General features: G+C 38.6%; 1 protein-coding gene across 4 annotated transcripts; it reads right to left on the reverse strand.

Annotated features, from left to right (window-relative positions):
• Positions 1 to 9854: 9854 nt before the first annotated feature.
• OCIAD1 (OCIA domain containing 1) lies at positions 9855 to 39651 on the reverse strand. Of its 4 annotated transcripts, none has more exons than XM_008017434.3 (9): positions 39442 to 39651; positions 38010 to 38072; positions 37205 to 37285; positions 28315 to 28368; positions 22595 to 22642; positions 21413 to 21548; positions 19509 to 19675; positions 14149 to 14301; positions 9855 to 10386 (listed from the first exon to the last, which is right to left on the reverse strand). In XM_008017434.3, exons 2-9 carry the CDS (start codon positions 38065 to 38067, stop codon positions 10349 to 10351), a joined length of 735 nt encoding a protein of 244 aa, XP_008015625.1. In that variant the 5' UTR covers positions 38068 to 38072; positions 39442 to 39651; the 3' UTR covers positions 9855 to 10348. The 4 variants fall into 4 exon arrangements, with proteins under 4 accessions (XP_008015625.1, XP_008015626.1, XP_037864460.1 ...); XM_008017435.3 differs by lacking the exon at positions 39442 to 39651 and adding an exon at positions 39195 to 39355; XM_038008532.2 differs by lacking the exon at positions 14149 to 14301 and having other exon boundaries at positions 39442 to 39625.
• Positions 39652 to 72089: the final 32438 nt, after the last annotated feature.

Consider the following 72089-nt stretch of genomic DNA (forward strand, 5'->3'; position numbering starts at 1 on the left):
CAGCACCACTCGTTGTTCAGCAATATTCTATCTTTTGCAGCCTCTGCTGCTGATACCCAGGCAAACAGGGTCTGGAGTGGACCTCAAGCAAACTCCAACAGACCTGCAGCTGAGGGTCCTGACTGTTAGAAGGAAAACTAACAAACAGAAAGGACACCCACAACAAAAACCCATCAGTACATTACCATCATTAAAGACCAAAGGCAGATAAAACCACAAAGATGGGGAAAAAGCAGGGGGCAGAAAAGCTGGAAATTAAAAAATTCAGAGCGCATCTCCCCCTCCAAAGAAACGCAGCTCTTTGACAGCAACGGAACAAAGCTGGACGGAGAATGACTTTGATGAGTTGAGAGAAGAAGGCTTCGGCTGATCAAACTTCTCAGAGCTAAAGGAGGAACCACGTAATCAGTGCAAAGAAACTAAAAACCTTGAAAAAAGAATGGATGAAAGGATAACTAGAACAATCAAGGCAGAGAAGACCTTAAAAGAACTGATAGAGATGAAAACTATAACACAAAAACTATGTGACAAATGCACAAGCTTCAGTAACTGACTTGGTCAACTGGAAGAAAGAGTATCACCGACTGAAGATCAAATGAATGAAATGAAGCGAGAAGAGAAGTGTAGAGAAAAAAGAGTAAAAAGAAATGAACAAAGCCTCCAAGAAACATGGGATTATGTGAAAAGACCAAATCTACGTCTGACTGGTGTGCCTGAAAGTGACGGGGAAAATGGAACCAAGTTGGAAAACACTCTGCAGGATATCATCCAGGAGGACTTCCCCAACCTAGTAAGGCAGGCCAACATTCAAATTCAGGAAATACAGAGAACGCCACAAAGATACTCCTCGAGAAGAGCAACTCCAAGACACGTAATTGTCTGATTCACCAAAGTTGAAATGAAGGAAAAAATCTTAAGGGCAGCCAGAGAGAAAGGTCGGGTTACACACAAAGGGAAGCCCATCAGACTAACAGCAGATCTCTTGGCAGAAACTCTCCAAGCCAGAAGAGAGTGGGGGCCAATATTCAACATTCGTAAAGAAAAGAATTTTCAACCCAGAATTCCATATCCAGCCAGCCAAACTAAGTTTCATAAGTGAAGGAGAAATAAAACCCTTTACAAACAAGCAAATGCTTACAGATTTTGTCACCACCAGGCCTGCCCTACAAGAGATCCTGAAGGAAGCACTAAACATGGAAAGGAACAACCGGTACCAGCCATTGCAAAAACATGTCAAAATGTAAAGTCCATCGAGGATAGGAAGAAACTGCATCAACTAGTGAGCAAAATAACCAGCTAACATCATAATGACGGGATCAACTTCACACAAAACAATATTAACCTTAAATGTAAATGGACTAAATGGTCCAATTAAAAGACACAGACTGGCAAATTGGATAAAGAGTCAAGACCCATCAGTTTGCTGTATTCAGGAGACCCATCTCACATGCAGAGACACACATAGGCTCAAAATAAAGGGATGGAGGAAGATCTACCAACCAAATGGAAAACAAATAAAAGCAGGGGTTGCAATCCTAGTCTCTGATAAAATAGACTTTCAACCATCAAAGATCAAACGAGACAAAGAAGGCCATTACATAATGGTAAAGGGATCAATTCATCAGGAAGAACTAACTATCCTAAATATATATGCACCCAATACAGGAGCACCCAGATTCATAAAGCAAGTCCTTAGAGACTTACGAAGAGACTTAGACTCCCATACAATAATAATGGGAGACTTTAACACCCCACTGCCAACATTAGACAGATCAACGAGACAGAAAGTTAACAAGGATATCCAGGAATTGTACTCAACTCTGCACCAAGCAGACCTATAGACATCTACAGAACTCTCCACCACAAATCAACAGAATATACATTCTTCTCAGCACCACATCGCACTTATTCCAAAATTGACCACATAGTTGGAAGTAAAGCCTCCTTAGCAAGTGTAAAAGAACAGAAATTATAACAAACTGTCTCTCAGACCACAGTGCAATCAAACTAGAACTTAGGACTAAGAAACTCAATCAAAACTGCTCAACTACATGGAAACTGAACAGCCTGCTCCTGAATGACTACTGGATACATAACAAAATGAAGGCAAAAATAAAGATGTTCTTTGAAACCAATGAGAACAAAGATACAACATACCAGAATCTCTGGGACACATTTAAAGCAGTGTGTAGAGAGAAAATTATAGCACTAAATGCCCATAAGATAAAGCAGGAAAGATCTAAAATTGACACCCTAACATTATGCAATAAAAAATGATAAAGGGGATATCTCCACTGAACCCACAGAAATACAAACTACCATCAGAGGATACTATAAACACCTCTACAAAAATAAACTAGAAAACCTAGAAGAAATGGATAATTTCCTGGACACTTACATTCTTCCTAGACTAAACCAGGAAGAAGTTGAATCCCTGAATAGACCAATAGCAGGCTCTGAAATTGAGGCAACAATTAATAGTTAGCAACCAAAACAAGTTCAGGACCAGACAGATTCACAGCCGAATTCTACCAGAGGTACAAGGAGGAGTTGGTACCATTCCTTCTGAAACTATTCCAATCAATAGAAAAAGAGGGAATCCTCCTGAACTCATTCTATGAGGCCAACATCACCCTGATACCAAAGTCTGGCAGAGACACAACAAAAAAAGAGAATTTTAGACCAATATCCCTGACGAACATCGATGCAAAAATCCTCAATAAATACTGGCAAACCGAATCCAGCCACACATCAAAAGCTTATCCACCATGATCAAGTGGGCTTCATCTCTAGGATGCAAGGCTGGTTCAACATTCGCAAATCAATAAATTTAATCCAGCATATAAACAGAACCAAAGACAAAAACCCCATGATTATCTCAATAGATGCAGAAGAGGCCTTTGATAAAATTCAACAGCCTTCATGCTAAAAACTCTCAACAGATTCACTATTGATGGAACGTATCTCAAAATAGTAAGAGCTATTTATGACAAACCCACAGCCAATATCATACTGAATGGGCAAAAACTGGAAGCATTCCCTTTGAAAACTGGCAGAAGACAGGGATGCCCTCTCTTACCACTCCTATTCAATATAGTATTGGAAGTTCTGGCTAGGGCAATCAGGCAAGAGAAAGAAATCAAGGGGATTCAGTTAGGAAAACAAGAAGTCAAATGGTCCCTCTTTGCAGATGACATGATTGTATATTTAGAAAACACCATCGTCTCAGCCCAAAATCTCCTTATGCTGATAAGAAACTTCAGCAAAGTCTCAGGATACAAAATTAATGTGCAAAAATCACAAGCATTCTTATACACCAGTAACAAACAAATAGAGAGCCAAATCATGAATGAACTTCCATTCACAATTGCTTCAAAGAGAATAAAATACCTAGGAATCCAACTTACAAGGGATGTAAAGGACCTCTTCAAGGAGAACTACAAACCACTGCTCAGTGAAATAAAAGAGGACACAAACAAATGGAAGAACATACCATGCTCATGGATAGGAAGAATCAATATCGTGAAAATGGCCATACTGCCCAAGGTAATTTATAGATTCAATGCCATCCCCATCAAGCTACCAATGAGTTTCTTCACAGAATTGGAAAAAACTGCTTTAAAGTTCATATGGAACCAAAAAAGAGCCCGCATCTCCAAGACAATCCTAAGCCAAAAGAACAAAGCTGGAGGCATCATGCTACCTGACTTCAAACTATACCACAAGGCTACAGTAACCAAAACAGCATGGTACTGGTACCAAAACAGAGATATAGACCAATGGAACAGAACAGAGGCCTCAGAAATAATACCACACATCTACAACCATCTGATCTTTGAAAACCTGACAAAAACAAGAAATGGGGAAAGGATTCCCTATTTAATAAATGGTGCTGGGAAAATTGGCTAGCCATAAGTAGAAAGCTGAAACTGGATCCTTTCCTTACTCCTTATATGAAAATTAATTCAAGATGGATTACAGACTTAAATGTTAGACCTAAAACCATAAAATCCTTAGAAGAAAACCTAGGCAATACCATTCAGGACATAGGCATGGGCAAGGACTTCATGTCTAAAACACCAAAAGCAATGGTAACAAAAGCCAAAATTGATAAATGGGATCTAATTAAACTAAAGAGCTTCTGCACAGCAAAACAAATTACCATCAGAGTGAACAGGCAACCTACAGAATGGGAGAAAATTTTTGCAATCTACTCATCGGACAAAGGGCTAATATCCAGAACCTATAAAGAACTCAATCAAATTTACAAGAAAAAAACAAACAACCCCATCAAAAAGTGGGCAAAGGGTATGAACAGATACTTCTCAAAAGAAGACATTCATACAGCCAACAGACACATGAAAAAATGCTCATCACCACTCGCCATCAGAGAAATGCAAATCAAAACCGCAATGAGATACTATCTCACACCAGTGAGAATGGCAATCATTAAAAAATCAGGAAACGACAGGTGCTGGAGAGGATGTGGAGAAATAGGAACACTTTTACACTGTTGGTGGGACTGTAAACTAGTTCAACCATTGTGGAAAACAGTGTGGCAGTTCCTCAAGGATCTAGAACTAGAAATACCATTTGACCCAGTCATCCCATTACTGGGGATATACCCAAGGGATTATAAGTCTTGCTGTTATAAAGACACATGCACACGTATGTTTATTGCGGTACTATTCACAATAGCAAAGACTTGGAATCAACCCAAATGTCCATCAGTGACAGACTGGATTAAGAAAATGTGGCACATATATACCATAGAATACTATGCAGCCATAAAAAAGGATGAGTTTGTGTCCTTTGTAGGGACATGGATGCAGCTGGAAACCATCATTCTCAGCAAACCATCACAAGAACAGAAAACCAAATACTGCATGTTCTCAGTCATAGGTGGGAATTGAACAATGAGATCACCTGGACACAGGAAGGGAATCGTCACACACCGGGTCCTATTGTGGGGAGTGGGGGGCAGGGAAGGATTGCATTAGGAGATATATCTAATGTAAATGACGAGTTAATGGGTGCAGCACACCAACATGGCACACATATACATATGCAACAAACCTGCACGTTGTGTACATGTACCCTAGAACTTAAAGTATAATAAAAAAATAAAAGTGAAAAAAAAATAAAGCCATTTCCATAGATTTAAAAAAAAAAAAAAAGAAATCATCTGAAAGTACAAAACTCACTGGTAATAGTAAGGACACAGAAAAACACAGAATTTTATAATACTGTAACTGTGATGTGTAAACTACACTTATGTAGACGGACTAAAAGATGAATCAGTCAATAACAACTTTTCAAGACATAGGCAGCACAATAAAATATAAATAGACACAACAAAAACTTATTTTATACATTATATATTTTATATGCATTACATATATATTACATATACTTTATATATAACATATAATATATAAATTTATATCATATATTATATATTTTATATATTACATATTACATATATAGATATATTTGAGGCAGTCTCACTTTGTTGCCCAGGCTGAAGGGCAGTGGTGTGATCAATGTCTCACTGCAGACTCAACCTCTCAGGCTCAAGTGATACTCCCACCTCAATCCCCCAAGTAGCTGGGACTACAGGCACACACCACCATGCCCAGCTAATCTTCTTCTATTTTTTTGTAGAGCTTGGGTCTCACTATGTTGCCCTGGCTGGTCTCAAACTCCTGGGCTCAAGCAGTCCTTCCACTTCGGTCTCCCAAAGTGATGGGATTACAAGCCTAAGCCACTGTACCCAGCAAAACAATAAAAATTTAAAAAGCAGAGGGATGAAGTTAAAGTGTAGAGTTTTTATCAGTTTTCTTTTTCATGTTTAGTTTGTTTATGCAATGAGTGTTGTTATTCACTCAAAATAATGGGTTATAAGATAGTATTTGCAAGCTTCATAGTAACTGCAAATCAAAAAACATACATTAAGCTGCTAAGATCTGGGTTAATTTAAAAAATACAACGAATGCACAAAAAATAAAAAGCAAGAAATTAAATCATGTCACCAGAGAAAATCACCTTCACTAAAAGGAAGACAGGAAGGAAGGAAAGAAGGAAGAGAAAAACACAAACAAACAGAAAACAAATTACAAAATGTCAGAAGTCCTTACTTATCAGTAATAACATTGAATATAAATGGAATAAATACTGCAGCCAAAAGACACAGAGTGGCTAAATGGCTTTTTAAAAAGACCCAATGATATGTTGCCTACAAGAAACATACTTTATATGAAGACCCATGTAGACTGAAAATAAAGGGATGGAAAAAGATATTGCATGTCAATGGAAACCAAAAAAAGCAGGAGTAGCTATACTTATATCAGACAAAATAGATTTCAAGACAAAAACTATAAAAGAGACAGAGATCATTATATAATGATAAAGAAGTCAATTCAGCAAGAGGATGTAGTAATTGTAAATATACATGCAACCAATGCTGGAGCACCCAGATATATAAAGCATATATTATTAAAACGAAAGAGATAGACTATAATAGCATAATAGCTGGAGACTTCAATACCCTACTTTCAGGATTAGAGAGATCTTCCAGACAGAAAATCAACAAAGAAACATCAGATTTAATCTGCACTATAGAACAAATGGAACAAATACATATTTACAGGCTGTTTCATCCAACGGCTGAAAAATACACGTTCTTTTTCTCAGCACATGGATCATTTTCAAGCATAGACCATATGTTAGGTCACAAAATAAGTCATAAAACATTTTTTAAAAATTGAAATAATATCAAGCATCTTCTGTCACCACAATGGAATAAAACTAGAAATCAATAATGAGGAATTTTGCAAACTATATAAACACATAAAAATTAAACAATATGCTCCTGAATCAGTGGATCAATTAAGGAATCAAGAAGGAAATTGAAAAATTTCTTGAAACAAATGACAATGGATAAACAACACACCGAAACTATGAAATACAGCACAAGCAGCACTAAGAGGGAAGGTTTCAGCTATAAGTGGCTAAATTAAAAAAATAATTATATATATATGTGTATATATATACATATATATATGTGTGTGTGTGTATATATATATATAAAAATATGCACCCAGTACTGGAACTGTGATATGTAAACTACACTTATATATAATAATAATAACCTAATGATTCATCTTAAAGAACTAGAAAAGCAAGAGAAAACCAAACCCAAAATCAGTAGAAGAAATAATAAGGATCACAGCAGAAACAGAGATAAATGAAATTGAAACAAAGAAAACAATACAAAAGATCAATGAAACAAAAAGATTTTGTTGAAAAGATAAATAAAATTGACACACCTTTAGCCAGACTACGAAAAAAAGAGAGAAGACTCAAATAAAATCAGAGATGAAAAAGGAGACATTACAACTAATACTGCAGAAATTCAAATGATAATTAGTGGCTACTATGAGCAACTATATGCCAATAAATTGGAAAATCTAGAGGAAATGGATAAATTCCTACACAGATACACAACTACCAAGATTGAACCATGAAGAAATCCAAGACCTGAACAGAGTGATAACAAGCAATGAGATTGAAGCTGTGATAAAAAAAACCTCCCAGCAAAGAAAAGCCCAAGACCCTGGGACTTCACTGCTGAATTTTGACAAACTTTTTTTTTTTTTCCAGATAGAAATACATTTATTCCACTGGCTTCCCCTCTCAGACCCAAACAGCAGGTCAGGTGGAACAGGAAAACATCTGAGGGATTCTGCCAAACATTTAAAGAAGAACTAATACCCATCCTACTCAAAATATTCCAAAAAATAGAGGAGGAGGAAATACTTCCAAACTCATTCTATGATGCCAGTATTGCCATGATACCAAACACAAACACACATCAAAAGAACTACATGCAAATATTGCTGACAAATATTGATGAAAAAATCCTCAACAAAATACTAGCAAATCAAATTCAACAACACATTAAAAAGATCATTATGACCAAATGGGATTTATCCCAGGGATGCAAGGATAGTTCAACATATGCAAATCAATCAATGTGATACATCATAACAACAGAATGAAGGACAAAAACCTTATGATCATTTCAACTGATGCTGAAAAAGCATTTGTCAAAATTCAGCATCCCCTTCATGACAAAAATCCTCAAAAAACTGGGTGTAGAAGGAACATACCTCCACATAATAAAAGCCATATAATATACAACAGACAAACAGTATCATATAGAAAGGGGAAAGCTGAAAATCTTTCCTCTAAGATCTGGAACATGACAAGGATGTCTACTTTTATCACTTTTACTCACTGTTATACTGGAAGTCTTTACTACAGCAATTGGACAAGAGAAAGAAAGAGTATACAAATTAGAAAAGAAGGAGTCAAATTGTCCTTGTTTGCAGATGACATGATCTTATATTTGGAAAAATTGAGAGACTCAACCAAAAAACTATTAGAGTTGATAAAGGAATTCAGTAAAGTTGTAGGATATTAAATCAACATACAAAAATCAGTATCATTTCTATGTCCTGATAGAGAACAATCTGAAAAAGAAATCAAGAAAGTAATCCCACTTACAAGAGCTACAAAGAGAACAAAATACCTAAGAATTAACCAAAGACGTGAAAGACGGTCAGGCTTGGTGGCTCATGTCTGTAATCCCAGCACATGGCCACATTAGGCTGGCTAGACTTCAGAATTGCAAGCCAAGCCTTTCCTTTTCACTTTTTGAACAGGAATCTCCAGAGTAGTGATGTTATGCCTAACAGGTGAACAAAGCAGATAACTTCTTAAGTTCAGGCCTTCAGATTGAGAGAAACGGTATTCATGACGCTTTTATTTATGAAGCTTTACCCAAGGAGCCTCATCCATACCTTACCCCGATTAGATGATCAGCTCCTAGACTTTGAGCTGTTGTAATGGCATAGGAAATGGAGGTCCTCGGGAGAGGGATGTAAATTACAGCAGCCAAATGATAGACTGAAAGATGGCTGTGGTATCTTCCATCCCACGTGTTCTTTCTAAAATGTGACTAGGTGGGGGTCTATTGGTCCAGGTTCCTAATGTCCACTATAAAGTAGTGTAGTATTTACATATAACCTATGTACATCCTCCTGTATACTTGAAGTCATTTATAGATTACTTGTAATAATGCTATGTAAATAGTTATTACAATGTATTGTTTGGAAATAACAAGAGTTCAGTACAGACACAACCACCCATTTCTCTCCCTCAAATATTTTCAATCTGCAGATATGGAACCCACAGATACAAAGGGTCATTGTATACCAATTTTTTTTTCTTTTTAACGTCTTAGTCTCTGTTATGTATACCAAATTTTTATTGTTTTAGAATTTACAAATTCTTTAAAAATGACAACTTGCTTTTTTAAGGCAGTTCCTTATTACTCAATTTATCTACATAAATCATATTCATTATATTTTTACTTTTTTTAGACACAGGGTCTCACTCAGTTGCACAGGCTGGAGTGCAGTGGTGTGATCACAGCTCACTGCAACCTAGAACCACTGAGTTCAACTGATCCTCCTAACTCAGTCTCTCAAGTAACTAGGAATACAGGCACACGACACCATCGCCAGCTAATTTTTATTTTTTTGTAAAGATGGGGTCTCACTTTGTTGCCCAGGTTGGTCTCAAACTCCTGGACTCAAGCAATCCTCCCACTTCAGCCTCCCAAAGTGCTGGGATTACAGGCATCAACCACTGCCCACTGCCTCCAGCCATATATTATTAAATATTATAGATGACTTTATTTCCTTTACCTACATGATTATAACTAGCTTAAAAATAAATCAATAAATTACAAACAATAAAACCATAAAATCAAGGAAGATGAGGGCTGCTGCATGTTCCTTTACATTTTATTTGACATAAACATTAAGATAATACAGCAAATACCGGAGAAAAAAAGCTTTTTAATAATTTCTTAATGTAAAGCTTCACACTTAAAAATTATGCTTGCTCCCCCCACCCACCCCAATTCAACATGCAGATATCATTTATTTTCATATATGCTCATTCTAGAGCATTGTAATCTCTTGCTGGTTTTATGAGAGCGTCTTTGCCCTTGCAACAATTTCACAAACTGTATACAGTCATGGTATAATACCATCATTCAAATGAATCCCCAAGGTAAGGACATTTACACAATATTAACACTAAAAATCTGCGTTTTTTTTTTTTAACACGCCAGAGAAGTCAAACCACAAAAACCCAGGATCTTGTTTTAAATGTGTTTATGAAGACTGCTGCTAATCTCAAAGCATGCAGGTAATCATGACCACCTAGATGAAGCTGGATGTTGAAACTCCTTCAGTAGGTCCAATGATGTAATTTTTCACTCATCCCAAGTATCTCCATATTTGTTTACTTTGACTAGGAAAAAAGCACAAATAATTGATGATTCCAAGCAATAACAAGTAAAAGATTATTTCAAGTTTGTTGCTATGATGAAAAGTTATGTTTCTCTCTCATTTGAATAAAAGCACATGAGAGTCAAATTATAATTACAAAAAGGGAATGGCCAGACTTTTGTCAACTTGGGGTTGGACAAATGCATTGTATCTAGAATTTTACATAAATAGTTAGTCCTCATAACAAACTTCTAAACACAATTCTCATTTTAATGGTGAGAAAACAGATTAGTAACTTGCCCAAGGTACAAGCCCTAACAAGAACTGAGATTTGAGTACAGGTCTGTTTAGATCCAAAGCCTGGGTACTTTTACATCTTTACTGTACTACCTAAGTAAGTGTGGCACATATTAAGTCATATAAAAAAAAAAATTAGTGGGAAATAATAAAACAAACATTTGAATTTTCGTTTTTCACAAAAAATACAGCAGTAGAAATGGTCAAGTGTTCAAGTTGTAATTAATTCAATCTTCTCTCTTAGGGCTGTAAATACTACTATAAGAAGAAAATACTACTACATTTCACAGGCACTCTACATTTTACATTTTGAAACATGCTCCACTGTCTATTCTACTCCTTTACTTTTTTGCTCCTCTTCAACACAGCCTCTGTCTATGAGTAATCATAACAATATAAAGCAGCAGTTATCACAGTGTGGACTCTTTTCAGGGAATACATGAAGTCAAAATTATTTCATTATTATATTGACATTATATATCCTTATCCTTCACATTTTGCCTTTTCCCCTTGCTCTCATTCCCTCATGAGTATGTGTTACACGGTTTTCTAGAAGCTACAGGATGTGTGGTGACATTGCTCTGGCAGTTAATAGAATACGTGCTTGAATTTTTAAAATTTCTGAGACTTAATTTCTAATTAGATAAATATCAACCACATAAGCTAAAGGTGAAAACTTTAAGTGACACTTTCTGACCCTGTGAATCTACCCTGTACTAATTTCAATGATATTTTAGAAAATCGCTGAAACTATTTCATAACAAGTCTTTTCTTTATATTATATAAAGCACACAAAAAACCTTTTACCAAAAAAAAAAAAAAAACATTTCACATTCTTGTGTCATGTAACAGAACTTGAAGACTTCAGTCAAAAATCACAAATGTCAAAATCCAGCAAATACTAAAGGTCTACAAAATTTCCTTTCTTAACCTCTATTACTATAGAAGCCTAAACCAAAATACTCAATTTCTGATACAGTGTAAGGTACTATGCTATGCAGACAATAATAGAAAAGATTACAAAAATAAGAGAAATATTACTTTCTGCCCTCACAGAGCTTACAATCTAAATCCTCAAATTAATTAGCAGAACAAAGTACTAACGAGTCTTTACTTATTACAGAGCAATGGCCACTAGATGCATAGTTTATGCTAAATGTTGTTTGATGACAAACATTCAAAAGTATGGTAGATCCCTAATTTATTTCAAAGGTAGATTTTTTTACATTAATAATATGATGCAGATATTATCTACCATTGTTATAAAAACAGAACTCCAAATGAAGCAACCACTAATGATTAAAAATAAAATTAGCTCTAAAAAATGACCACAACAACAAATATGAAGGACTTCCATGTATTTTTGCATTATCTGTGGCATATGACCTTCAAGAAGGTACCAAAGACCTATTCTTTCCATTTTTAAAGTAGTAAATAGCCGGGCGCGGTGGCTCAAACCTGTAATCCCAGCACTTTGGGAGGCCAAGACGGGCGGATCACAAGGTCGGGAGATCGAAACCATCCTGGCTAACAGGGTGAAACCCCGTCTCTACTAAAAAATACAAAAAAACTAGCTGGGCGAGGTGGCGGGCGCCTGTAGTCCCAGCTACTCCGGAGGCTGAGGCAGGAGAATGGCGTAAACCCAGGAGGCAGAGCTTGCAGTGAGCTGAGATCCAGCCACTGCACTCCAGCCTGCGCGACAGAGCCAGACTCCGTCTCAAAAAAAAAAAAAAAAAAAGTAGTAAATAGAAAACCTTGAAACAATGACACATACTCTGAAATTCCTTAAGAGAAAATCATAAAATCCTATACTGAAATAGCTACAAAACCCTATTCAAATGCCCTCTTCCTTTAGAGGTAAACTTGTATCAAAAAATTTACTTTGGCTGATGTATAGCTATTTCAAAGAGACTTAAAAGAAATCAGCATTTAAAAATTCACAATTATTTTTCAAAAGTAGTTTTTTTTGCTTTTTTCCTCTTTAAGAAATGCCTTAGAAGCTGGTGTATATGGTATATAACTCTTTCAATTTCACAAATGTACAAGAAAGGTCAGGCACAGTGGCTCCCACCTATAATCTCAGCATCCTGGAAGGTCAAGGTGAAAGGACTGCTTGAGCCCAGGAGTTTGAGACCAGCCTGGGCAACATAGGGAAAAACCCACTGTACCAAAAAAAAATTTTAACAGCCAGGGATGGTGGCATACACCTGTAGTCCCAGCTACTCGGGAAGCTGAGGTAGGAGAACTGCTTGAACCCAGGAGGTCAATGCTGCAGTAAGCCATGATTACAACACTGCACTCCAGCCTGGGTGACAGAATAAAACCATCTCAAAAAGAAAAAACAAACAAACAAAAAAAACACAGAACAAAAAAATAAACAAGAGAAAAACCCAAACGTACAAAGAAAATCAATCTCATTACTCAATCATTCTGTGGTTAGGCCACAAGTGGTATTACAGCACAATGCCAACCTCAGGTCACTACAGTAACTTATGTGATAGGTGTATCATTAGGAAAATAAGACTATCAGATCTCCAAGGAGATTTTTTATAAGAGAAAAACAGTCAAATGAGTATATAATCTCTACCCTGTGTTACAAAACTAATCTTGCTGTCTTAAGTCTTACTATTTGGAGTTCATTATTTTCTTTTTTTTTTTTTTGGACACAGAGCCTCTCTCCATCATCCAGGTTGGAGCGCAGTGGCATGCTGTCAGTCACTGCAACCTCTGCCTCCTGGGTTCATGCAGTTCTCCTGCCTCAGCCTCCCGAGCAGCTAGGATTACAGGCATGCACCACCATACCTTTTTTTGTATTTTTATTTTTTTATTTTTTTATTTTTAGTAGAGACAGCGTTTCAACCATGCTAGCCATGCTGATCTCCAATTCCTGGCCTCAAGTGATACACCCAACTTGGCCTCCCAAAGTGCTAGGATTTCAGTCATGAGACACTGTGCCTGGCCTTGACTTCAGTATTTTCTAACACAAAATGGCCTTTGGAACACCTTAAAAATGGAAGAACTGGCCGGGTGCAGTGGCTCACGCCTGTAATCCCAGCATTTTGAGAGGTTGAGGCAGGTGGATCATGAGGTCAAAAGATCGAGACCATCCTGGCCAACATGGTGAAAACCCGTCTCTACTAAAAATACAAAAAATTAGCTGGGCGTGGTGGCAGGCGCCTGTAGTCCCAGCTATTTGGGAGGCTGAGGCAGGAGGATTATTTGAACCCAGGAGGCAGAGGATACAGTGAGCCAAGATTGTGCCACTGCACTCCAGTCTGGCAACAGAGCAAGAGCAAGACTCCGTCTCAAAAAAAAAAAAAAGAGGAAGAACAGATAACTGTAAAGTACTATTTTAAAAATATTTTACTTTAGTTAACTTCTTGAAGAGTTAAATCACATATTAATTAATTTTTTATAGTACTGTTTTAAAGTAATGTTTTAGTTTCCAATCCTAAACAGTAAAGTGATTCAGACTAAACTATCATACCTTCTTTTTTTGGCACTCTTTCATGCATAGGCCTGACTGAGGGGTCAGTCTTTTGTGTTAAAGATACTTCATATGACTCTCTGTTCTTATTCCTTAATTCCTCATATGTAATATTTTTTCTTTTAGGACTTTCTTCAAGGTTGGGATCAGGTCCTAAAACAACAAACAGTTAATAAATGGTAATAAAAGGATTTGTATAACTCTAAAGCAACTAAATTTTACAAATGCTCCTTACCTACGATCAAAATAGTATAAAGAATCAAATTATTACCATCATTTCACAGGTACTATACTTTCACCAAGATAATTATCAAACTGAAATCTACTTCCGCCTATATTTTTAAGCTTTTATTTCTAAAAATTAAAATGGACATCAAAGATTTTAAAAACTAAATCACAGCCAGAAGAAAAATAGGTATCATAATATATAACCGTACAATTTAAACTCATTAAAATACCAGTATTTTAAACTGGAGTTAGTCATACTGTATATAGAATTAAAAGAGAAAGATATTCTACTAGTGACAACTGAGTAACACTTGACATAGTACAGATTTTACTCAATATATAAATAGTCCTATAACCACAGACTCTATGAAAACAACTCCAGCTAATTTCAAAAATCATTTATTTTACCATTTTATGAAATTTAAACAAAAATACTTGAAAACAGGCCAGGCACAATGGCTCACACCTATAATCCCAGCACTTTGTGAGGCTGAGGCGGGCGGGTCACCTGAGATCAGGAGTTCGAGACCAGCCTGGCCAACGAAAAAACCCCATCTCTACTAAAAACACAAAATTAGTTGGGTGTCGTGGCACACGCCTGTAATCCTAGACTAAGGAGGGTGAGGCAGTAGAACCACTTGAACCAGAGACGAGGAGGTTGCAGTGAGCCGAGATCGCGCCATTGCACTCCAGCCTGGGCAACAAGAGCAAAAATCTGTCTCCAAAAAAAAAAAAAAAAAAAAAGTTGAAAATAATTACTTGAAAAGTATAAAACATAGCCTTTAATCAGAATATGTATTGTTTTCATTCTGGTCTAAAAGATGCAACGTTAATGCAGAAGAAAGTATCAACTGTTATTTTGGCCTGGGAACTAACATTTATTCTTTATTTCTCCCAGAGAGTCAAAATGTGAATATTACATATTATCATAGAGTCAAATGTAAATATAATGCAGTGGTTCCTCCTAATATTGGTTAACAGGATCAAATAGTGAACACAGTTTGTAAAGTTTATAAACAGCAACAAAGGCTACATGAACATTAAAAAAAAAAAGCTGCTAACATTCAGTGAACAACTATTTAACTTACAAAGTCTTACATACCACATACCACACCAAAAGTACTATTTTTCAAAGATGTTTTCAATGAGACATATAAATTGGGCATATAATTTTAATATTAATTTTTTAAAAAATAATTTTTGTGATACTTATTTAGAACTCAAAGGTAAGACTCCAGTGAATAATTAGAATTTTCTAAGCAACATAACTATACGTTAAATAATGTTTTCAACCATAAACTTTCTTTTTTTTCTTTTAAAGACAGAGTCTCACTCTGTTGCCTAGGCTGGAGCGCAGTGGCGCGATCTTGACTCACCAAAACCTCCGCCTGCTAGGTTCCAGTGATTCTTCTGCCTGAGCCTCCTGAGTAGCTGGGATTACAGGCATGTGCCACTATGCCCAGCTAATTTTGTATTTTTAGTAGAGACGGGGTTTCGCCATATTGGTCAGGCTGGTCTTGAACTCTGACCTCAGGGGATCCACCTGCCTCAGCCTCCCAAAGTGCTGGGATTACAGGCATGAGCCACTGCACTCAGCCATTTTCAACCATAAACTTTTATTCTGCTAAATAAATACATACTGTACTGATATAAAGCAAAGAGGATGATTTAAATTTCTCCTAATTAGTTCTTATATTATTATATGATGGTTCAAAACTAAATTTTTCTTACTAAAAAAAGAATGTAAAGAAAAATATTGCAACCTTATATTGGGATTAAAACACTTCGCATTTCATTAGTAATAAGTAATTACTGAACTCATTTCCCTTCACCATATATGTTATATTAAAAATTCTGAAGGAAATCGTGGGTACTTCAGGAACCTTGGGTTCTTAACCCCACTCTGCTGACAATTAGGAAATGTCCTTGGGCAAATCACTAAGCTTCTTTGAATCCTGGTTTTCTCAATTGTTTAATATGGTAGTTTGAGTAGATGATCTCTGAAGTTCCTTCCAGGTCTAATACTTTTTCTTATAAAAAATATTTTACTGTTATAAAATTCTGGAACAAATAATGAAAATATAAATCAGACAGAAGAAGACAGAAGAGAATTTTCCACATTGTAGAGAGAACATGATTTACTATTTTGAGAAGGTTATAAAGAACTGGAAGGACTAAAAAATGAAAAATGTAAAGTAGCACTGATTTAAATGTAACTGTAATAAACTCTAAGTCTCCTAACAGCAACGAAGGAGTGCTTGCTATTTTAAAAGATTAATAACTCTCTGAATTCCTGGAAAAAAAAAAAAAGCAGAACTAAAGTAGGACTTAAACCAAAGATGCCATGGTAAGGGAGGACAGCATCTGGGACAAAGCAAAAGCAGGCCACTGCTGGCCCATGTGGAGAGCAGTAAAAAAGTAGCCACTTTGATTTTCTCTAGAAAAGTGGGTCAGAAGACAGAGCAGTGGATGGATGGATGGCTGCTGTGGAAGGCATAAAATAATATTAAGACATGGCCTTGCTAAGTAGTCTGTGGGTAGATACCAAAGGGCTTTTTGTTTGTTGGCTTTTGTATGGAAAAGAAACTATATAACAGAATTTCCTAATGCAAATGGTGGGAAGGATGCAAGTCATTACAAGGAGTTAGTGCATGTCTAGAATACAGTAGTGCCCCCTTATCTGTGGTTTTGCTTTCCAGGGTTTCAGTTACCTGCAGTCAACCATAGTCTGAAAATATTAAATGGAACATTCCAGAAATAAAAAATTCATAAGTTTTAAATTACACCCTGTTCTGAGTAGTGTGACAAAATCTTGTGAGGTTCCACTCTGGTCCATCCAGGACTTGAATCATCCCTTTGTCCAGCATATCCACACTGTCTACACTACATTGCCTATTAGTAACTTGGTAGCCATCTAGATAAAAAAAACATAGAACATAAAGGATTTGGTAATATCTGAGGTTTCAGGCATCCTGAGGGGTCTTCGAACTTATCCCCCATGGATAAGGGGGGACTATTGTACAAGAATAATGGATTTGAACTTCAGACTGGTTAAATGAGACACAGTGAGGAACAAGGACAGCTGCCTTTGGAGATAAGATAGTGACTTTAGCCATTCTCTCCTAATCTGCCCATTCCCTTCCTTCCTTTTCTGACTAATTTGATGCCTTTGCTTCCAACCATTAAAGAAAAAAACAAAAAATCAGAGTTGAGGATTAAGAAGCTCTCAGTAACTTTCATCCAAACTCTTTAATCATCTGAACTTTCATTCTTTCCTGTCTCTTCCTTAATACAAGGGTAATACTCACCCCTTTGCCCCGACTTTTGCTCTGAAGTAGTGCTGTCCAACATAACTTTCTGCAATGATGAAAATGTTCTATATTGGCACTAACATGGTAGCCACTAGCACATACGACTGTTGAGCAAGTGAAATGCTACCAGAGCAATTGAGAAATTGAACTTTAAATTTCATTTATTTTTAATTAATTTAAATAGCCACATATGGCTAGTGGCTACTCTATATTCTGACCTACCTAGAACCCCTTCTGCATTCTCTAGAACCTTCTCTGACCTATAATCAACTTCTCCCTTTCCACTGTATACCCTCCCCTCCCTTTAACTTCTTTCCCTCTAATCTTTTAAAATTTAAAGAGTATACTCTACAAAGGTCCATAATCCCTTATCCAAACCTTGGGGTCCGATATGTTTCACAATTCAGTTTGAGATTTTAGAAAAATACTATAGTAAATACCCCTTATATTACTTAATATCCATCCATTCAGAGGTTTAGGACAGAAATGAGTAAGCAAACACATTAATGGAAAAATCTTATCTGGCAAAGTAAATAAAGTCTACATTTATATAACTTATGTGAATTTAGGTCAGGGTATTCTGCTAAATGAATTCAGGTCAGATTGTATTATCAGTTTAATTATTAAAAAACAAAAACAGGCTGGGTGTGGTGGCTCACACCTGTAATCCCAGTACTTTGGGAGGCCAAGGTGGGTGGATCACGAGGTCGGGAGACCAAGACCATCCTGGCTAACACGGTGAAACCCCGTCTCTACTAAAAATAAAAAAATTAGCCGAGCATGGTGGCAGGCACCTGTAGTCCCAGCTACTCAGGAAGCAGAGGCAGGAGAATGGCATGAAGCCGGGGGACGAAGGCTGCAGTGAGCCAAGATCGCACCACTGCAGCCCAGACTGGGCGACAGGGCAAGACTCTGTCTCAAAGAAAAAAAAAAAGAAAACTTGGCTTAAACCTTTTTGAATTTCAAGATTTTAGATAAAGAATTATAGACCTGTATTTCCTGTTTCTAATTCCTCATCTTACACTACAGACTAGACTGAAGGAAAGAAACTAATGTTTTTTGAGTCTATTATTTGCCAGGCATTGCCTCTGATTATTTCATTTAATTCCAACAGTTCATTAAGAGAGGTTATTATCATCTCCATTCAACTGATCAAGAAACTGAAAGGATTATAAAGTAGTTATAATAATATTACTATATTATTATAATGTAGTAGTAATTTTACAAGGTCACATAGCTAGCAAATGTCAATCATGATTCAAATCCAAACCTTAATCCAAAATTGATGTTGTTGCACTTATATGTGTGATCTTCAAAGCTAGTATTTACAAACTTCACAAAACATTTTCACATGGATTTTCTCACTTGACAACAGTTCTTTCTTATATTATAGAAAGTTGAAAGCCTTTAAAACCCAGCCTATCAAATGTAACCTTTTTAAATCGTTCCTGGAGCCTCTACTTCCTGGACATGATTTATCATTTCTTCTTCACTATTCCACTAAGCTTGCCTTAGTATTTTCAATTTGGGACATACTAGTAATTTATCCTTGTATTTCTGTATCTTCTAACAGACTGAGTTTTTCAGGCACAAGAACCAAGCGTTATTCATCTTCTTCCACAACTAGCAGAGTCCTCAACATCTACTGGTCCTCAAGAAAAGTTGAATGAATGAAGAAACAAATGAACAAACATGCTGAGGTTAGGTTGATGATTGATGGTAGAACACACAGGTGATATCCAGCAGAAAAGGTCATCAAATAAAGTTTATACATACGTTGGACCATAAAATGTTGAAATTCATTTCAAGAGAAGTTTCTACCTTGGACAATATGATCAGTAATACCAGTGGGCGCAGATTCATTCATAGAAGAACTGAATGGAATTGGCTCATAATGAGGAAGCATTTCTATGTTGTCTGCTGCTGAGGATGTCACAAATGATTGACCACTCACATTTGAGTCATATTTTGACTTCTGGTAATAGTGCCTGTAAATGAAAATCATATTAAGAAATGAGTCATTGCCTATATCTTAAAGAAGTGTTAAAATAACTTCTTTCATATATCTTATTTCCATAACTATATATACATATAAATTTTTTTTTTTTTTTTGAGACAGGGTCTCACTCTGTCACCCAGGCTACAGTGCAGTGGTGCAGTCTTGGCTTATTGCAATCTCCACTTCCTAGGCTCAAGTGATCCTCCTACCTCAGCTTCCCAAGTAGGAGGGACTATAGGCATGCGTCACTACTTGGTCGTTTGTAGAGATGAGGTCTCACTATATTGCCCTGGCTGGTCTCAAACTCCTGGGCTCAAGCAACCCTCCTGCCTCAACTTCCCAAAGTGCTGGGATTACTGGCATGAGCCACGCATCTGGCCTCGAAATAACTTTTAACACAGTTATTTATAAACAGTAAAATGAGGTCTGGTCTTTCTGCCAACAAAACACTTTTAAAAAGTCCTGACCCACTTATACATCTTAAAAGCGGTCACTGTTAATATAGAAAAATAGGAAATGCATACTCAACTTTCTAACTATTAGCCTTTCAAGATAATTTTAATATGTTTGAAAGTTCTTGGAAAGAAAAAGCACTTTAAATCAGGTCTAATTTCAATAACCATGTTCATTTCCCATGTCAATTGAGAAGGTAATGTCACAGCTAAGAATCTATATAAACACTAATTTGCTAAAGCAGATACAAGTAATTCTCTCTCATGGGGATTACATTGCCTGCCTATCTGTTTAAGAAGCACTAAAATGAAAAGTTGAAATCTGTTAAGAGATGGATGGGATTGATAAGATTTGGGAATTCAAAATAAAAGTCCAAACTATAGTAACCAAAGGTCTGCCAAATTGAATCAAGATAAAATCCTTTATTCTAGAACATGTACTCCCAGTAGGATACAACTCTATATTTAAAACAATGAAGGCCAGATGCAGTGGCTCACTACGCCTGTAATCCCAGCACTTTGGGAGGTCAAGTGGGGCAGATTGCTTGAGCGCAGGAGTTTGAGATCAGCCTGGGAAAAACAGTAAAACCCTGTCTCTATAAAAAATACAAAAAATTAGCTAGGCGTGGTGGTGTATGCCTGTGGTCTCAGCTACTCCAGAGGCTGAGGGAGGAGGATCACTTGAGCCCAGGAGGCAGAGGTCACAGTGAGCCAAGATCATGCCACTGTACTCCCAGCCTGGGAGCCAGAGTGAAACTGTCTCAAAACCAAACAAAACAAAAATGAAGAACCAGGCACAGTGGCTCAAACCTTTAATCTCAACAATTTGGGAAGCCGAAGCAGGAGGATCAGTTGAGCCCAGTAGTTCAAGACCAGCCTGGGCAACATAGTGAGACCCCCATCTTTATAAAAAAAATTTTTTTTAATTAGCTGGGTGCAGGGGCTCACGCCTGTAGTCCTAGCTACTCCAGGAGCTTGAGGCAGCAGGGCCTTGTGAACCCAGGAGTTCGAGGCTGCAGTGAGCTAGGATAATGCCATTGTACTCCAGCCTGTGCAACAGAAGGAGGCCTTATCATTCATTCATTCATTCATTCATAAATAAATAAATGGTGGCATGTCTTGCTCCAATTTTTGAAACAAACTACTTTTAGCCTACAGCAAATGGCAAGTATCCAGTGGTCCTTCAGGCAATGTTTTTGGGCCGTGAGTTATAACAACATCTAGTTGTTTCTTAAAAATTAAAAATCTTAAGTAAAGATCAGAATCTGGCCTACCCAGGTGGTGAAGATCGTCGTCCTTGTCCTGATCGTAAAGCTTCTCCAAGGGGGGAATTTTCAAGGTTCTTGAATTTCTCTTGGCAAGTTTTCACATAAGAAAGTTTTCCAGCAAAGTATCCCATGATACAAGCAACTTATTTGTAAAATCAAACAAAAAGTGTAACTGAATGTGCCTTTCAGACAAAAGTATTTTCTAAAAGAAAAGTTGAGTGTGATTCTAAATATGTCTTTGGTTTAGAAAGACTGAGATTTCCTGAAATAATGGTAGAGGAAACCAAAACTAAATCAGATCAGAGTTCATAGACAGAGTCTATGGATATAATTCAGTTTCCAAAAAAAAGTGTGCCAAAATAAAAGTTGCTATAAATAAATTGAATACGGTATACTAATTACTTTGTCGAATATATAGGAAAGATTTAGTAAAGGTATAATGAGAAGAGGAATGGATAAGAAATAAAAGCATCCAAACATTTATTTATTTCTAGTTCTAAATAAACAGAACTAGATCACAAGGATTTAGGCCATTATTTTCCTATAAAACAGAAAATCATATGCACAGCCATTTTCACAAGATTGTTTTAAAATAAAATTAGGTGCAACAAATCCCTTAAAGTAATAAATTACTAACCATAACCTAAACGTGGCAATTACTGTATCACATGAGTTTCCAATACAAAAGAAAGGCTAACCTGAAAGACTCATGAAAAGCCTCAGGTACTTCTTTTGAAGAGCAATGTAGCTTCTTTTTCTATTAACTTTATTGCAATGTGTAAATAAGTTATGCTTATTTACATATTAAAATGTAAATTAGAGAGATTTCTTTTAAAAATTAAGCTTAATTTTAAATATACTTTGATTAATCAGAATATGTGCACAACTTTCTTTCCCCATAGACAGACCAAAAATTTATTTTCAAATACTTTATCCTTACAAAATAAATTTAAATTAATAGCTCTATTACATTATAAAGACACAAAAAATGCCTATTTCAACTAATGATTTTTTATGCTAACAATAAAATATCCAAGTAATCCACTTAATGAAATGCTTTAACAAACTGATTTATCACAGCACATAACCACATAACTAATATGAGTAAGACATGATAAAACATTTGATAAAAATAATTTTATTTAAGTTTTAAAAAGCTATGAAAACTACAATGTTGTTTATACTTACATATAAGTTTAGGGATGGAACCATATTTGGGATGACTTGAAAGTATTCCTAAAGAAAAGAGTTAAGTATTTCTTAGTAACATTGTTAGAGAAAGAAAAATCAGTAAAGGCTATCTTTAAATATAATCTTACAACATTAGCTTCTTCCATGACCCTAGAGAATCCTAGACTGTTTAATAGGGAAAACCAAATGAATTCAGTATCAACAGAAATATGACAAAAATCCAAAAGACTCTACAAAGTATTAGAACAGGTAAATTTAGAAAGATCACTTGATATAAGGTCAATAGACCAAATATTTATATGCGTGTGTGTGTGTGTATGAAAAACCATTTATAACAACAACAAACCAAAAAAACAAACATTTTTTACAAGACAGAATTAATTATAGCACCAAAAAAAACACTCAAAGCCTAGGAACAAATCTAATGAAAGATATGAAAGATCTCTACACTGAAAGTTATAAAACTTACTGAGAATTGAAAGACTCAATATTCTAAAGATGGCAATTCTCCATAACTTCACCTACAAATACAATGCAATTCCAATTAAAATCAAAGTTTCACAAAAATTGAAGAGTTTATTCTAAGAGTCATGTGGAACACAAAGGGCCAAGGGAACACTGAAGAATCGTATTATAGAACTGACTACCACCAGATAGCAATATCTACATGATAAAGCTGTAGTAATTAAGACAGTCTGGTATTAAGTACAAGAACAGGTAAACTGACCAAAACCAAGAGTCCAGAAACAGATCCACACCTGCACACTTGATTTAGGACAAAGACAACACTGCAGCATAGTTTTTTCAAATACAGTGCTGGGTCAATTAATATCCATTAACAGGGGAAAATGTACCTTGATCCTACATCGAACAATAATCCAGATAGCTTAAAAATTTAAATATGAAAGATTTTTTTAAAAAATTTTACAGAAGAAAGCATGAGACCATCTTTGTGTCCTTGGAGTAGACAAAGATCTTAAAGAGTCAACAAAAAGCACTCATTAGAAAGAAGAAACCTGATAAACTGGACTCTATTCACTGAAAACTACAGTTAAACACAGTGGGGAAAAAATAATCACCATATCTATATCTGAGAAAAGACTCAGTTCCAAAATATACAGAGGAGTCTCACAAAACCAACAGGAAAAAAGACAATACAATGGAAAAATGGTTAAGAGACTTAAACAGATACTTCACAAAAAAAGATATGCTGAAATGAAGTATAAACAAATGAAAAGGTCTTCAACTTAATTGGTCACAGGGAACTACAAATTCAAGCCACAATGCAATCAATATTTGTGTTCATTTACCACAACGGCTAAAACATAAAAGACATAAAAATAGCTAGTGTAGGTGAGAATGTAGGAGTATAAATTGGTCTACAGTTTGGTAATATCTACTAAAGCTAAATAAATATATACAAAAGCTATGACCCAGCAAAATGTCTATCAAAAGGCACCATATTCTAGGCAGAACTAATTGTAACAGTGAAAACTGAAAACTACCGATTATCAATGTTCAGTTCAGACAGATAAACTGGTGTATTCACACAGAGGAAAACTATATGGCAACTACATGCAACAACGTGGTTAAGTGCAATGATGTGCTGGTTTACTATAAAAAGCTCTAATTTTAATGTTTGTCAGTTTCCATGGTGTAAAGCTACCAATTCTTTTTTTTTTTTCAGATGAGTCTCGCTCTCTCGCCAGGCTGGAGTGCAGTGGCGCCATCTCAGCTCACAGGAACCTCCGCCTCCTGGGTTCAAGCAATTCTCCTGCCTCAGTCTCCCAAGTAGCTGGGACTACAGGCACGCGCCACCATTCCAGCTGATTTTTTGTATTTTTAGTAGAGACAGGGTTTCACCATGTTGGCCAGGATGGTCTCAATCACCTGCCCTCATGATCCGCCTGCCTTGGCCTCCCAAAGTGCTGGGATTACAGGCATAAGCCACTGTACCTGGCCAACTACCAACACTTTAAAAATCGGCTTGCCGAAGTTCCTGAAAATTTAACAACCAATTCTCAGGAGCCAGTACAAACCAGTTCCAGCACACTACTGGATAAATCTCACTATGCTGAAAGAACTTACATAAAAGAATACTTCAGTGTGTGATTTCATGTAATTAAAGTACAAAAAGACAACTAATCTGTGCCTTTAGCCTCAGTTTCTTCATTTATACCACTGGGATGATAACAGGAAAAGGAAGATGGTAAGAATATATCTCTATTTTTACATTAAAAAGTTGTTCCTTCATACTGTCACCATATAGACCACTTCCAACATAAAGGCACTAAATACTGGATATTAACAGGAAACAAGATACACTCTTTACTCTCATGGAATTTACAATCTAGAGAGAGAGTTAAGACAAAGAGAATAGTGTCACGGTTGCTATCCATCCCCTCAAATATTTGAGTACTATGTGCACTATGTATGCCCTCTGTCAGGTGCTAGAAATAGCTTATTTTCCTAAGGAGAAGTAGCAAGAATGGAAGCAAACAGATTTGTTGAAGGTTAATGCAATACTCTTTGTGACATATGGTTGTGTTAATTATAGTGGCAGTACAGATGAAGGTAGATAGTTAATAAAGACATTTAAGAGCTAAAAGACATTAATTGGACAAGGCAGATAAGGGATAGATGTGAAGGATAATGTCCCAGTCTCCTGGGTAGTACTAATGCCACTCAGTCATGAAGGGAAAGGAGGAATTGGTTTTGTGGAAAATGATGAGTTCCATCTGAGGAGCCTATAGAAGGGTCATCCATATTATATATTATATCCAGAATATAATAATACCAACATTTCCAAAACAAGTAGACAAAAAAACCCATACAAGAATGTAAGCACCAAGAGGTCATGAATTTTTGTTGTTTAGTTCTATACAACAATGTATAGTACATATCAGACACTCAAAAAACATGAAACAATGGAGGAACCGCCTGAGGTAGGAGAAAAATCTTAGGAATATGCCATCATGGAAGCCAACAGAATAGACTATTTCAAGAAAAACTGGTTAAAGTTATATAATGTTGGTCAAGAACAAAAACTGTCCATCATATGTAAGCAACAAACAGGTGGTTTGTTTTTGAACTTTTGAACTTATAAATGGTAGAATATATGGATAGTCTCACACTGGCTGCAATGGGTTAAATGAAGTAAAAAGTGAAGTGCTCATTCATGAAGTCTGGCTCTGGCTTCAAATATGAGGCAGTTGGGAGTAGGTGGAAAAAGAAATAAGGGAGGATTTTTTTTCTTTTTAATGTTCTCAAGTTAGAGGAGACCTGAGCATGTTTAAATGGTTTTGGTAGATCAGGAAGAAACAGAGGGAACATCTAAGACCACGTGGAGTATGACACACTGTGAATGAAAGGAGATACAGGCAGCCCTCTGTATGCACACGTTCTGCAACCAACTGCGGATAGAAAATATTCAGGAAAAAAAAAAACTGCAACTATACTAAACATGTACAGACTTTCATCTTGTCATTATTCCCTAAACAATACAGTATAACAACTGTTTACATAGTGTTTACATAGTCTTAGGTATTGTAAGTAATCTAGAGATGATTTAAAGTATACAGGCAGATATGCATGTAAACTTTACTAGGCCATTTTATATGAGACTTAAGCTATCGTGGATTTTGGTATCCTCTGGAGGGTCCTGGAACCAATTCACACAGATATAAAAGGACCACTGTACAAAATGTCAGGGATTATGATTAAATGCAAAATGCCTTGGTGGGTTCCAAATTCTTTTCTTAAAGTCTCTCCCAATTTTTACCTTTTTTTTTGAGACAGAGTATCACTCTGTTGCCCAGGATGGAGTGCAGTGGCCCCATCACGACTCACTGCAGCCTCTGCCTCCTGGGTTCAAGCGATTCTCCTGCCTCGGCCTCCTGAGTAGCTGGGACTACAGGCACGCGTGACCACACCTGGCTAATGTTTTTGTATTTTTAGTAGAGATGGGGTTTCATCATGTTGGCCAGGATGGTCTCGATTTCCTAACCTCGTGATGCACCTGACTCGGCCTCCCAATGTCACTTCTACCATACCTTCAAGTAGCCCAAAGTCTTCAACTGCACCTAAACCCAAAATCTCTAAAAAACTTTCTCCTCTTCATAACCTAATCCAAATTATAATTTCTCCTGACTCTACTTCAGCTATTTAATGGAGTTTTCACTCCTCCCTGAATGATTCTGTCTTTTCAGTTCAATCCTGATTGCCTCTCCTAATAGTCATGCCTATTTGTCTTGATCATCAGGTCCCTCCTTCCTGGTATGTTCTTTCTTCTCTTTTAAACTAAATCCTGCCCATCCTTCAAAATTTACTTCTTTCAAGAAACTTTCCTTGATTACAACAGCCCTACAAAGGTTTTTCTTCTTTGAACACCTACAACTCTTAGTCTCTACTATACAATTTAGTAGCGTATTAAGTATGTAATTAAATTTTCTATTTGCTTCAACGTATGTTCACATCTACTTGTTTCCTCCAGTGAACTACTAGCAGCTATTAAATTTCTTTTGTATAACCTTCTGCATATCTAGCTCCAATCATTATTAAAAGACACACTGGATTAAAACAGATAAAAGAAGCAGAACAATAATAAACACTGTAATTTCATCCCTGTGCCACTTTTTCCTACAAAGAAATGTAATTCAAGTGTTTTTTTTTCTCTCTCACAATACAGAACCAATCTCAGTCTATAAAACAGCTTAGTCTTAAGGACATATAAGTGCATATATCTTGACTTGCTTCTATGTTTAAGATTTTTGTCATGGTACTATATTATATTATCATAAAGTTCTTCAGAAGTTCCTTAAACAAATTTTTACCCAAAAAAATCCTCTCATTTGCCTCCAAAACTACTTTTATCAACTAATTGTGTCAAAACTAAGTACCGTACATCATATCCTAATGTAAAAAGGCCAAATATTCCAATCATTAAGTCACATTTTTGAAGGTGCCAGTTAATTAAAGCAATAGGCCTCTAGGTCATCCTAAGGTCACCATCCTTTTCCAGGACACCTTCCCATTACCAGATGGATAGTTCATGAGGTAAATGAAATAAGCAACTCTACCGCTTACTCCACTAAATTTTAAATGCAGGACTCAAGACGTTTAATACTCAATCTAAACTCAATTCCACATGAATACACTGTACTATTTGAGCCAATAGACTTTAGGACAAGAAAGCCTCCTCGGTGGCTTGTTAAAAATAGATCACCTGCCAGACCCCTGAGATTCTAATTTTTTGAATAATGCTAACTCACCTCCACTCACCCCCACCAAGTGGTCAGACAAAGCTGGTTTAGAGAGCTACTGATCTTTAAATCATTATATAAGAATCACCTGGAGTTTGTTAAAACACAGACTCCTGGTCCCCATGAATGTGCATTCTAACAAGCTCCTAGGCGATAATGTTGCTATTGGCCCACCTAGACCAGATTTGCCCTGCTAATACTGGTGTTTAGTTACTTTCTTGCTCTTGAAGGTTGTTAATGATGCTATTAGTGCAGGAGAAATTCTCAAGTCATGATATTTGAGCCAGTGGGTCCATAGAGACAAAATATTTAATATTGTAGAAATGCATCAATGAATTACTACATAGTGTTTAGTATGATACATTGTTACCTTTACTTTTTCTAAAGATCTGGAAAATACCACAAAACAAATATGGTATCCAAAATGCTAAATAAATTCAAATTTTAAATATTTACCTTTACTAATTAATCCTTGAGTAATCAACATACTTGTTGCAGCCAAAGGCACAGCTATAGGAGGAAAAAGACCTTGTTAACGTCAACAAAAGTAAAAGATTTTGTCTAAAGTTCATTAGATAAATGAGTATCAGTAAAACCATCTAGGAATTATATTGCAAAACTAAGATCTTTAAAAAAGACTTCCATTTTTAAAAGCTGTACTGCATACATAGTGGAAAAATTAAAGGAGCATTTTAAATTTAAGAAAACATCACAAAATATTAAACAATATAATTCATTAACCATCTAGGCTTAGGTTCCAAATAGCCAGCTGTTCATTAACAGCATCAATTAAGACAACGTAGTAAAAATGACTAAAAATTACTTCTGAAGTTACAGAAGGGGAAAAAGTTAATGAGGGAGAGGTAAGAAACAAGTTACAAACAAGAACCACTACTGAATAATGACTAAATTTTGTGCATCATGCTAAGCGCCTTATGTGCATTATCTCATTTATTACACTTTTTATCATATTTCTATAACGTACATAATGTTATTACCACTCTTTTAAAGATAAGGAAACTGAAGCTTAGAGATGTTAAGTAATTTGCTTAAGGCCAAACAACTAGTTGAATGGTTGGTCGCAGATTCTAATACAATCTGTCTGATACCAGATCTCAAGCTTTTAAGCTCTGTATTACACTGTCTAAACCAAAATACAAAATATATTTGACCGTAATCATACGGTGGCTGGGGCAAAAATTAAAAAGCATGTATTTTAAACACTAATGTTCTTTCTTCTAAACTAGTGAATGCCTTAAACTATATGAAAATATTACATCTGTATATATGCCTAAAACCAAAAGTGAAAAATCCAAAACTCATAATCTTGAAGGGGATTATAACTTAAAAACAGCTATGAATCACTGTTCTGGGCAACAGCACTGTCTAACAGAATTTTTTGTGATAATGAAAGTTGGTCTTTGAGTGACCAATCCTGTGCCTGTGATCAACTTGGTCTTGGTACTTGACTTATAAACAGTTCCCTCCATTGATATATGTGTTGGCTCACTGTGCCCAAACTATCTGAACAAATACAGTTCATGCCAAACACCTGCTTTCATTCTGGGAGTCTGGAATTTTGGTACCTGTTAGGCAGAGGGTGCATAAGTGACCAGCCCCCAATAAAAACCATGGGCACTGAGTCCCTAATGGGTTCCCCTGGTAGATAAAACTTCACACATTGTTATGACTAGCTGTTGGAGAAATTTACACTTCCTGGGAAGTCTCTCCCTGAGGAGAGAACTCTTGGGACCTGGTTTCCGCTGTACTTCCCTCCATGCTCCCTTTCCTTTTATGATTTTGCTTTATATCCTTTCACTGTAAGTTATTTTAAAGTTAAATCACTACATGTGGCTACTGGCTGCCACACTGGAGGGTGCTGTTCCAGACCTGAGGTTGGCAAACACATTCTATGAAAAGCCAGATGGTAAATATTTTGGGTTTTGTGGGCCAATCTCTGTCCCAGTTACTCAACTGCCATTTTAAAGCAAAAGCACCCAGAGACAATCCAAAAACACATGAACATAGCTGTGTTCCAACAAAACTTTATTTTTAGATGCAAAAATACAAATTTCATGTAATTTTCACAGGTAATGAAATATTCTTCTCCTTTGATTTCTTAACCATTTTATCTTATTTTATTTTTTTAGACAGGGTCTCACTCTATCACCAGGGCTGGAATGCAGTGGTACAATCTCATCTCACTGCAGCCTCAACTTGCTGGCTCAGATGATCCTTCTGCTTCAGCCTCCCAAGTGGCTGGGACAACAGGCATGCACCACCATGCCCAGCTAATTTTCTGTCTTTTTTTTTTTTTTTTTTTTGTAGAGATGAGGTTGCGCCATGTTGCCCAGGCTGGTCTCGATCTCCTGGGTTCAAGTAATCAGCCCACCTCGGCCTCCCAAAGTGCTGGGATTACAGGCTTGAGTCACTGCACGCAGCCTCTTAACCATTTAAAAATGTAAAAACAATTCTTAGCTCATGCATACAAAAACAGATTTGGTCCATGGTCTAGTTTGTTCAACTCTGGTCTAAACCATACATGGACAATTTAAGAACCAAAGTAATTAAGACATTTGAATTATTACACAGATTTCATGATTAAAATCCATCACTTTGGAATAGGGCATTAACTTTGCCACCAGACACAAATTGCACAAACGCTAAGGTTTGAATTCATGCTATCCTACTTACTAACAGATTTTACCTTTGCTGGAAATACGGTTTCTTTAATGTTGGCTGGTTAGAATGCCTTCATGTATTATCATTTAAAGTTTTGCAAAGGACAAATCCCTTTTAATTACAGCACCAGTACAATTTGCAATCATTTTTCTCCAGCTTGACTCAAGGATTGCAACATGAAGCACTGAAGAATCATATAAGAATAAAAGGCAATGAGTTAGTTGGCCATTTCTACAATGGATAATGCTTTCCCCATTTAATGCAGAGTAATAGTCTGTTTGAGGAAATTCTAGTACTAGTTCTGCCATTCACCACAATGTCTTTGCATAGCTTCTTCTCATGCTATAAGGGATAATGGAGTAAACCTAAGGTCTCATTCCAACTCAGGTATTCTACTTTATGTCACAGAAAAAGACGATGGTAAGACTGAAAGAGGCTTCAGAGATTATCTAGTCCTCATTCTAATCAGAGCACACTGACATCCAGAAAACACACGTCATTTGCTCAAAGCAACACAGCTGATTAGTTTGTGGTAATGCTGAGATCAGAACCCAAGTCTCCTGACTCCCCAGTCAGTGGCCTTTTCCACTACATTATGTAATTTGTTTTGTTAAATAATCTGTTTCTATAGGCAAATCAATAATACTGCTGACCAAAACCTAGTGCACATTATTACCACAGTCCCGAACTATATTCAATATGTACAAGAATTCCTACAATTCTTTAAACTCTTCTCCCCTCACAGTAACAAAAAGCTACTCTATATTCCTAACTGTAGTCAATAAAAATTTTTATTTCATTAATCACAATAACACTGATAGCTATTTAATAAAGATAGTCAACACTTAATTAAATTGCATTAATCCCTATAATAATTTCATGAGCTAGGCAGTTATCCCCATTTTACAGATAAGGAAACTGTAGCACACAGACCTCAGGAACTTGCCCAAAATCTCACAGCTACTGTGAGTGGAGCTGGGATTTGAATCCAGCCAATCAGGCCCCAGAGTCCATACTCTTTTTTCTCTCTTTTATTTTTTTTGAGATGAAGTCTCGCTCTGTCACCCAGGCTAGAGTGCAATGTCACGATCTCGGCTCAATGCAACCTCTGCCTCCCAAGTTCAAGCCATTCTCCTGCCTCAGCATCAAAAGAAGCTGCGACTACAGGCATGTGCCACCACACCTGGCTAATTTTTGTATTTTTAGTACAGACAGGGTTTCACCATGTTAGCCAGGCTGGTCTTGAACTCCTGACTTCAAGTGATCCGCCCACCTCGGCCTCTCAAAATGCTGAGATTATAGGTTTAAGCTACCATGCCCGGCCCATACTCTTATCACTCTTATACCATATCATTTGAAAACTAATAGTACACATGTATGAAATATTATTCATAGACTCCAGCTGATACAAATAGGAAATGATACATCTTTTCAGTAATTCTGGAGGTTGAGAACTATTTTAACATGAATGTGCAATAAACTGACCCTATATGTACAGGGTCTTCCCTACCCGTGTGTTTGGGCATAGACATAGTGATTTTAGGTCAGTGCATGGGGTCATGATTTTAAGCACTTAGAAATAAGATGCCTTCACAGTTGTATTTCAGATTAATGGAACGTAGGCCAGTATAGAAACAAAGTTATCTTAGGGAAAGAGAACGGTCCCTAGATCAACAAGTCTAATTTTAAAACAGGATAAGTATATTTAACCGACCTAAAAAATGTATAAAAAATTACCTTAGTAAGTGCTTTTTTATAAATTTGTAAATGCTTTTACCACCTTTTTCTAATCAAGTCACGAGGTGATACTCTCCAAAGTAGGACAGATGCCCTTATTTGTTTGCATAAATATGTCACATACAGCACAGACTATCTAATTCGAAAGTACAAATGTTAAAGTACAAAATTTCATAATGCATGATTATCATCCTTCTGATAATTACACATTGAACTTCCTATCATCTGGTTACAACCAAGCTTCTACATTTCAATGTTTGATGCTATAATATGCAACACCTTGGTTATCTAAGAGTCAAATGCTACCTATTAATACAGTAATTTTTTGGCTGCTGTAATTTCTCAGTAATGTAGATAGGTATAAAATTAACAAACTGTCTTTCAGCCTGTCCTTATTACATGCTTTTTGTCTTTTTGTTTGTTTTTTGAGATGGAGTCTCACTCTGTCATCCAGACTGGAGTGCAGTGGCACGATCTCGGCTCGCTGCAACCTCCGCCTCCCGCGTTCAAGCAATTCTCCTGTCTCAGCTTCCCGAGTAGCTGGAATTAAAGGCACCTGCCACCATGCCCAGCTAACTTTTGTATTTTTAGTAGACACAGGGTTTCACCATATAGGTCAGGCTGGTCTCGAACTCCTGACCTCAACTGATCTGCCCGCCTCAGCCTCCCAAAATGCTGGGATTACAGGTGTGAGCCACAGCACCTGACCACTTTTCGTCTTTTCAATCTGTGATTTATCTGTTTTAATACACAGAAATTACTTAGCTTTGTACTATTCATATACCACATGTCCCACTATTAAAAGTCTGGCATACATGAGCATCCTGACATTGTTCACTACCCTTTAATGTATTTTTGGCATAACCCCGTCACAGTTATTTAGAATATTAAACATGTGCAACAGCATACATTTATCAGCCAGAAATAAATCTGGACACCTTAGCATCTATTTAACCATTAGCCCAACACTAAAATAATCCCAAACTCCCTCTATCGGACTTGTCTTTTTCTTAATCCTGTATCATCAAGACTTGAAAATAGATCATTTTATCCTATCTACTTTATATAACCTTCAAAGATTAAAAAAAAAAAAAAAAAAAAACTGTTGCTACAGTATATAGCCACGTTCTCTAAGAAATTCTTCCCATTCTGGCCAGGCACAGTGGCTCATGCCTGTAATCCCAGAACTTTGGGAGGTCAAGGTGGGCAGATCACAAGGTCAGGAGTTCAAGACCAGCTTGGCCAACATGGTGAAACCCGGTCTCTACTAAAAATACAAAAACTTAGCTGGGCATGGTGGTGTGCGCCTATAATCCCAGCTACTTGGGAAGCTGAGGCAGGAGAATTGCTTGAACTCGGGAGACAGAGGTTGCAGTGAGTCGAGATCACAGCACTGCACTCCAGCCTGGGCAATAGAGCGAGACTCCTTCTCTGGAACAAAAAAAAAAAACTATTCCCATTCTATGAGCCACGAAAATTTTTATAGAAGTCCTTAATGTATGATGACTATGCATCTAAAACAATTATTCTCAACTTGTTCCAATTATGCTTCCAGTTGAGAATAACTGTTTTAGATGCATAGTCATCATAAATTAAGATGGACACCATCACCTAATTCTTATTCAGGTTCTTTCTAGTTTGAAACATCTGCAAGTCTCTGAATATTGGAGGATAAAATGACAAAGATTCTATCAGAGCTCCTATATCTTCCTAACTGCTCTTGGTCTTTGTTGATTCTTTCATTATCACTTGTTCCCTTATCCATGACTATCCAAACTTTATCCTTTATTCTATCAATACTAAGTATTAATTACATGGCAGAAACTATTATCAGTTTCACACTTTTATCTCTACACTTAATTTATAGGCGAATTCACCAACACAACTCCACAATAAACTAATTTTTCATGTATACTTTTGTTTCTATCTCTAGTTGCTTAGAAATCTTCCACAATCGAATGTTGCAGCATGAACTCAAAATGTCTGAACTAAACTCATCTTCAAACAAGAACTCCTTCTAACTGAACCTTTTATTCAGTAGTATCATTATTGAGTGTCCTAAGCTGGTTATCTTAAAGCTATTACCTCCCTCTTACCATTCCTTCATTCCCCCTTAGTCGAACTTTTTAAAAAATCCTGTTATTTGTCCTTTAAAAAATCTTTCGTTGCCAGCTCATCTTTTCCAGTCCAAATGACACAATAATCAACTATATCTCATCGATGACTACATATATATGCCTAAGTTACTGCCAAAAGCTCAAAACAGATTTTACCTAGTACAACTTCTCACCCTTCTACCCATCTTGCACACTGTTAACTAACCTTCCTTAAAAAAACCTTACACATCATCCCCCTCTGCTCAAGAACCTAAACGATATAATGGATCAAATCTTTAACTCATTATTATGTTTTATGTTCTATCCTCAATGAAAGACCTCTGTTCCAATCAATTCAGGCTCATGGCTCTAGTAGAGATAAAGTTATTGCAAACTCTGCCTTTGTTCACTACTCCTTTCATCCAAATGCTACTCTACCTTTCCTCTTCACTTCTCTACTATCAATTTTTTTATATTTTTTTAATTTTTTGCGGGGGGTTAGGGACAGGGTCTCACTATGTTGCCAAGGCTGGTCTCAAACTGCTGGTCTCAGGTGATCCTCCTGCCTCAGCCACCCAATGTGCTAGGGCCAGGTTCACTGGCTCATGCTTGAAATTCCACCTTTTGGAGAGGCCAAGGTAGGCAGATGGCTTGAGCTCAGGGGTTCAAGATCAGCCTGGGCAACATGGCAAAACCTAGTATCTACAAACATAAAAAACAAAACAAAACCAAGGTGCTGGGATTACAGCCACCATACCTGGCCTATAGTATTATTATAAAGTTGTTAAAGTATTGTTTGCTTAACAAATAAAGGTCTTTTTCCAACTCAGGTATGCTACCTTATGTTACAGAAAAACACAACTGAAAAACTGAAAGAGGCTTCAGTTTTTACCAAATTGAAATTTGGTAAAATTTTGAGAAAATTTTGAGTTTTAAAACGTGAAAAGTTATTCAAATTTTTCAATTTCAGTAAGTCAATTCTAATTAATTTATCTCTTTAAAAAGTCTTCTACAGTTACACACTTAATCTCTAAGTGTTTTACATATTAGTTTTGTCTCACCACATATAAAACTACTTCAGGGCTGGGCACTGTGGCTCACACCTGTAATCCCAGCACTTTCGGAGGCCAACGCGGGTGAATCAACTGAGGTCAGGAGTTTGAGATCAGCCTGGCCAACATGGTGAAACCCCATCTCTACTAAAAACACAAAAATTAGCCAGGCATGGTGGCGCACACCCATAGTCCCAGGTACTCAGGACGCTATGGTGGGATAATCACTTGAACCCAGGAGGATGTTGACATGAGCAGAGATCACACCACTGCACTTCAGCCTGGGAAAGAGAGTGAGACTCTGTCTCAAAAACAAAAACAAATAAAGAAAACTACTTCAGGACAAAGACTGTCTTTCATAAAACTTATCTTCCCAACAGGTACCTTGCACAGCTTGCACATTTTAAGCATACATATCAGGCTCACTGATGAAAACATACATCCTCCTTAATGGCTTAAGTTGACCTTTTTTTCTTTGAGACAGGGTCTGGCTCTGTCACCCAGGGTGGAATGCAGTGATGTAATCATAGCTCACTGCAGCAGCCTCTATCTACCCAGCTCAAGGGATCCTCCTGCCTTAGTCCCAGCCTCCCAAGTGGTTGCAACTACAGCTACCTACCACTACACCCAGCTAATTTCTTTCATTTTTGGTAGAGACAAGACCTCTCTATGTTTCCCAGGCTGGTCTTGAACTCCTGGACTCAAGCCATCCTCCTGCCTTTGCCTCCCAAAGTGCTGCGATTATAGGCATGAGGCGCCGTGTCCAGCCAAGTTGCCTTTTTCAAAAAAAATTTGCTGGGTGCGGTGGCTCATGCCTATAATCCCAGCACTCTTGGAGGCCAAGGCGGATCACCTAAGGTCAGGAGTTCAAGACCAGCCTGGCCAACATGGTGAAATCCCACCTCTACTAAAAGTACAAAAATTTGCTGGGTGTGGCTGCACATGTCTGTAATCCCAGCTACTCGGAAGGCTGAGGAAGCAGAATCGCTTGAACCCAGGAGGCAGAAGTTACAGTGAGCAGAGATCACGTCATTGCACTCCAGCCTGGGTGAAAAGAACGAAGCTCCGCCTCAAACAAACAAAAAACAACAACAAAAAAATTCATCCTCCTTTTTACCTGAAAGGACTACAGTTTCCAAGTAAAACAATACCAATTCTTTGTTCAATAGTGAGAGTATATTTTGGGTACTGCTTCCAACAATCTCTGTATTTAAAAAATAAAATCTTGATATACACAAAAATACATACGTTTTTCTAGTCAGAAATCAAGAGCTGGTAGTATAACAACATTTCACAATGATAAAATGGGAACTAACCTGTTATTATGTAATGGTTAAAAGCATTAAGAGTAAAATCTGTTTCAGACAGACTTGGTTTCAACTCCAAACATCGTAATTTATCACCTATGTAACACTAAGTGTTGCCATTTAACATCTCTAAACCTCAATTCCTTCACCTGTAAAGTGAGGGTAATAATAGTTATCAAGCTTATTGAGTTGTTTTTATATAATCCATGTACATACAGTAAATGCTAACTATTACTATTATCAACAAAATTACCTCATGGTTTTGTTAAACAAAAAATCTGGAAATAATTACTTTAAAATGTGTGCAATTCCTTTATTTCCTTAATCAATCTCTTTTAATAACAACCACACTATGCAAAAAGTTTGCTAATTTGTTCTATACGGAGTTATTATAATTTCAGGTTCAAATTCAGGTCAAAATTTCAGGTACAAATTTTGGATCAAATTATATTAATTAGAAAATTGAACTCACATCTGAACCAGAAGCTTTCATCATTGCATTCTGCGAAGACTCTCCTTTCTTCCTCTGTTGGAATGTAATCAGGTCCTATGTCTTTTTACCAGAGAAAAATCAGGAAACATTAAATTATCCATAATAAAACTAAGTCTGAAAAATTATCTTAGCCTAAATATTAACAAGAGGCACCCACTTTTTTTAAAACTCAAATAATAAAACAACTGGCTTATGCATTTTTTTTTTTTTTTTTTTTTGAGACAAAGTTTCACTCTTGTTGCCCAAGCTGGAGTGCAATGGCACGATCTCGGCTCACTGCAACCTCCACCTCCCGGGTTCAAGCGATTCTCCTGCCTCAGACTCCCGAGTGGCTGGGATTACAGGTACCCATCACCACACCAGGCTAATTTTTTGTATTTTAGTAGACATGGGGTTTCACCATGTTGGCCAGGCTAGTCGTGAACTCCTGACCTCAGGTGATTCACCCACCTTGGCCTCCCAAAGTGCTGGGATTACTATGAGCCACCGGGCCAGGCCACTTATACACTTTTAACAAACTTTGACTTCAAATAGAATTAATGCTACTATCTGCTAGTCAGGACTGGCTACCTAATGTGCTGGGTCCAGTGCAAAATAAAAACGTTGGACTCCTTGTCCAAATGATTACAAATTTCAAGATAACAAGACTAGAACATGAAACCAAGTATGGGGCACTATCTGCACATGCCCATGAAGCCAGCCCACCTGCCACTGTTACTCAAGGCAATGAAATTTCCTTTACATAGGAAGTGCTTCTAATTATAAATACTTAATAGATAGTTACGGGGAATTGGTCTTGGAACCTCTGCATTCGGCTCTCGAAAATCAGCCCTCCCATTCATTTTTCCTGTATCAAAAACATTACATATTAAGTATTAGAAACCATCACTAGATAGGTCAAAGTAAATCAAGACGTATGATATAGTAAAACTACTAGTCTATACAGCAACCAATCAACAAATATTTACTAAACACTACTATATCTTAAGTACTTCACATATAAATAGCTAGATGAAAAAATAACAGACCTACTGATTAATTTGGAACTCACTATTCAGGTTAAGTCCCTTAATTGAAAAAGCATAAGCGTTTTATAAGTTAATCATGTTTTTTACTATCTAGATATCAATAAAATAACAGACGTATCTTTTCCTCCTGAAAATGGGTTCTTTCACATAGTATGTTTGGGTTGTTTCTCAAATCTATGCCCAATGATTAGGATAATTCCCCAAAATAGAAGAGAAAAAGATTTCAAGTCATTTGTGAGCTTCCATATTAAAAAATGAAATAATAATGAGAAACATTCAACCTCTCCCACAAATGGGCACTCAAAAATTACGGAATAACAAGGATATCATATCCTTCTCTCTGTGATGTAAAACTAACAGCAAATTCTGTATCTCCAAATTTCCTTCCTCCCCAAGAATACTAAGAAAACAATGCAAAAATTCCAAGAATATACATTTTTTTATTCGGTTCGTTTTTTAAAACTCATATATTGGGACTTAGATCAACAGATCAAGTAACTGCATTTTACAGAATGTTTACGTCGGATCATGATTATTCTCATTTTAAAAACAATTTGCATGGAAACAGGAATGGCATGCACAATGAGGATAGCAAGTGAGCTCTTCCATAATTCATTTAGTCAATAAGCCATGAGGGTCTACTACATGCCAATCCCTTAAATAGAGAAAAGAAATAAAAAGGGTCAGCTGAATTCATGGATGGATGGAGCCTGCTGAATTAACTACTTTTACCCTACAATCGTATGAGAAAAAATGAAACCCTCTTATTTCCCATAACAGCATCCTTCCCAGAAACACCAGGAAGACTGTCAGGGCTGACAAGGCCCTTGAGACAATACCATTTTAAGTTCTCAACACAAAAGAAAGCTGGATTAAAGCCTAAGCGACCTATAACCGCTGATTCCCACACTCCATCCTCCACTACTGTGTCCGTCTCCCACCTGCTGTTACAGACTGAGCAACAACCCCACACGCATCCGTGACCACGAACTTCCCCAGCTCACACCCCCAGAAGCACTCCGTCGCTTCCTGCGGTCACGGGCACTCAGGAGGCCGAGACCCGAGCGCGATCTGTCCACCCTCACAGGCAGGAAAATGGCGGAAGGTGCGAATGTCGTGGACGGCCGCGAAGGTGGTGAGGGGATACGCGGAGAGCAACAACGGGGCTGTCTGGGGCACCTCACCTACCTTCCGACCACAGCAGCAGGCGATGGCAAGGCGAACCCAAGCGATCAGGGACAGAAGGCCGCAGGGGGGACTCCAGAGGGGGCAGGGAGAGAGAAAAGTGCAAGGTACCGCGGGGAGGGGGAGGGGGCGGACAGCCGCAAGAAGTCACCCAGACAGGGGCTCAAAATGACCGCGACCCGGAGGCACAGTCTACTTACGGCAGGAAATGACGTCAGACCTCACTGCGGGGTCTAAGAGCTAGCAGCCAAGGAACAGACGCATGCGTATACTCGTCCCTCCGCCCTTCTCTTTCAGGGCGTGGCGCTCACGAGCCTTACTACGACTGCGCAGGCGACAGCGGCTGACCAAGAACCGCGCCCCACCAGTTCCCTGGATGGCGGGGAAGGGCGTAGGGGGGAGGCTTCACTTTGGACTGTTGTGACGCACGTCTCTGGTCTTCTCCTGGCAGGCTGGCGGGGACGTTCTGGAACCCCCTGTTGTCCCTTTTTTCAGAGTTAGCGACTTTATAAATTATCTCTTTTATGAGATAATTTCATTCTTCGAGCCTGGAGGCTACGTAGTAGAAAGTAATTTTTTTATTTTTTATTATGCTTTAAGTTCTAGGGTACATGTGCACAACGTGCAGTTTTGTTACATATGTATACATGTGCCATGTTGGTGTGCTGTACCTGTTAACTGGTCATTTACATTAGGTATATCTCCTAAAGCTATCCCTCCCCCATCCCCCCCCCCCCCCCCCCCCCCCCACCACAGGCCCTGGTGTTCCCCTTCCTGTGTCCAAGTGTTCTCATTGTTCAGTTCCCACCTATGAGTGACAACCTGCCGTGTTTGGTTTTCTGTTCTTGCAACAGTTTGCTGAGAATGATGGTTTCCAGCTTCATCCATGTCCCTACAAAGGACATGAACACATCTTTTTTATGGCTGCATAGTATTCCATAGCATATATGTGCCACATTTTCTTAATCCAGTCTATCATTGATGGACATTTGGGTTGGTTCCAAGTCTTTGCTATTGTGAATAGTGCCACAATAAACATATGTGTGCATGGGTCTTTATAGTAGCATGATTTATAATCCTTTGGGTATATACCCAGTAATGGGATGGCTGGATCAAATGGTATTTCTAGTTCTAGATCCTTGAGGAATTGCCACACTGTCTTCCACAATGGTTGAACTTATTTACACTCCCACCAAAAATGTAAAAGTGTTCCTATTTCTCCACATCCTCTCCAGAACCTGTTTCCTGACCCTTTTTTTTTTTTTTTCTTGAGACAGAGTCTTGCTCTGTCACCCAGCCTGGAGTGCAGTGGCGCGATCTCGGCTCACTGCAAGCTCCGTCTCCCGGGTTTAGGCCATTCTCCTGCCTCAGCCTCCCGAGTAGCTGGGACTATGGGCACCCGCCACCTCACCCGGCTTGTTTTTCGTATTTTTTAGTAGAGACGGGTTTTCACCATGTTAGCCAGGATGATTTCGATCTCCTGACCTCGTGATCCGCCTGTCTGGGCCTCCCAAAGTGCTGGGATTACAGGCTTGAGCCACCGTGCCGGGCCTCCTGACCTTTTAATGATCACCATTCTAACTGGTGTGAGATGGTATCTCATTGTGGTTTTGATTTGCATTTCTGTGATGGCCAGTGATGATGAGCATTTTTTCATGTGTCTGTTGGCTGCATAAATGTCTTCTTTTGAGAAATGTCTGTTCATATCCTTTGCCCACTTTTTGATGGGGTTGATTTTTTCTTGTAAATTTGTTTAAGTTCCTTGTAGATTCTGGATATTAGCCCTTTGTCAGATGAGTAGATTGCAAAAATTTTCTCCCATTCTGCAGATTGCCTGTTCACTCTGATGGTAGTTTCTTTTGCTATGCATAAGCTCTTTAGTTTAATTAGATACCATTTGTCAATGTTGGCTTTTGTTGCCATTGCTTTTGGTGTTTTAGTCATGAAGTCCTTGCCTGTGCCTATGTCCTGAATGGTATTGCCTAGGTTTTCTTGTAGGGTTTTTATGGTTTTAGGTCTAACATTTAAGTCTTTAATCCATTTTGAGTTAATTTTTGTATAAGATGTAAGGAAGGGATCCAGTTTCAGCTTTCTACATATGACTAGCCAGTTTTCCCAGCACCATTTATTAAATAGGGAATCCTTTCCCCATTTCTTGTTTTTGTCAGGTTTGTCAAAGATCAGATGGTTGTAGATGTGTGATGATATTTGTGAGGGCTCTGTTCTTTTCCATTGGTCTATATCTCTGTTTTGGTACCAGTACCATGCTGTTTTGGTTACTGTAGCCTTGTAGTGTAGTTTGAAGTCAGGTAGCGTGATGCCAAAATCTCCTCAAAGCTGATAAGAAACTTCAGCAAAGTCTCAGGATACAAAATCAATGTGCAAAAATCACAAGCATTCCTATACACCATTAACAGACAGAGAGCCAAATCATGAGTGAACTCCCATTCATAATTGCTTCAAAGAGAATTAAATACCTAGGAATACAACTTACAAGGGATGTGAAGGGCCTCTTCAAGGAGAATCAAACCACTGTTCAATGAAATAAAAGAGGACACAAACAAATGGAAGAACATTCCATGCTCATGGATAGGAAGAATCAACATCGTGAATATGGCCATACTGCCCAAGGTAATTTATAGATTCAATGCCATCCCCATCAAGCTACCAATGACTTTCTTCACATAGTTGGAAAAAACTACTTTAAAGTTCATATGGAACCAAAAAACAGCCCACATTGCCAAGACAATCCTAAGCCAAAAGAACAAAGCTGTAGAAAGTAATGTTTAAGCATGCGTACCTGGTTATCTGTCACACCTTCTTGAGCCAAGTTTCCAACGAGTTCTACAACCTCTGGCAGGGTACCGTGATCTCTCTGAGCCTATGGTTTTTCTCACCTGAAAAGTGGAATTACGTATAGGGTTGTTAGAATTAAAACAACACATCTGAAAATGGTCTTACGTGCTCTATCAATGTCTATTAATGTGGGATTCATGACTTCTGCTCATCAGACATGGTGCTGCCACACCCAGCCAATCACTGTTTACTCATTTTCATACATTCCTTCCTTAAGTATTTATTAGTGCCAGGTACTGGAAGTTATTAGTGACTAAACAGTGGGCAATCCCAGCCCTACTCATTTTATTAACCCCTCAAACCTCTCAGGTTTCTCATCTCTTTCTGAGCCCCTTTGCCATTTTATCATTTAACATTTACCCTCCTGAAGATGTATTTAAGAGAGACAGTCATGTAAAATTAATCCAACCCTGTGTTTCCTTCCTTGGAGTCTCTTGATAGCTCCAGTCATGCACTGAATATAAGGCCCATCATGGTCTGGCCCCTGTGCCTTTTGAGCGTCACTTTCTTTTATTGCAGTGTTCACTAACAAGAAACAGCCTGGAGGTCTTTGCCCTCAGTGTTCTCTGTGCACTGTTCCCCCAGCACAACTCTACTCCCTGCTTTGTCAATTCTATTGCTATTTCAAAATTCTGCTTTTGCATCACCACCTTTGTGATGCCTTCCCTGAAACACACCCCAAAGAATTAATCACTCTTCCTTCTTAGTCCTTAGCTTGTCCATATTGCTGTCACTGCAGTGTACTTTTGCACTATAGAGTGATCTTTTTATGTATGTCTGTCTCTGTTACAGAGCTCCTTTAGGGCAGAGACCTTGGCTTGTAAGTCTTTGTAGAACCAAATAAATCCCTGAGATAATCAGTATTAGTAACTAATACTCATTTTGTTCCTGGGACATGCTAAGTTCCTTCCGGGCCCAGGGCCTTTGCAATTGCTGTTCCCTCTTCTAGAACACTGTTCTTCCAGATGTTCAACATGGCTTCTTGCCTCAGACTTCAATTGATGTCACCACTTCAGAGAGGCATTCCTTGACCACCCAATTAACATGGCACCCCAGTCACTCTCCATGTTACCTTGCTTATTGTTTTCATAGTATTTTTTATGATCTAAAACAATGATTTGTTTGTGTAGTGTCTCTCTCTCTTCACTAAAAAGGTCTATGACAGTAGGAGTCACATTTGCCTAGCATCAAAATTATTGGCACATGATCATATGAAGTCAACAAGTACTTCTTAAATGAATTTGTTGAACGCATTTTTATAAGAGAAGAAACAAAATTAAGAAAATTAAAAGACATTCTGGGTGGTGAGCTTTATGTTAAAGCAAAGTCTTTTTTTTTTTTTTTGGACAGGTCCTTGGTCTATTGCCCAGACCATACAGTGGTGCCATCTCTGCTCATTGCAACCTTCGCCTCCTGGATTCAAGCAATTCTTGTGCCTCAGCCTCCCGAGTAGCTGGGACCACAGGTGTACACCACCACACCCAGCTAATTTTTTTATTTGTAGAAGAGACAGAGTTTCACCACTTTACCAGGCTGGTCTCCAATTCCTGGCCTCAAGTGATCTGCCCACTTTGGCCTCCCAAAGTGCTGGGGTTTTAGGCATGACCCACTGCACCCAACTTTAAAGCAAAGTCTTTTTCTTTGCTTCCTGACTAGATTCCAGAATCCAGTTTTATCATATTCTTTATACTTACTGAGCCAGGCCTAACACATAGCACATGGTAGATTGATAAGTCTATTTTCTGCTGCCCCCTAATTTCTCAGCAATTAATCAATAAGTTGGGTTTCTGTTGATAATAGGGTATGAGCTCTTTCTGTGGGAACAAATAGGATTCTAAGACATTCAAGTAAACTGTCATTTTGCATTTGTGCTGGCATTTAGAGGTTATTGAGTCCTTCGGTAATTTGGATAGTGCAACAATCAGAGAATTCAAATATAAATTGGGCAAGATCCAAAGACTTACTGGAAGTTGATACATATTTGCTAGAGATGGGCTGTAGGATTTATTAGCTAACTCAAACTAATGTGTTCTAATCTGGAATGGTGAGATCACCAGAAATCAATCTACCTGGATTAAATTAAATCAACACAATTCATGATACCTCCCTTGAGTTAAGATCTAATGAAATGTACCGTAAGAAATTTCCACTTATTAGACATCACTTTTTAAAAATTAATTATAAAAGGATAATTTATACTCATTAAATTATACAAACGAAATCAATGTAGTGAATTTCTACTTGATTTCAGTGTCAATAAAAAATTTCTTTTCAAATGAACTCTTGAACTTCCATAACTGATAACTATTCAGTGATTATTCAAGCAATCATTATTCAATAAATTATTATTCAGTATAGTTCTATGTTCCATTAGAACAGAGAATGTGTTTTATTAGTTCACCAGACTATCTAGTTTAACACATATTTATTGTTCAAAATGTAGCGTCATAGAAGCCAAAGGAAAAGAATCTTATAAGAAGGAAGAAATGGTCAATTATATCAAATGCTGGTAAGGATGGAGAGCTATCCATTACGTGCAGTAATAAGAAGGTTATTTATAACTTTTGCAAGTGTAGTTTTATTAAAATCTGGATTACAATGGGTTGAGAAAAGAGTGATTGGAGATAATGTGAGGAAAAGTGTACATTACTCTTTCTAGAAGTTTAGCTGTTTGGAGAAAGCAAGACAGAGTGGTAGCTGGAGGAAAAAATAAAAATGGATGAGGGTTATTTTTTGTTTTGGGGTTTTTGCTTTTATGATTTTTAATTGACATAATAATTGTACATATTTATGGGGTACAGTGTGATATTTTGAAATACGTATACAATTTTATACATTGTATAAAATACATATACATTTAAACATTATAATTTATAATGTATAAATTATACATTTATACATTATACATTTAAACATTACCTCAATAGTTTTTGTTTTTTAATTCCATAGACTTTTTTTTTTAATGAGACTTTACCTTTTAATATAATATATATTTGTTAAACAAAATGTTGAAAATCAAAGAAAAATCACTTATAGCCCATCATTGGAGGACTTACAAACTTTAAATGAATCAACTGAGAAGAAAACAGACTTAATGAAAGTTCAAAATCGCTTTTTAGTAATAATAATTTCAAAAGAGTAAGAGAAAAAAGTGATTCAATTCACAGTAGATAGAAGCCCATGAATTATCTATTAGAAGAACGTAAGTGTAGAATACTTTCATGACAAGAGAAAACAATGATTAAATGTACTAAAAGTCATAAATAACTTACTGAATAGAAAGTGTTGCCAGTTAGTTTTTCTTTCCATTCTGGCGTAAAGTCACAGTTTTATGAAATTATGATACTAGTCACTTATGCTTCATTTTGATTTCAATGAGATTTCTTTTTTTTTTTTTAATTTATTTATTATTATTAAACTTCAAGTTGTAGGGTACATGTGCACAACGTGCAGGTTTGCTACATATGTATACTTGTGCCATGTTGGTGTGCTGCACCCATCAACTCGTCATTTACATCAGGTATAACTCCCAATGCAATCCCTCCCCCCTCCCCCCTCCCCATGATAGGCCCCGGTGTGTGATGTTCCCATTCCCGAGTCCAAGTGATCTCATTGTTCAGTTCCCACCTACGAGTGAGAACATGCGGTGTTTGGTTTTCTGTTCTTGTGATAGTTTGCTAAGAATGATGGTTTCCAGCTGCATCCATGTCCCTACAAAGGACACAAACTCATCCTTTTTTATGGCTGCATAGTATTCCATGGTGTATATGTGCCACATTTTCTTAATCCAATCTGTCACTGATGGACATTTGGGTTGATTCCAAGTCTTTGCTATTGTGAATAGTGCTGCAATAAACATACGTGTGCATGTGTCCTTATAGCAGCATAATTTATAATCCTTTGGGTATATACCCAGTAATGGGATGGCTGGGTCATATGGTACATCTAGTTCTAGATCCTTGAGGAATCGCCATACTGTTTTCCATAATGGTTGAACTAGTTTACAATCCCACCAACAGTGTAAAAGTGTTCCTATTTCTCCACATCCTCTCCAGCACCTGTTGTTTCCTGACTTTTTAATGATCATCATTCTAACTGGTGTGAGATGGTATCTCATTGTGGTTTTGATTTGCATTTCTCTGATGGCCAGTGATGATGAGCATTTTTTCATGTGTCTGTTGGCTGTATGAATGTCTTCTTTTGAGAAATGTCTGTTCATATCCTTTGCCCACTTTTGGATGGGGTTGTTTGTTTTTTTCTTGTAAATTTGTTTGAGTTCTTTGTAGGTTCTGGATATTAGCCCTTTGTCAGATGAGTAGATTGCAAAAATTTTCTCCCATTCTGTAGGTTGCCTGCTCACTCTGATGGTAGTTTCTTTTGCTGTGCAGAAGCTCTTTAGTTTGATGAGATCCCATTTGTCAATTTTGGCTTTTGCTGCCGTTGCTTTTGGTGTTTTAGACATGAAGTCTTTGCCCATGCCTATGTCCTGAATGGTACTACCTAGGTTTTCCTCTAGGATTTTTATGGTATTAGGTCTAACATTTAAGTCTCTAATCCATCTTGAATTAATTTTCGTATAAGGAGTAAGGAAAGGATCCAGTTTCAGCTTTCTACTTATGGCTAGCCAGTTTTCCCAGCACCATTTATTAAATAGGGAATCCTTTCCCCATTTCTTGTTTCTCTCAGGTTTGTCAAAGATCAGATGGCTGTAGATGTGTGGTATTATTTCTGAGGACTCTGTTCTGTTCCATTGGTCTATATCTCTGTTTTGGTACCAGTACCATGCTGTTTTGGTTACTGTAGACTTGTAGTATAGTTTGAAGTCAGGTAGCGTGATGCCTCCAGCTTTGTTCTTTTGACTTAGGATTGTCTTTGCAATGTGGGCTCTTTTTTGGTTCCATATGAACTTTAAAGCAGTTTTTTCCAATTCTGTGAAGAAGCTCATTGGTAGCTTGATGGGGATGGCATTGAATCTATAAATTACCTTGGGCAGTATGGCCATTTTCACGATATTGATTCTTCCTATCCATGAGCATGGTATGTTCTTCCATTTGTTTGTGTCCTCTTTGATTTCACTGAGCAGTGGTTTGTAGTTCTCCTTGAAGAGGTCCTTTACATCCCTTGTAAGTTGGATTCCTAGGTATTTTATTCTCTTTGAAGCAATTGTGAATGGAAGTTCATTCCTGATTTGGCTCTCTGTTTGACTGTCACTGGTGTATAAGAATGCTTGTGATTTTTGCACATTAATTTTGTATCCTGAGACTTTGCTGAAGTTGCTGATCAGCTTAAGGAGATTTTGGGCTGAGACAATGGGGTTTTCTAAATATACAATCATGTCGTCTGCAAACAGGGACAATTTGACTTCTTCTTTTCCTAACTGAATACCCTTGATTTCTTTCTCTTGCCTGATTGCCCTAGCCAGAACTTCCAACACTATGTTGAATAGGAGTGGTGAGAGAGGGCGTCCCTGTCTTGTGCCAGTTTTCAAAGGGAATTTTTCCAGTTTTTGCCCATTCAGTATGATATTGGCTGTGGGTTTGTCATCAATAGCTCTTATGATTTTGAGGTACGTTCCATCAATACCAAATTTATTGAGCGTTTTTAGCATGAAGGGCTGTTGAATTTTGTCAAAAGCCTTTTCTGCATCTATTGAGATAATGATGTGGTTCTTGTCTTTGGTTCTGTTTATATGCTGGATTATGTTTATTGATTTGCGAATGTTGAACCAGCCTTGCATCCCAGGGATGAAACCCACTTGATCATGGTGGATAAGCTTTTTGATGTGTTGCTGAATCCGGTTTGCCAGTATTTTATTGAGGATTTTTGCATCGATGTTCATCAGGGATATTGGTCTAAAATTCTCTTTTTTTGTTGTGCCTCTGCCAGGCTTTGGTATCAGGATGATGTTGGCCTCATAAAATGAGTTAGGGAGGATTCCCTCTTTTTCTATTGATTGGAATAGTTTCAGAAGGAATGGTACCAGCTCCTCCTTGTACCTCTGGTAGAATTCAGCTGTGAATCCATCTGGTCCTGGACTTTTTTTGGTTGGTAGGCTATTAATTATTGCCTCAATTTCAGAGTCTACTATTGGTCTATTCAGGGATTCAACTTCTTCCTGGTTTAGTCTTGGAAGAGTGTAAGTGTCCAGGAAATTATCCATTTCTTCTAGATTTTCCAGTTTATTTGCGTAGAGGTGTTTATAGTATTCTCTGATGGTAGTTTGTATTTCTGTGGGGTCGGTGGTGATATCCCCTTTATCATTTTTAATTGCGTCAATTTGATTCTTCTCTCTTTTCTTCTTTATTAGTCTTGCTAGTGGTCTGTCAATTTTGTTGATCTTTTCAAAAAACCAACTCCTGGATTCATTGATTTTTTTGGAGGGTTTTTTGTGTCTCTATCTCCTTCAGTTCTGCTCTGATCTTAGTTATTTCTTGCCTTCTGCTAGCTTTCGAATGTGTTTGCTCTTGCTTCTCTAGTTCTTTTAATTGCGATGTTAGAGTGTCAATTTTAGATCTTTCCTGCTTTCTCTTGTGGGCATTTAGTGCTATAAATTTCCCTCTACACACTGCTTTAAATGTGTCCCAGAGATTCTGGTATGTTGTATCTTTGTTCTCATTGGTTTCAAAGAACATCTTTATTTCTGCCTTCATTTCGTTATGTACCCAGTAGTCATTCAGGAGCAGGTTGTTCAGTTTCCATGTAGTTGAGCGGTTTTGATTGAGTTTCTTAGTCCTGAGTTCTAATTTGATTGCACTGTGGTCTGAGAGACAGTTTGTTATAATTTCTGTTCTTGTACATTTGCTGAGGAGTGCTTTATTTCCAATTACATGGTCAATTTTGGAGTAAGTACGATGTGGTGCTGAGAAGAATGTATATTCTGTTGATTTGGGGTGGAGAGTTCTATATTCCACAGACTTTTAATTGTAATTCACAAAGGGAAAGAACCAGTAAAGAGAAGAGTTGAATATATAGGAGAGAGGCCAAGCATGGTAGCTCATGCCTGTAATCCCAGCAGTTTGGGAGGCCGAGATGTCAGGAGTTCAAGACCAGCCTGGCCAACATGGTGAAACCCCGTCTCTACCTAAAAGTACAAAAATTAGCCAGGCGTGGTGGTGCATGTCTGTAATTACAGCTACAGAGAGGCTGAGGCAGAAGAATTGCTTGAACCCACGAGGTGGAGGTTACAGTGAGCCAAGATTGCACTACTTCACTCCAGCCTGGGCAACAGAATAAGGCTCTTGTAAGAAGGAAAAAGAGCGAGAGAGAAGGGAGGGAGGGAGAGGAGAGAGAGAGAAAAGATAAGAAAGAAAGAAAGAAAGAAAGAAAGAAAGAAAGAAAGAAAGAAAGAAAGAAAGAAAGAAAGAGAGAGAGAGAGAGAGGGAGGGAGGGAGGGAGGGAGGGAGGGAGGGAGGGAGGGAGGAAGGGGGGAGGGAGGGAGGGAAAAGAAAAGAAAAAAGAAAGGAAAAGAAAAGAAAGAGAGAGGAAGGAAGGGAAGGAAGGAAGGAGGAAGGAAGGAATGAAGGAAGGAAGGAAAGGAAAAGAGAAAGGGAGGGAGGGAAGGAAGGAAGGAAAGGAGGAAGGGAGGAAGGAAGGAAAAGAAAGATAAAATACAAGAGCGATAAGGGATAATTAACAGCATAGGGCGAATTTCTTAACTAATATTCCCAAGGATGTGTTATAGGTATGCCACAAGCTATTGATCCACTCATTCAACCTTTGCAGAAGTCTGTGGGCAGAGACCTTGGGCCAGTTTCCTGCATTATAAGCAACCTTCTTTGGGGGTCCTCTGAGGTGAGTTAGAGGAAAACAAAGTCTAATGGCATTCCTATGTACCCCACAAGTGATGAGAATGATAAGCAAAATTCAGCTCTTCTTTCTCCATACTAAATCTCAGAAAAATCAGCCAAAGGGCACGTTGCTGCCCAGCATGGGCAAGGGGTCTATGGGGCTGCTGGAGATATTCATGTGTCAGATACCCTGGATGCATACCCTAGATACCCTGGATGCATGGGATGGCAGGCATCCCAAGGTGCAGCTAGTAGAGTGAGGGCACAAGGAGTCAGGATAGGGTCCCCAGGCAGGTGCAGCTCCAGGGAGTAACCCCAAGGAGCAACCCGATATCTCAGTCTTCACATTAATTGGGCATGTCTGGACTTTTGGGTTTGAAATGTCGTTTTTTTGGTGTCCACCCAGCTGCAGGGGATCTCATAATGCAAATTACAGTTCTATCATTATTTTGATTTACTTGAAATTAAAAACTCCAGCCAGGCACGGTGGCTCATACCTGTAAGTGCCAGTACTTTGGGAGGCCAAGATGGGCTGATCATTTGAGCCCAGGAGTTCCAGACCCACCTGGGCAACATTGTGAAACCCTGTCTCTACTAAAAATACAAAAATTAACCAGATGCAGTGGTGCAAGCCTGTAATCCCAGCTACTCAGGAGGCTGAGGTGGGAGGACCACTTCAGCCCAGGAGATCAAGGCTGCAGTGAGCTATGATTGCGCCACTGCACTCCAGCCTGAGCAACAGAGCAAGACTCTGTCTAAAACAAAAAGTTCATTTGAATTCAAAATTCACCTGAATTGTCATTCATGACATTTCTGTTACATTTCTTAATGAAAGAAAAGAGGCCAGTGCAGTGAGCGGTTCACACCTGGCCAAGGCAGGAGGATCGCTTGAGACCAGGAGTTTGAGACCAGCCTGGGCAACAAAACAAAACCCTATCTCTAAAATAATAATAATAATAAGCTGTGTGTGGTAGTGCATGCCTGTAGTCCTAGCTACCCAGGAGGTGGAGTCGACAGAATCACTTGAGCCCAGGAGTTCAAGGTTGCAATGAGCTATAATTGTGCCTGTGCACTCCAGCCTGAGCAACAGAATGAGATCCCATCTCAAAAAAAGAAAAAGAAAAAAAAAAAAAAAAAAAAACAATTTTAGAGTCTTTGATGTAATTTCAATTGTAAATACTGAATGGTTATAGCATTCCAAATTTCTTGTTAATGGAAACTATTAAAAATTCAGGCCGGGCGCAGTGGCATACACCTGTAATCCCAGCACCTTGGGAGGCCAGGTCAGGTGGATAACCCTGAGCTTAGGAGTTCAAGGCTAGTGTGGGCAACATAGCAAAACCCCATCTCTACAAAAAATACAAAAAATTAGCCGGGCATAATGGTGCTCATCTGTAGTCCCAGCTACTCAGGAGGCTGAGGTTGGAGAATCACTTGAGCCTGGGAGACAAAGGTTGCAGTAAGCCAAGATCGTGCCACTACACTCCAGCCTGGGCAAAACAGTGAGGCCCTGTCTTAAAAACAAACAAAAATTCAAAGAAATCCAGGTGTAGTGGCTCACTCCTGTAATCTGAATACTTGGGGAAGCCAGAGCAGATCACATGAGGCCAGGAGTTTGAGACCAGCCTGGGCAACATAGCAAGACTCCACAAAAAAAAAAAAAAAAAAAAAGTCAGGCATTGTGGCACCCCTGCAGATAATCGAGAGGGTGAAGCAGGAGCATCACTTATGCCCAGGGATTTAAGGTTCCAGTGAGCTATGATAATGCCACTGCACTCCAGCCTGGGCAACAGAACAAGACCTTCTCTAAAAAAAATTAAAAATAAATAAAAATAAAAGAAAATTCAAAGAGATCGTCATTTAAAAAAGGAAATCTGTATAGCCATTTCAAATTTTTTTTTAAGTATGATAATATGTCTTTTTTAAAAATTTTACTTTAAGTTCTGAGGTACATGTGGAGAACGTTCAGGTTTGTTACATAGGCATACAGGTGCCATGGTGGCTTGCTGCACCTATCAACCTGCCATCTAGGTTTTAAGCCCCGCATGCATTAGGTATTTGCCCTAATGCTCTCCCTCCCTTTCCTCCCTACCCCCCAACAGGTCCTGGTGTGTGATGTTCCCCTCCCTGTGTCCATGTATTCTCACTGTTCAACTCCCACTTATGAGTAAGAACATGTGGTGTTTGGTTTTCTGGTCCTGTGTTAGTTTGCTGAGAATGATGGTTTCCAGCTTCAACCATGTACCTGCAAAGGACATGAACTCATTCTTTTTATGGCTCCATAGTATTGCATGGTATATATGTGCCACATTTTCTTTATCCAGTCTATCATTGGTGGACATTTGGGTTGGTTCCATGACTTGGCTATTGTAAACAGTGCTGCAATAAACATACATGTGCATGTGTCTTCATAGTAAAATGATTTATAGTCCTTTGGGTATATACCCAATGGTGGGATTGCTGGGTCAAATGATATTTCTGGTTCTAGATCCTTGAGGAATTGCCACACTGTCTTCCACAATGGTTGAACTAATTTACACTCCCACCAATAGCGTAAAAGCGTTCTGATTTCTCCACAGCCTCAATCGCCATTCTGACTGGTGTAAGATGGTATCGCATAGTGGTTTTGATTTGCATTTCCCTAATGACCAGTGATAATGAGCTTTTTTTTTTTTTTTATGTTTATTGGCCACATAAATGTTTTCTTTTGAGAAGTGTCTGTTCATATCCTTTGCCCACTTTTTGATGGGGTTGTTTTTTCTTGTAAATTTGTTTAAGTTCCTTATAGATTCAGGATATTAGATGTTTGTCAGATGGATAGCTTGCAAAAAATTTCTCCCATTCTGTAGGTTGCCTGTTCACTCTGATGATAGTTTTCTTTGCTGTGCAGAAGCTCTTTAGTTTAATTAGATCCCATTTGTCAATTTTGGCTTTTGTTGCAATTACTTTTGGTGTCTTAGTCATGAAGTCTTTGTCCATGCCTGTGTCCTGAATGGTACTGCCTAGGTTTTCTTCTAAGGTTTTTATGATTTTGTGTTTTACATTTAAGTCTTTAATGCATCTTGAGTTAATTTTTATATAAGGTGTAAGGAAGTGGTCCAGTTTCTGTTTTCTGCATATGGCTCAGCCAGTTTTCCTAGCACCATTTATTAAATAGGGAATCCTTTCCCCATTGTTTGTTTTTGTCAGGTTTGTTGAAGATCAGATGGTTGTGATGCATGGTGTTATTTCTGAGGTCTCTGTTCTGTTCCATTGGTCTATACATCTGTTTTGGTACAAGTACCATGCTGTTTTGGTTACTGTATCCTTGTAGTATAGTTTGGAGTCAGGTAGCATGATGCCTCCAGCTTTGTTCTTTTTGCTTAGGATTGTCCTGGCTATATGGGCTCTTTCTTGATTCCATATGAAATTTAAAGTAGTTTTTTCTATTTCTGTGAAGAAAGTCACTGGTAGCTTGATGGGAACAACATTGAATCTATAAATTACCTTGGGCAGTGGGGCCATTATCACAATACTGATTCTTCCTATCCAAGAGCATTGAATGTTTTTCCATTTGTTTGTGTCCTCTCTTATTTCCTTGAGCAGTGGTTCATAGTTCTCCTTGAAGAGGTCCTTCACATCCCTTGTAAGTTGTATTCCTAGGTATTTTATTCTCTTTGTAGCAATTGTGAATGGGAGTTCACTCATGATTTAGCTCTCTGCTTGTCTATTGTTGGTGTATAGGGATGCCTATGATTTTTGCACATTGATTTTGTATCCTGAGACTATGCTGAAGTTGCTTATCAGTTTAAGAAGTTTTTGGGCTGAGACATGGAGTTTTCTCAATATACAACTATGTCATCTGCAAACAGAGACAATTTGACTTCCTCTCTTCCTATCTGAATAACTTTATTTCTTTATCTTGCCTGATTGCCCTGGCCAGAACTTCCAATACTATGTTAAATAGGAGTGATGAGAGAGGACATCCTTGTGCTGGTTTTCAAAGGAAATGCTTCCAGTTTTTGCCCATTCAGTATGATATTGGCTATGGGATTGTCATAAATAGCTCCTATTATTTTGAGATATGTTCCATCAACACCTAGTTTATTGAGAGTTTTTAACATGAAGAGATGTTGAATTTTATCAAAGGCCTTTTCTGCATCCATTGATATAATCATGTGGTTTTTGTAATTGGTTCTGTTTATGTGATGGATTACATTTATCGATTTGCATATGTTGAACTAGCCTTGCATCCCAGGCATAAAGCTGACTCAATCATGGCGGATAAGATTTTTAACGTGCTGTTCAATTTGGTTTGCCAGTATTTTATTGAGGATTTTTGCATCAATATTCATCAGGGATATTGGCCAGAAATTTTCTTTTTTTTGTTGTGTCTCTGCAGGTTTTCATATCAGGATGATGCTGGCCTCATAAAATGAGTTAGGGAGGAGTCCCTCTTTTTCTATTGTTTGGAATAGCTTCAGAACGAATGGTATCAGCTCCTCCTTGTACCTCTGGTAGAATTCGGCTGTGAATTCATCTGGTCCTGGACTTTTTTTGGTTGGTAGGCTATTAATTACTGCCTCAATTTCAGAGCCTGCTATTGGTCTATTCAAAGAGTCTACTTCTTCCTGGGTTAGTCTTGAGAGTGTGTATGTGTCCAGGAATGTATCCATTTCTTCTAGATTTTCTACATTTATTTGCATAGCGGTGTTTATAGTATTCTCTAATGGTAGTTTGTATTTCTGTGGGATCAGTGGTGATATCACCTTTATCATTTATATTGTGTCTGTTTGATTCTTCTCTCTTTTCTTTATTAGTCTAGCTAGTAGTCCATCTGTTTTGTTAATCTTTTCAAAAAACCAGCTCCTGGATTCATTGAATTTTTGAAGGGTTTTTCATGTCTCTATCTCCTTCAGTTCTGCTCTGATCTTAGTTATTTCTTGTTTTCTGCTAGCTTTTGAATTTGTTTCCTCTTACTTCTTTAGTTCTTTTAATTGTGATGTTAGGGTATTGATTTTAGATCTTTCCAGCTTTCTGTTGTGGGCATTTAGTGCTATAAATTTCCCTCTTAACACTGCTTTAGCTGTGTCCCAGAGATTCTGGTATGTTGTTTCTTTGACCTCATTGGTTTCAGAGAACTTATTTATTTCTGCCTTAATTTTGTTATTTACTCAGTAGTCATTCAGGAGCAGGTTGTTCAATTTCCATGTAGTCGTGCGGATTTGAGTGAGTTTCTTAATCTGGAGTTCTAATTTGATTGCACTGTTGTCTGAGAGACTGTTTGTTATGATTTCCATTCTTTTGCATTTGCTGAGGAGTGTTTTACTTCCAATTATGTGATCGATTTTAGAATACATGCTATGTGGTGCTGAGAAGAATGTATATTCCGCTGATTTGGGGTGGAGAGTTCTGCAGATGTCTGTTAGGTTCGCTTGGTCCAGAGCTGAATTCAAGTCCTGAATATTCAAGTCCTTGTTAATTTTCTGTCTCATTGATCTGTCTAATATTGACAGTGGAGTGTTAAAGTCTCCCATTATTATTGTGTGGGAATCTAAGTCTATTTGTAGGTCTCTAAGAACTTGTTTTATGAATCTGGGTGCTCCTGTATTGGGTGCATATATATTTAGGATACTTAGCTCTTCTTGATGCATTGATCTCTTTATCATAGTATAATGCCCTTCTTTGTCTTTTTTGATCTTTGTTGGTTTAAAGTCTGTTTATCAGAGACTAGGATTGCAAGCCCTCCTTTTTTTTTTTTCTTTTTTTTTTTTTTTTCTTTTTTTGCTTGGTAGATCTTCCTCCATCCCTTTATTTTGAGCCCATGTGTGTCTTTGCATGTGAGATAGGTTTCCTGAATACAGCACGCTGAAGGATCTTGACTCTTTATCCAATTTGCCAGTCTGTGTCTTTTAATTGGGGCATTTATCCCATTTACATTTAAGGCTAACATTGTTATATGTGAATTTGATCCTGCCATCATGATGTTAGCTGGTTATTTTGCATATTAGTTGATGCAGTTTCTTCATAGTGTCATTGGTCTTTATATTTTGGGTTGTTTTTGCAGTCGCTGGTACCAGTTTTTTCTTTCCATATTTAGTGCTTCCTTCAGGAGCTCTTGTAAGGCAGACCTGGTGGTGACAAAATCCCTCAGTATTTGCTTGTCTGTATAGGATTGTATTACTCCTTCACTTATGAAGCTTAGTTTGGCTAGATATTAAGGATGCTGAATGTTGGCCCCCAGTCTCTTCTGGCTTGTAGGGTTTCTGCAGAGAGATTCACTATTAGTCTGATGGGCTTCCCTTTGTAGGTGACCTGACCTTTCTCTCTGGCTGCCCTTAACATTTTTTTCCTTCATTTCCACCTTGGAGAATCTGACCATTATGTGTCTTGGGGTTGCTCTTCTTTAGGAATGTCTTAGTGGTGTTCTCTGTATTTCCTGAATTTGAATGTTGGCCTGTCTTGCTAGGTTGGGGAAGTCTCCTGGATAATATCTTGAAGTGTGTTTTTCAAGTTGGTTCCATTCTCCCCATCACTTTCAGGTACACCAATCAATTGTAGGTTTGGTCTTTTCACATATTCCCATATTTATTGAAGGTTTTTTTCATTCCTTTTCATTCTTTTTTCTCTAATCTTGTCTTCATGCCTTATTTCATTAAGTTGACCTTTAATCTCTGATATCCTTTCTTCCTCTTGATCAATTCAGCTATTGATACTTGTATATGCTTCATGAAGTTCTCCTCCTGTGTTTTTCAGCTCCATAAGGTCAGTTATGTTCCTCTCTAAACTGGTTATTCTAGTTAGCAGTTCCTGTAACCTTTTATCAAGGTTCTTAGCTTCCTTGCATTGGGTTGGAACATGCTCCTTTAGTTCAGAGGAGTTTGTTATTACCCACCTTCTGAAGCCCACTTCTGTCAATTCATCAAACTCATTCTCTGTCCAGTTTTGTGCCCTTGCCGGAGAGGAGTTAAGATCATTTGGAGGAGAATAGGCATTCTGGTTTTTGGATTTTTCTGCATTTTTGCACTGTTTTTTCCTCATCTTCATGGATTTATCTACCTGATCTTTGAGGCTGATGACCTCTGGATGGGGTCTTTATGTGGGGATCCTTTATGCTGATATTGATGTCAGTTTTTCTTCTAGCAGTCAGGCCCCTCTTCTGCAGGTCTGCTGCAGTTTGCTGGAGATCCACTCCAGACCCTCTTCACCTGCATATCACCAGGGGAGGCTGCAGAACAAAAAAGATTTCTGCCAGCTACTTTCTCTGGAAGTTTCGTCCCAGAGGGGCACTGGCGTGATGTCAGCTGGCGCTCTCCTGTATGAAGTGTTTGTCAACCCTTGTTGGGAGGTTTCTCCCAGTCAGGAGGCATAGAGGTCGGGGACCCACTTGAGGAGGCAGTCTGTCCCTTAGAAGAGCTGGTGCGCTGTGCTGGGAGAATCCCTCTTGTCAGGATTAGCTGCTCTCTTCAGAGCCAGTAAGCAGGAATGATTAAATCCGCTAAAGCTGCACCCAAAACTGCCCCTTCCCCAAGGTGCTCTGTCCCAGGGAGCTGGGGGTTTTTGTCTGTAAGCACCTGACTGGGGCTGTCACCTTTCCTTCAGAGATGCCCTGCCCAGTGAGGAGAAATCTAGAGAAGCAGTCTGGCCACAGCTGCTTTGCCACACCCAGCCCAGACCTCCCAGCCTCCTTAGCTCTGTTATGAGAAAACTGCCTACTAAAACCTCAGTAATGGCGGATGCCCCTCCCCACACCAAGCTTGATCATCCCAAGTCGACTTCAGACTGCTGTGCTGGCAACAAGAATTTCAAGCCAGTGGTTCTTAGCTTGCTGGGCTCTGTGGAAGTGAGACCCACTGAGCTAGACCACTTGGCTTCCTGGCTTCAGTCCCCTTTCCAGGGGAGTAAACGGTTCTGTCTCGCTGGTGTTCCAGGCCCCACTGGGTTATCAAAAAATACTTCTGCAGCTAGCTTGGTGTCTGCCCAAACAGTCGTCCAGTTTTGTGCTTGAAACCCAGGGCCCTGGTGGGAATCTCCTGATCTGCAGATTGGAAAAACCTTGGAAAAAGTGTAGTAACCCGGCTGGGTAGCACAGTCCCAGGTGCCACTGGGGTATGAAAAAATACTTCTACAGCTCACTTGGTGTCTGCCCAAACAGCCACCCAGTTTTGTACTTGAAACCCAGGGCCCTGGTAGGAATCTCCTAATCTGCAGATTGCAAAAACCAAGGAGAAAGTGTAGTAACCTAGCTGGGTATTACAGTCCCTCATGGCTTGCCTTGGCTAGGGTAGGGAGGTTCCTGGCTCCTTACACTTCCCGGGTGAAGCGACACACCACCCTGCTTCTGCTCACTCTCCATTAGTTGGACCCACTGTCTAACCAGCCCCAATGAGATGAACTGGGTGCCTCAGTTGGAAATACAGAAATCACCTACCTTCTGCGTTGGTCTTGCTGGGAGCTACAGACCACAGCTGTTCCTATTCAGCCATCTTGGCCCCTCTCCCACCCCTTTTTTGGGGGAGGAGGGAGTCTCGCTCTGTCACCCAGTCTAGAGTGCAGTGGCCCAATCTCTGCTCACTGCAACCTCCACCTCCCAGGTTCAAGTGGTTATCTTGCCTCAGCCTCCCGAGTAGCAGGATCACAGAGGTGCACAACCATGCCCAGATACTTTTTGTATTTTTAGTAGAGACAGGGTGTTGCCGTGTTGGTCAGGCTGGTCTCAAACTCCTGATTTCAGATGATCCTCCTGCTTCGGCCTCCCAAAGTGCTGGGATTACAGACGTGAGCCACCGTGCCCTGCCACCATTTCAAATTTAAGCCTAATAGTAAATAGTAAGAAGTTGTATTTTGAGAAGCAAGCCCAAGTTTTAAAAGATATTATTTCAAAGTTTTATAAAATTCCATATCTATTCATAAAAGGCCAGTATTTATTATCTTTTATTATCTTCCTTTTTCTTTTCTTTTAAACGGACTCTTGCCCTGTCGCCAGGCTGGAGTGCAGTGGCGTGATCTCGGCTCACTACAACCTCCACTTCCCAGGTTCAAGCAATTCCCCTGCCTCAGCCTCTTGAGTAGGTGGAACTACAGACATGTGCCACCATGCCCAGCTAATTTTTTGTATTTTTTAGTAGAAATGGAGTTTCACCATATTGGCCAGGATGGTCTCAATCTCTTGACTGTATTTTGTATTTTTAATTGCAATTAGCGTATATCAACTAAACGCTATATAGATGTCCCAATCACCTCCAGTTTAGTCTAGTGAACTGCACAAAGATTATCATTTTTCTATGTGTGCCAGGATATAAAAGATATTGGGACATATTGGCATAGAATGTCTAAACAGAGAGAGAGAGAGATGCACAGGTGGATAAATAGACATAAATGGGAGAAGGGCTGACCCATCCTGTGTGACTAGGAGGAATAAGGTAATGAAAGTTACAGAATACAGGCTACTTTATACATTTGTGACAGAAAGACAAAGTAGTTGAGGATATTGGCAAGAGAATGGTTGAAATTATGGGCAATGGAAGTGAAGCTGAGTAGGGATGAAAGGAAGATAATCAGATAGGGATAAAGTTAAGAGTATCAAAGATCTGGTAGTCAGTATGATGCCAAAGAACAGGTATGTGTGGGATTACCTATGTGGGAAAGCTAAAAGAATATTTTGTTGACTAGATGGTGGAATGTAAATATTTCATATTCAATGAATTTACGCCTTGGCCACGAAAAGCTTTGTTGTCATTAAAGCAGAGGTAATGGGAAGTGAAAGGGAAAGTAATGTTGGGACCCTGGGGGTTCTGAGCTGCTGGCTAGTTCAACAGTTTGATTTGCTCTAAGCCAATGAAGTAGAGATTTGAGAATTTTACAAGAACTGAGGCAGCCCTGTCCACATTGTCAGAACCTAGTTTAGTTCTTGAGCCACGCAAGTAAAGATTTGTTCATATGTAAGATCCACTATAGTTTTCAGACTCTTTATCAAAGTGCAGCACTTCTTAAAGACCCTACAAAAAGCAGGCTTACGAAGAAATGTAAATTCCCTGGCAAGTTTTGCAGGTCATTCCAAAAAAGCATAGTTTCATGGAAATGAAGTTTCAAGACAATTACCTCCCAGATATTTCTTGCAAATACATTGTCAATCCCAAGTGTTGTCTAGAGAGAAATCTTGCATCTGTCACTGTGTGAATTTCTTCTAGAAAAAATTTTTTCTTTGCTTTGCCTTTTTTTTTTTTTTTTTTTTTTTTTTTTTTTTGAGATGGAGTCTCACACTGTTGCCCAGACTGGAGTGCAATGGCATGATCTCAGCTCACTGCAACCTCTGCCTTCTGGTTTCAAGCAATTCTCCTGCCTCAGCCTCCCAAGTAGCTGGGATTACAGGTGTACACCACCATATCCGGGTAATTTTTTGTATTTTTAGTAGAGATGGGGTTTCACTGTGTTGGCCAGACTGGTCTTGAATTCCTGACCTCATGATCCGCCTGTCTCGGCCTCCCAAAGTGCTGAGATTACAGGTGTGAGCCACCACACCCAGCCTCTTCTAGAAATGGTTTAAGAGGACTTCAGAAATCCTGGACTCCCAGAATGTATCTGAATATATGGACTATTCTTTTGAGGTATATTTTGTTCTTGTTTTCCTTTTTCGGCAGAAGAGGAAGAGAAGCATCAATAAAATCATGGAGCCCGTGTGTCAGTATTTATATGAACCTAAGAAGAATCTATTAATATCTCTGAAATACTAAATCATATAAAGTTATAAAGTACCTAACACAGCATACAGGACTTGGTTTGCATGCAGAAAATGTGAGTTCTTTTTTGTTTTTCTTGAAGACTTAAAGTACTAGAAAGGAGTTTGGAAAAGAGAGAGACAGGGGTAAGCATAAAAGTGACACACCCTAGACTGTTAATTTAGAGCCATTCCTGGTAAACTATTGCAAATAGTTTGTCTAACTTTGTGATTAAAATTTAAAACAAATAGTTCATTTTTAAAGGGAAAATAGGGCTTCCAATGATCACTATTCTAGCTCTAATCAATGCTGTTGTATAAATTATATTATTTTTGGTTTTGCCTTAATTCCAGCTGTATCTCCAGTATTCTGAGTATTGCATTCAAACACCAATCTGTCTACTTTGTTATAAATATGCAGAGTCAGCTCTTAGTTAAAAGTTAGAGAAGGACAGTTTTTTCCACATCTAGGTGACTTTATAAATTCACTACAACAAATATTTGAAGGAAAAAAAAAAAAAAAGGCTTTCTGAATAGCCATCCCCTACTTCTCTTTCTTGGACAGTTTCATTTTCAGGCAGAAGCAAGGATTAAAAAAAAAAAACCCTCCACAGGAGGGGATCCTTACTACAGTGCTCCTCATGCTGTCAATCAAACCGAGAACCATCTGTCCCACTTTAGATTTCAGGAGCCATCTTGCACATCTGCTGTGCCTTTTCTATTGCCACTTACAGAATGCACTAAGAGCTGTTAGATGAATTAGGGGAACCAGAGTGCAGCTGCATGTAACTGGTTTGAATTTTGCAGCTGGGTCCTACACATCAATCTCAGTCTTAAAAAAATTTTTTTAACGAGATTAGAACTACAAAATAATTTATTTATAATAGTAACTTCTAAGAAAGTGGGTCTTAAATTTTTGTTCTCTGAAAGTTTAAAATATATATTTTTACAACTCTCATCAAATGTTCAAAATTCAAGTCAACTGTAACATTTAAATAGTTATTATAGTTATTCACGAGCTCCTCTTAAGAAAAAGTATCACATGAAAAAAAATGTTTTTACAACTTTGACTCAAGAGCCAAATACTTTCTGATATAGAAGCAAGTTTGATGCCTGTTATAGGAATGCTAGAAGTTTCCAGGCCACAAAGCTAAAATATTAGCAGCTTTAGGCCAGTTTTTGTTTGTTTGTTCCTGCTTTGGGACAGGGACTCACTCTGTCACCCAGGCTGGAGCAAAGTGTAGCTGATCGTTGGCTCACTGCAACCTCCACCTCCCCAGCTCAAGTGAGCCTCCCACCTCAGCCTCCCAAGTAGCTGGGACTACAGGCACATGCCACTACTCCCAACTAATTTTTTATTTTTTGTAGAGATGAGATTTCACTATGTTGCCCAGGCTGGTTTCGAACTCTTGGGCTCAGGTGATCCACCCACCTCCGCCTCCCAAGGAGCTGGGATTACAGGTGTGAACCACCACCCCCAACCAGTTCCTGCAGCATTTTCATATGCCTGTAAGATAACACTTACCACATCACAGTTGTGTGTTTACCTGTTTTGCCCACAATACCAACTCTTACAAGTAAAGGGACCCCCCACCATATCAACAGTATCACGTATACCAGGCTCTTTCGAAAATGTTTCATTAAATGAAAAATCATAATATGTAATAGAAAAAGTGTTGTGATATTTCTTGAAAGATGCAATTGGAATTCCACAGGCTCTTAACTTGACACCCATCCTACATCATGCTGGATAGAGGTCATGACAAGAGCCTGTGGAATTCTTCTGCACCTGTACCCATATAGTATCTTTTCCTCCATGGCACACACAGCTCTTCTGCCTGTGCTCTTATCCCAGACCAGCCCTGTACTTGTGAGGTAGAGTCCATCCTCTCTCACCTACTCAAGGTATTCACCTACTCAAGGTTGAGCACCTACTCAAGGTACTCATCTCCAGCAGTTCTACCCATTCTGTCTCCCATCCTTGATTTCTCTTCACTATAAGAAAATTCCCATCAGCTTATAAATGAGTTATGATTCTCACCTTTAACAGCAACAAAAATCCCAAAGCTTTTCCTGACCTCACATCCTCATTTATTTGCTCTTTTATGGCAAAACTCCTTGAAAGAATTATCTCTACTTCCTGTGTCCAATTCCTATCTTCCCAGTCTCTCTTGGACTCACTCCAAACACTTTTACCATAGGGAAATGTCCTCATCAAAGTCTCCATGACCTTTGTGTTATTAAATCAATCTTTCAATTCTCTATCCTTGTATTATGTGACCTATTCTAAAGCATTTGACACAGTCAATCACTCCTTTATTCTCTTTTCTTGTTCCAAAATTTGGCCCCCTTTTCTTTTTTCCCTCTATCTCACTGACCACTCTTTTTCAGTTTCCTTCGCTGGTTCTTTCTTGTCTTTCTGATTTCCAAATTTTGGGGTGCACTTTGACTCAGATAGACCTTGGACATCTCGGCAGTCACTTTCTTGGTAACCTCTGGTTTCAAGGCTTTAAATACCATAGGATAAATGCCAAATTTAGTTTAGTTTAGTTTTGTTTTGTTTTGTTCTGTTTTGTTTTGTTTTTGAGACCAGGTCTCACTCTGTTGCCCAGACTGGAGTGCAGTGGCATGATTTTGGCTCACTGCAACCTCCGCCTCCTGGGTTCAAGCTATTCTCCTGCCTCAGCCTCCCAAGCAGCTGGGAATACAGGCATGTGCCACCAAGCCTGGCTAATTTTTTTTTTTTTTTTTTTTTTTTTTTTTTGTATTTTTAGTAGAGATAGGGTTTCACCCTTGGCCAGGCTGGTCTTGAACTCCTGACCTCAGTGATCCACCTGCCTTGGCCTTCTAAAGTGCTGGGATTACAGGTATGAGCCACTGTGCCCAGCCCCAAATTTAGTTTTCTAGTATAGATCTCTCTCTGGAACTTCAGATGCTTATGTCTGCCTACATGTATCTTCAGATGCACATGTCTGCTTACATGTATCTAATTTGAATCTCAAACTTTACGTACCTCAAACCAAATTCCTGATCTTTAACACCACAACAGAAAAAAAAAAAAAAATGAAACTCTTCTTTTCAGTCTTCTTCATCTTCTTCATCTCATTTGAAGGCTGTTCCTGTTTCCATTTCATTTGACTAAAATCTGGGGAAGCATCCTTGACTCTTCTTTCTCTCTCACTCTACATAAAATTTCTTTGTGACTCCTATTGGACTTATCTTCAAAGTATATCCATAATCTGATCCCTTTTCATTATTATTATTATCATTATTATCATCATTATTATTGTTATTTTGAGATAGGATCTCACTCTGTTGCCCAGACTATAGTGCAGTGGCACGATCTTGGCTCACTGGAACCTCCACCTCCCAGGCTCAGGAATGGTGAACTGTATTATGTAGATATCTGAGGGCAATTACACAGAGCCTAAGATGGGTACCTGCTTGGCATGTCTGAGAAAATGTAAGAGCAGTGCTGCTGCAGTGTAATTAATGAGGGAAAGAATGGTGGGGTATAAGGTCTGGGGGAAAGGAAGAGAAAGACTGCAGGGCCCTCTATGCTATTGTAAAGACTTTGGCTTTTATTGGAGAAATGGAAGCCATTTGGAGGATTCTGAGTAAAGGAGTGGCTATCTGACTTTTAACAAAATCACTCTGGCTACTGTGTTAAGAGTAAAGTGAAGCAAGACGTGGAGGCCAGTTAGGGGACTTCTGCAATAAGTTAGGCAAGAGATCATGGTGATGTGAATCAAGGTGGTAGTGGGAGATCTAATGAGAAGGGATCAGGCCAGGTGCAGTGGTTCACACCTGCAATGCCAGCACTTTGGGAGTCCAAGGCAGGTGGATGGCCTGAGCTGAAGAGTTTGAGACCAGCCTGGACAACATGGCAAAACTCTCTATTAAAAACACAAAAAATTAGCCAGGCTTGGTGGTGTGTGCCTGTGGTCCCAACTACTTGTAAGGCTGAGGTGGGAGGATCACACCACTGCACTCCAGCCTAAGTGACAGACCAAGACTCCGTCTCAAAAAAAAAAAAAAAAAAAAAGAAAGAAAGAAAGAAAGAAAGAAAAAAGAAAACTGCAACTCCTCTCTTCTTTTTCTCCCATCCTCAATCACTACCCATTGCAGATATTTCTCTTGTTCCAAAATGTGGCCCCTTTTTCTTTTTTCCCTCTATCTCACTGACCACTCTTTTTCAGTTTCCTTCGCTGGTTCTTTCTTGTCTCTCTGATTTCCAATTTTTGGGGCGCACTTTGACTCAGATAGACCTTGGACATCTCGGTATGTCTCGGGAGGATCACACCACTGCACTCCAGCCTAAGTGACAGAGCAAGACTCTATCTCAAAAAAAAAAGAAAGAAAGACAAAAGAAAACTGCAACTCCTCTCTTCTTTTTCTCCCATCCTCAATCACTACCCATTGCAGACGTTTCCTGTCCCGCTTCTATTCCCTGCCTTTTTTTTCATTGCTCCACTTTGGTAGCACTTACTACAATCTAACCTCTCATTTTACTTATTCCTTGTCTGTCTCTAGGTAAACACCAGGAGGCAGGATTTTAATTTTTTTTCACTGATGCATCCCTAGTGCCTAGAACAATGCCTGACACTCAGGTGCTCAACTAATATTTCTTAAAAGACTAAATAAATAAATAAATAAATAAATAAATAAATTATAGTCATTAGTGAGTATATATCATATGCCAGGGACAGATAAGAGTATCCCTTGAGCCCAGGAAGTTTGAGGTCTGCCTAGACAATGTGGTAAGATCTCCTCTCTTAAACACATACACACCCAGTTCCTAAAAAGCTAACTCACTCTGCTCCTAAAAATCTAGATATTTTTGGCAGAGTTAATAATAATACCTAATATTTCTCAAGCACCAGGCACTGTTCTAAGAATTTTACATGTATCATTTCATTTAGTTCTCAAAATAAGAGGTAGATACTATTAAATAATATTTTACAAACAAGGGGACCAAAGCACTGAAATTAAGAAGAACACTCAATGTCACAGAGCTAGTAACCAGTGATACTAGCATTCAAATCCAAACAGTCTGATTTTGGAACCCATATGGTTAAGTACTTAAGTCTGCAATTTATAATACAATAAAGTCACTACTGTGATTAAAGGGAACCTAGGTCATTAGAGGAAAACACAGCAGGGCAAACTTTCTGGGAGAGGTGATTTTGAGGGACTGCAGTTAGTTAGCCAAGGGAAGAATAAAGGAATGGGTGCTTAGGGCAGAAAGTGCAGCATATGCACAAACAGGTGAAAGAGTGGGGTGCTTGGGCATCCTACAACTGTTACTAGTAATAGTTAGAGAATAAGGTGGCAGAGAGAAGATGATAAGAGCTGATAAGGTAGACAGAGGCCATATCATGAAGGGCCTCAAATGTCATAATTAGGATTTTACATTTCAACTTTTTAAATTTTTATTTATTTATTTATTTATTTATTTTTTGAGATGGAGTCTCACTCTGTCACCCAGGCTAGAGTGCAGTGGCACAATCGACTCACTGCAACCTCCACCTGCCAGGTTCAAGCAATACTCCCTACCTCAGCCTCCCTAAGTAGCTGGGATTATAGGTGACCACCACCACTCCCAGTTAATTTTTTTGTATTTGTAGTAGAGATGGGGTTTAGACATGTTGGCCGAGCTAGTCTCGAATTCCTGACCTCAGGTGATCTGCCCACCTTGGCCTCCCAAAGTGCTGGGATTACAGGCATGAGCCACCACGCCTCGCCTTTACATTTTATCTTGAAGGCAATAGGGAAGCCATAGATGGATTTTAAACAAGGAAATGGAAATAAAGTAAGATTTGGGCCAGGCGCTGTGGCTCACGCCTGTAATCCCAGCACTTTGGGAGGCCGAGGTGGGCGGATCATGAGGTCAGGAGATCGAGACCATCCTGGCTAATATGGTGAAACTCCATCTCTACTAAAAATACAAAAGAATTAGCCGGGCGTGGCGGCATGTGCCTGTAGTCCCAGCTACTCCATCTCAAAAATAAATAAATAAATAAAAATAAGATGTGAATTGTAGAAAAATCACTATGAGCTGTGTAGGTAACAGATTAAATTAAAGGAAAGGAGAACAGCTATATTAATTAAGGCTGTTTTAGTAATACAAGGAAAAAGAATAAAAAAGGCTTGAACTAAGATGGTTGAAGTGGTGATAAAGATAGGTGAACAGATTTAAGAAATAATAAAAACATATAATCAAAAGGATGTGGTTACCAACTAAGGAGGGTTGTTAAAGAGGAAGAGGACAAGAATGACTCTCAGGTTTGGTAACAGTACTGAATGGTAGAACCCCTGACTGCCCTAGAGAATACTAGAGGGAGAAAAATTTGATTGAGGGAGAGAAGTATATCAGCTGAGTGTTGGATGTGCTGAGTTTACAATTGTCTTAGTTTCTTTGTGCTGCTATAACAGAATGCCGCAGGCTGGGTAATTTACCAAAAACAGAAATGTATATCTTGTAGGAGGCTGAGAAGTCCAAGATCAGTGCACCAGCTGGTTCAATTGTATGGTGAGGGCTGCATTCTTCAGAGAGGAGGAACACTATGTTTTCATGTGGAGGAAGGGGTTAGGGCAAGCCAGTCAAATGCTGCGATGCCTCTTCTATAAGGTCCTTAATCCCATTAATAAGGGAGCAGCCCTCAAGGGATCATCCCTTGAGGCACCATCTTTTTTCTTTTTTATTTATTTATTTATTTATTTTTTGGAGATAGGTCTCACCCTGTCACCCAGGCTGGAGTGCAGTGGTGCAATCACCATTCACCGTAGCCTCAAACTCTCAGGCTCAGGTAATTGAACCACCTCAGCTTCCTGAGTAGCTGGGATTACAGATGCATGCCACCACACCCAGCTAATTTTTTTTGTATTTTTTGTAGAGACGAAGTTTTACCAACTTGTCTAGTCTGGTCTTGAATTCCTGGGCTCAAGTGATCCTTGGCCTCCCAAAGTGCTGGGCTTACAGGCTTGAGACACTGCCCTCAGCTAGCCTCACCTCTTAATATCATCACATTTGCAATACCTGGGTTTTGGAGAGAGCATGCACAAAACATAGCAGAATACCCAAGTGAAGAGCTGTAGTGAACAGTTGGATGTATTGGTCTGGAGCTACTAGCTCTATGACACTGAGTGTGCTTTGGTCCCCTTGTTTGTAAAAATAGTATTTTAATAGTATCCACCTCTTATTTTGAGAACTAAATAAAATGACACGTGTAAAATTCTTCTGATACAAAGCAACAGTGCCTGATCTGGGGCTCAGGAAAACATCCAGGCTACAGACATCAGGCCACAGATGAAGCTGATGTCGTAGTAGCAAAAGAGTAAAATGAACCCTGGGAAACACCCACGTTTAAAACAGTGGCTTTGAGCATCAAATCACCTTGGGAAGTTTTTAAAATACAGATTCTCTTGAGCCCCTCCCCAAATCTACTGAAGCAGAATCATCAGAGATGAGAAGGAGGAATCTAAATTTTTAAGTGCTCTCAGTTGATTTTGCTTGGGCCAGCCTGCAACTGGAAACCAGTGATTAAAATGATGCAAAGAAGAGATCGAGAAACATAATTTTAAAAAGAAGCAAGAAACGGAATTAATAATAATGCCTAACATTTATTACACACTTAGTATGAGTCAGGTACTGTTCTAAACACTTTAGAGCAATATAATATGAATCTTTATAACAACCTGATAGATACTTGGTAGTATTATCCTCACTCTATAGATGAGGAAGTTGAGATACAAGGGTGGCATATAATTTACTGAAGTTCATATTGCTAATAAGTGGTAGATCCAGGATTTAGATCTAGTCCCTGCTCTAGATCAGTGCCTCTCGGATTTTTTTTTTTTTTTCTTTTTTCTTTTTGGAGACAGGAGCTTGCTCTTCACCCAGGCTGGAGTGCAGTGGCTCAATCATAGCTCACTATAAACCTGAACTCCTCCTGAGCTCCCGCTCAGGCCTACTCAATCAGAATCTGCATTTTAAACAAATTCATAAGCACCGTAGTCTCAGCTACTCAGGAGGCTGAAGTGGAAGGATCACTTGAGGCTAGAAGTTTGAGACCAGTGTGGGTAACATATTGAGACCCTGTCTCTACAAAAAAAAATTGAAAAAAATAGCCACCTGTTGGTGGTGTGTGCCTGTGGTCCCAGTTACCCCAGAGGCTAAGGCAGGAGAGTCACTTGAGCCCAGGAGTTTGAGGCTGCAGTGAACTATGATGGCACCACTGCACTGCAGTCTGGGCAACAGAGCAAGATCCTACCTCAAAAAAGAAAGAAATGGGCTAGGTGCAGTAGCTCAGGCCCATAATCCCAGCACTTTGGGAGGCCGAGGTGGGCGGATCATGAGGTCAAGAGATCGAGACGATCCTGGCTAAGATGGTGAAACCCCATCTCTACTAAAAGTACAAAAAAATTAGCCGGGCATGGTAGCACAGGCCTGTAGTCCCAGCTACTCGGGAGGCTGAGGCAGGAGAATCTCTTGAACCTGGGAGGCAGACGTTTCAGTGAGCCAAGATCACGCCACTGCACTCCAGCCTGGCAACAGAGCTAGACTCCGTCTCAAAAAAAGAAAAAAAAGTTAATTTAAAAGGGCAAGGGCAGTGATAATTCTGTGCTATTAAACAGAGTGTGATGAGCCCAATCAATCTTATTCTGTGTATCTGTGGTCTAATTTAAAAATCCAGAATTTGAAGTGAGTTTTAAACATTCTTTATAAATTTAAAACGGTAGAGTGTTCCTGAGTAGAAAAGAGAAAAAGAAAAAAAAAATCATAAAAGTGATTTAAGAATGAAAACTAACAAATGTAAAATCCTTTTCCAAAGTTGTCCAAAAAACTGTTCTAATAAAGCAAAAAACTGTAATATTTTCTTTAAAATGTTTTTCCAAATTTATTTATTTATCTATTTATTGAGACAGAGTGTCAGTGTCACCCAGGCTGGAACACAGGGGCATGATCTCGGTTCACTGCAACCTCCACCTCCCGGGTTCAAGCGATTCTCCTGCCTCAGCCTCCCTAGTAGCTGGGCCTACAGGCGCCTGCCACCGCGTGTGGCTAATTTTTGTATTTTTAGTAGAGACAGGGTTTCACCATGTTGGCCAGGCTGGTCTCGAACTCCTGACCTCAGGTGACCTGCCTGCCTCGGCCTCCCAAAGTGTTGGGATTACAGGCATGAGCCACCACCATGCCTGGCCTGTTTTTCCAAATTTAAATGACAAATGCTAAAGAAGCCAGACATGAAACTGAATGAAGAAAATTGAGATGGATTTAATTTTAGAAAACAAGAGTATGAATATTATCTTTTCTAGAGATCATTAGTTTATAAAGCCAGCACACAACTGTATAATTCATATACCCCCAAAATACAAAAATAAAATTGCTCAGCATTAAACAATTTTTTTTCTAAACAACTGTTAACTAAACAGACTGGAATATACAATACAAAGGAAAATTTGCATAAAAGGGACAAGAGAGATTTCTGATAATTTTTTTTCTTTTTTTTAAGAGATGGGAGTCTTGCTCTGTCACCCAGGCTGGAGTACGATGGCACAATCACAGTTCACTGCAGCCTTGAACTCCTGGGCTCAAGTGATTCTCCCCTGAGTAGCTGGGATTATTACCACATTATCAATCTTATGTCTTTTTTCACATTTATCTAAAGTAAGTTATAGAATTGACCAAACAAGGATTCAAATTGCTTACCATCTGTATAGTCCCTATATTAGTTATCCATTGCTGTGTAATAGAATATTCCAAGATTTAGCAGCTCAAAACAACATACGTTTATTATCTCATAGTTTTTGTGGCTCAGAAATTTGGGAGTGGCTTAGCTGTGTGGTTCTGGCTCAGGGTCTCTTACCAGGCTGTGATCAAGATGTAGGCTGGGGTTACAATCATCTGAAGGCTCTCTTGGGGCTGCAGTATCCACTTCCAAGGCAGCTTACTAACATGATTGCTAGCAGGGGTCTCAGTTCATCTCCTTAGTGCTGGTTGAGTGTCCTCATGATCAGGCATCAGGCTTCTGCAGAGTGAGTGATCTGAGAAAGAGAGGAGGAAGCTGCAATGCCTTTATGACCTAGTGTCAGAGGTCACACGCTGTCACTTCCTCCATATTTATTTGCAGTGGGCTGCAGTCACACCCCCGTACTCCAGCTTGAGCAGCAGAGCAAGACCCCATCTCTAAAAAGAATAGTTGAACTAAACTGTAATCCAATTGCCAAAAACAACTAGCTCACATCATAAGCAGATCGATATGTACCATAGCAAATGCTTATTGCTGCGGCTTCCCAGATGGCTCTCTTCCTTCTTTTGTTAGCAATGCCTTGATTTTCTTTTGCAAAACAAAGCGTTCCTCACTTTCAGTTAGTGTGGTGATGTTGAGGCTGATTCCACCCCTTGGTTCTACCTATGGGCTCACGACTCAAGCTAGGCTCCTGTCCGCACTGAGATTTGAGCTGAAAGTATTGGCAAAAGGCATACTGCTTCCACTGGGATTGCTCAACTGTTAGTTGAGCCTGGGAAGGAAGTCACTACAGAGGAAAGCAGAGACCAGAGTGGAAGAAAGAGGTTTCTTGATGCTATCTTTAGAATAGTTGGATCTAGCTGCACATGGAGTACAGATATACCTCTGGACTTTGCAGAAAAGAAATCCTTTTTTAATCTAACGTAGTTTGAACTGGTGTCTAATTTTTGCTATAAAGAGTCCTGATTAATACATGGACCAACATGAAAAGGTGTCTGTGAAATACAGCAAAGCCAAAAAGGCAAGATGCAAGACACATATAGATGAATTCATTTTTTTGTCAAAAAAGAAAATAAAAATTGTACCTAATATGTACCCCCTAAAATTAAGGTAAAAACACTTCTAATAAAATAAAATAAAAATAATAATCCTGGAAGAATATATACCAAACTATTACGAGTGTTCAACTCAAAAATAGAGAGAAAGAGAGAAAGTGGATGGAGTTTCTCTTTGGAGAATGGCATACAGGGGATTTTTGCTTTCTATATATTTTCTTATTTAAACTTTTTTTTTATATTGAACATATATATAGCAGCAGGCGGCCAGGACTCAATTCCTAACCTGATCACCTGACCTATATGACTTTGAGCAAGTTCATGTCTCTGAACTGACTTTTTTTCTTCTGTGAAAAGTAGAACATGGTAATAGCACCTAGGTCACAAGGTTGTTTTGAAGAATAAATTAGATAATTCCTTTAAGGTGCCTGGAAAAAATATGAAAAAAATACACCAAAATTGTAATAGTTGTTTTTTTGGGGGGAGGTGGGGGGAAGGGATGGTG

The sequence above is a fragment of the Chlorocebus sabaeus genome, chromosome 27, assembly GCF_047675955.1.
Source record: "Chlorocebus sabaeus isolate Y175 chromosome 27, mChlSab1.0.hap1, whole genome shotgun sequence".
NCBI classification, from domain to species: Eukaryota; Metazoa; Chordata; class Mammalia; order Primates; family Cercopithecidae; genus Chlorocebus; species Chlorocebus sabaeus.

Excerpts from the sequence above, each read along its gene's own strand:
- OCIAD1 (XM_008017434.3), bottom strand. The coding sequence starts at position 38,067 with ATGAATGGGAGGGCTGATTTTCGAGAGCCGAATGCAGAGGTTCCAAGA. Across the intron at positions 37,286-38,009 it reads GGTTCCAAGACCAATTCCCC|ACATAGGACCTGATTACATT; the intron begins GTAACTATCTAT and ends TCTGGTAAAAAG. Across the intron at positions 28,369-37,204 it reads TGAAAGCTTCTGGTTCAGAT|CTGTGCCTTTGGCTGCAACA; the intron begins GTGAGTTCAATT and ends TTCCTCCTATAG.